This window comes from Phodopus roborovskii, unplaced genomic scaffold, assembly GCF_943737965.1.
Source record: "Phodopus roborovskii unplaced genomic scaffold, PHOROB, whole genome shotgun sequence".
In the NCBI taxonomy this organism is placed as follows: Eukaryota; Metazoa; Chordata; class Mammalia; order Rodentia; family Cricetidae; genus Phodopus; species Phodopus roborovskii.
Window position 1 is genome coordinate 1,516,947 of NW_026125675.1, and position 71,544 is coordinate 1,588,490.

Below are 71,544 nucleotides of genomic sequence, written 5' to 3' on the forward strand. Positions count from 1 at the left end.
TGGAACCATTCGGACTAGGTGGAGCAGCATGCACCTGCTCCAGGGTGCTGAGGGATGTGACCCAGCCAATGACGTGGACGTGCTGTTGTGTAAGTCCCAGCTGGGAGCTGCCCTAACAGGGCCTGGAAGACACTGGATTTCACTCTCCAGCACACGGGCGGTCCTGCGCTCGCCTCCCTCTCAGCCCCCGTGGCCCGGACACACCTTCCCAGACTGCACCCCCTCCCCCCCCCCCCCCGGCCTTGCCCAATTCGGTGGGTAGCTAACGCAGGCTCCGGAAGTCCCCTCATGGACTTCCGAGGCTGCACATACCTCGTTGCTCAGCTGGGGGAGGACGCCTCACCGCATCCTCACCGGCACCGCAAACCCCTCTCAGCCTCGAGCGCAGTCACCAGTCACGGCTGCTGAGACCCCACTTCCGGAAGTAGTCCACTTTGCGCATGTGTGACCCTGGCCACGCCCCCTCCTTGCTGAGGCACTGGCGCAAGCGTGCTTTGGACAGGGGGGGTTGCGCATGCGCATCCGGGCAGCCACTGTACTAAGGCTGGCGAGGGCCTGAGCCCCCATACCCCTCTCTCAAACAGGCCCACCCGTGCACATGGGGCCGGGAGGACGTCTGAAGCACCCGAAGACCACGGAAGGGGCCCTGTGGGGGGTCCCTAGTCTTTCCCAAGTCCACATGCTGCGCGGGCCAGCCGCGGTCCCCGAGTCCCTCTCGAGGCCTTTGTGGGCTTTGCTCCTGGGCCACTCGGTGTGCAACTTAGGAGCCAGCCATCACCTCCATCACCTCGGGGAATATCCTGGGTCCTAATACCTGGTCACTCTCCCACAGGGACAGGGACAGGGACAGGGACAGGGACAGGCCTCAGCACCGCAGCCCCAAAGCCTGCTGCCCCCTCCAGGGGGTCCCATTAGTTGGTCCTCCTTCCGGGAAATAGGAGGGGCCGCGGAGAAGCGGGGGCGCACGCGAGCCCCTGTGCGGTCCCTTTCCTTGCCTAAGCCCAGCCGCGATGATCACGCACGCCCGGAGGGAAAGTTGCACTTCAAAGCCTGGGAGGACCTGAAACACCCACTCTCCTGTTTTACTTGGTCCTAGTGTGCACGTGTGGGCCCGGATAAACGTCTCCTGTGCCCAAAGACTTCAGAGAGCGCCACGGGGCAGGTGCCTAGTCCTGCGGCGAGCACACTTGCCGTGCTGTCCTGCCCACTCTTCTCCGTCCCTGCTTCCTATGCAAGCTTTCCCACGCGGCCCTTCCTGGCCTCCCCCACTCCACTGTGGAACTCGGGCTGCGGACGGAAGGACGGACGGACAGAAGGATGGACGGAAGGCAGGACGGAGGGACCGAGGGACAGATGGGAGGATGGACAGACAGACTGAGGGAGGGACGGACGGAAGGAGGGAGGGACAGATGTGAGGATGGACACACAGACTGAGGGAGGGACGGACAGAAGGAGGGAGGGAGGGATGGAGGGACGGAGGGACAGATGGGTGGATGGACAGAGGGACTGAGGGAGGGACAGACAGAGGGACAGATGGGAGGATGGACAGACAGACTGAGGGAGGGACGGACGGAAGGAGGAAGGGACAGATGGGAGGATGGACAGAGGGACTGAGGGAGGGAGGGACGGACGGACGGAGGGACAGACGACTTCACCTCAGGTATTATCCTGGGTCCTAATACCTAGGCACTCACCTACAGGGACACAGCTCACCACAATCCCGAGACCCCTCTTGGTCCCCCCGGAGGGGCGTGGCAGGGATGCCTCACTTCCACAAAGTGTTGCATACCTCTGTGGAAAACCACATCTGCCTTTGTGAGCCTGGCGGCCTTGAGGCCCACCCCGTAAGTAATCACGCATACTTGGCTTGGAGCTTTCGGCTGTGCATGCACAAGCTCCCAACTCACCTAGGAGGAGCTCAAAGTGCCCGGAACATCTGTGCTCCCCGTTGGAAATGCTCCAACTTGTAGAAGTATAGATCTGTGCAGAATCGGGGGGAGTACCCGAAGGGGACTGAAAGGGCCATGTGGAAGGTCCCTAGTCTCTGCAGGAGCACGCGCGCTGTCCTGCCCAATCCTTGGGGTCCCTGGCACCTTCACAAAGCTTGCCCAGGCAGCCCTTCCGGGACTTGACCACTCCAGGGTGAAAGCGAGGCCCATGACATCACCTCATGGGCCCTAACACCTAGTCACTCACTCACCTATAGACAGGCTTCGTGAGAGTCACCAGAGACCCTCCTTTGCCAGGGTTACTCCTCACTTCTGGAAACTAAGGGCAATGGCCTCTCTACAAAAGCAGGCAAGCATGCATGAGACTAGCTATAGGTAGGTGCTCCTAAAAGGACACCCACCCAGCAACCATACGGGTGTAACTTGGGGCTTGACTCGGGCCTGTGTCTGCGCATGTGCATCGGGCCCCAGTAAGCCCCTCCTGTCAAATATCACTCATGGCTGCTTCTCTGGAGGGCCCAGGTGTCCAGTGACGACGACCTCAAAAGTACACAAGAGGCAGGAACAGGAGGTCTCTAGTCCCCTGCCCGGGGTACAGTCCCGTGCCTCGCATTTGCAGCCTTCCGGCATGTTTCTGATGGCCTTCAGGAGCTTTGATCTGAAGAGTGACTGAGACTCCTGGCTGTCACTGTATTGTTCAGCTTGGGCTCTGACACTCCATGGTCCCACTGTCCTCCCCCATGGACTCTGGATCTCTGATGACCATGCTTTGACACCATATCATCTGGGCATGCGTGATGCATGGGGACTCAGAACACAAGTCCCATGATATCTGAGTTTAGGGAAGGCAAGGGACATACAATGACAGCAGTTGAGTCTACTCACACACACATACACACCACACACACACACACACACACACACACACACACACACACCATACACACACACACACACACACACACACCATACACACACACATCATACACTCACATACAACACTCACCACTCACACACACACACACCATACACACACACACAACACACACACACCACACACACACACACCACTCACCACTCACACACACACACACACACACACACCCCACATACAGTTACTTGACTATTTAGGATGGAAGTTACGAAGGACTCTTAAGCATAGGCAGACTCCCAAAAAGCCTTGCTGCTGTGGGGTTCTGGATGCTATGTCTACTGTGGGCAGCACCTTTGTGTTCATCAAAATGGGTAATGCCATATCAGCCCATTACACATACACTCCACCCCTAGGTATGGCCCAATCCCCTGAATAGAAGCATTTGAGCAAATGTAGGCACACAAAAGCTCATGGCAGCCCTAGTCACAGTGGGGAAGTCTCAAATTAGCCCCTCATGATAAAGAGATACACTGAGCATGGCAAATCAGAACAACACAATACTACCCGGCCCCGAGAAGGAATGCACTGTGCCCCCCACACACACACCCCTCCGTGAATGCTGGGAGTATTGTAAGTGAAAATGGTCAGGCAAAAGGCATATTCTGTAATGATCCATGTATGTGCTGTGAGCAAAGTAGAAAAACCCTGAAGAGGTGAACTTTCCAAAATGGAGTCATCCAATGCGATGAGAAAGCATCCTACTAGATGCAGGGATGAGTGCATGGAGTAGTAGGCATGCCTTGAGGCAGCTTAAAGGAACATGACCTCCTCTCCTCTCTCTGTTCTCCCCTCTTGTCTCCCTCTTCCCTCCCTCTCTTCCCCCCCCTCTCTCTCTCGTGTGTGTGTGTGTGTGTGTGTGTGTGTGTGTGTGTGTGTGTGTGTGTACTTGTTTCCTAATAGATGGCAGTGTTTCGGTTTGTTGAGAGGTGTTGCACTGAGGGAGGAAATATGCCTTTGTGGGCTGGTTTTGTGGTTACCAAAGCCTCCAGCCATTTGAAGTTTGCTCTCTTTCCTTCCTGCTTGAGATTCGACCTTTCTTTTTCTTTCTCTTTCTTTTTTTCTTTCTCTCTCTTTCTTCCTTCCTTTCTTCCTCTTTCTGGATGTTGTTGCCACCTGAATTCCTGCAGGTCCACGGCCCTCCCTGTTGTCTGCCAAGTGACCTAAAACACTTACTTACATCTGGAGAAACAACCTGCCTGCCTTCGGAATTCTGAAAAGGTGTCCTTCTCACCTCTGACCCCTGCCTTATCTCATTCTATTGATTAGAAGGGAGACAAAAGCCTGTCATCTCTTGCCTTGCCTTGCCTTGACCCAGACCCTCTGTGGTCAAAGCCCCTGCGCCAAGGTCCCCTGGGCCCTGGCATGGCAGCATCGACTTCTGTACCCTGTTTGTGCATGCTCATTTTCTTTCATGCACGCAGCTGCAGGGAATTGGAGGGGGGGGGGATCTAGGTGCCTGAGATGTAAGTGAACAGTAGGCCTCCTGGGTGGATTAGTACTTCCCCGATTTCCGCAGAGAACTGGCTACTAGGAGAGAACGTTTTTTCTGATGACACAGTGGTTGCCATGACAACGGGGACAAGCCATTCTTTCCTGGTTACAGATACATTTGCGAAGGATACTCAGGCTGGAGAGGTGGAACCACTCGACAGACACACAAAGTGCGTAGGTAGGTGCCTGCAGACAGCCTGAGTGAGTGTGAGCTGAGCCTGTGAGTGTGCCTCGGGAGCGGGCTTGCTCTTTCATGGGACAGGAGAGGTGCTCACTACTACTGTTTGAAGCGAAGCCCCAAGGACTGGCTGCTCAGCCAGCCCTGTCTCTTTGTCCTCAGGTGACACCTCTTTGGTGACAGCTCTGTCGTTTCAGGCCCTGAAAGCGTAGATCACCTACCCACATAAATGGATGCCCCGTCTCTGTTTGCCCATGATTTTCACGCGAGCTCCTGACAGAAAAGACCGTGTTCGTGTGACAGCACCTTACCCAAGATAGCCGTGGCTCGTGTTGTGTGAAAGAGAGGAGCCGGAAGGCATCTAAGGAGGAGGTAAATGGGGGGGGGGGGCGACGACTGCCAGGTTCCTCGGAGGGATGAAGCCCAGGACTCCAGTCTCTTGGCCTGGAGACCTGACATGACATGCCTCCAAAAAGACCGCTGCCTCTAAACTGGTCACCAATCGCAGCTGGGAAGGCTGAGGTCAAACCAGTGTGGGATGAACGTCTGAGGAAGGGGCAGAGCTTGTTCCCTTGACAGACAGCTATTAGTTTGTGTCGGGGTCTGAGTCTTTACTCCATTCACTGATGGGTTAAGCATCAGCTAGCTGGCCGGGCATTACGGGATGGGGCATTACGGGATGAGCGGCTGGGGTTTCTCTCTGACCCACCAGCAAGCACATCATCTGGATCTCTGCATATCTCTGCCCCTGTGTGTGAGCAATAGACTTTGTGCCCTTCTTGTACCCCTCCCATCAGCCTGCCCCCCCCCGCCCCGCCTCTGTCTGATTCACCACATGGAGGGGAGCCATGTGGTAGTTCCCAACCTGCAGAAAACATGAATGAATAGACCTCGAACACGGGGATTGTCAAGCACGCAAGCCCTTGACAGAAGGCCTTCCGCACACGGGGCCAAAGCATGTGCTGAGACAGAGCTTTCAGGGTTCCATCTTGCACACTTCTCCATGCGCCTCTGGGGAGCATAGTGCTGTTTTCACTGGAAAGGTAAATGGTTGAAGCTCCTGCACCGGAGGTGATGCCTGCAATGATAGAGGCAGGTGGCATTACTGACAAAATCTGAGCAGGCTGTAGACAATGTAATGACTTTTCTACACCCTGGAGCATTAGGGCATGCACAGATGGAACACACACACTGGGGAAGAACGTGGCCTGGGAATAAGCACTCTGGGCAGGCTGTGGCCTGATATGATAAGCGCAGACACCTTTCTTCATGGCTGAGTGACAGGTGCTGCGTGGATGCCCTCGGCTTGTGGGCTTGAACACATACTTGGTATTCCCAGGCATGTATTCTAACTCAGGAAGCGTGTGAGGCTGAGAACATCACGCTCGAGGCAATCAGAAGCTCGTGAAGGCTTGCCTGGGGTGGAAAGCTTGCACTCTGTACGTGTAACTCGGGCATCTGCGGTTTCTCGGGACCGGGTGAGGGGTGGGTTCTCTCGTGCCCGAGGCGTGGAGCCTGGGTGTGGGGGCATAGTTGGGCTTGAAGGTGCTCGTTCAGCCTTGCTGGAGGGCATGTGCTAAGAGGGTCCAGCAGAAGGCTGCCTGAAGCGCCCGAGGCGCCAGTGTTTCCCTCCGTGTCCTCAGGAGACAGCTGTGGCCCAGGACCCCAAGGGGGCTGGATCAGAGGAGGCCAACCCTGTAAGATCACACAGATTCCTCAGAGGAGGGGTTTCTGCGGGTGATCCCTAAATGGGGCCCCAGACTTCCGCAGAACACATTTGCTATTGCATCACCGAGCAGGTGTGGCCCGGAGCAGACCTAGAGTCCTTTATGTAGATAGCCACTTTATGCACTGTGGAATCAGATTTGAAGTCAGCAAGAGCTGACTGGGAATTCGGCAGAAGGGACGGTGAGCATTTGCACAGTGAATCGGGAGCTAGAACGTACCACCGGGTGTTTATAGATACAGAAGGTGGGAAGGGGATGTGGCTATCACTTGCCGCCCGTATTTCTGTACAGTTGGGAATTCCTTTGGATAAGGCCTGGAGTCCCTGAGGGAGAGCTCGGTGTGCCCACACTCAAAGAAGGGATGTGGGGTAACTTCTTGGGAGTCCCCAAGGAGAGCAGTGTCCTCAGGAAGCTGCTCCAGGAGCCCAGAGTCCGCAGTGTCCGGCCTCCCTGGGCCTGGTGGTGGCCCCCCGTGGTGACAGGAACCACCTGCATCCCGGCCTGAACGGTGAACATCTGTGGCACACGAGCCCTGCCTGCATGGTTCTTCTGTGCTGTGGTCCTTCAAAGTGTGTGGTCCTTCTCGGCACTCAAGCACAGTGGGCCTCTTTTGAGGGTCAGACAGGTGTGGGCTTCGCTTCCGCATGCATGCATGGCATGCACACTGCGGACAGGAAGCCATGGGCCCAAGGCGAGCGAGAGCAGCCAGGAAAGGAGCAGACCCCGATGCACGCCCAGTCACAGTGAGGATCAGAAAGGGATGAGATTCCAGTGAGGAGCACAATGGGGAAGGAACTATGTGGAGAGGCAGAGCATGGAGGAGGAACATGAACAGGAGAGCTGTGCTACAGATGAGTTCGGATACCACTTCCGATTCCAAGCATGGCTTCTGGGCTTGGCGATGGGCAAGTGAGCATCCGGGTCATCGAGTAGCCGCTTTGACTTCCTGTCTGTCTGAGACTTTGTGGGTTAACATTAGGGACACCGGGGTTGTGGGCAGGGGAGTCCCGTGGCCTGGGATCTGTTGGTAGAACTGTGACCATCACGCACAGATATGGGTGTGTAGGGTCTGCGGACTTGAGGTTGCAGCAGGAGGATGGGCAGTTCCAACGGAGACACTTCTCCTGTCCCTCTCTGTCCGACACTCCTGAGTCTGCCAGTTAGGAAGCATTTCTCCACAATGAGGTGCTTTCCTTTGTGCCACGGAGACTCCCGATCCCACGGCGAGGGCCAGGATGGAGTTTGGAACAAGAGACCTGAACCCAAATACGAGGGTCTGTGGTCGGCGTCGGGGGTGGGGGGTGGGGGGTGGGGGGTGGGGGTGTGAGGCCAGAAGCTAGGACAGTGGCAGTCGCCATCCTTACTAGCCATGCTGTGTGTATCTCCATGAAGATTTCCCCACACACTTGCTCCTCAGCCTGGCATCTGTCTCCCTGGTGTGGAAGGCACAGGCGCACTAGGTGTCCACAGGCTTCCTGGGGTGGGGCAAGGTGGGATTAGCTCCCTAGGAAAGAGAACAATGAGGCTCCCCCACTCCCCGAGATAATCCCAGGGAGCCCAGGGGTACAGGATGGGCAAGAAAGCACACGGGCCTTGTAAAGCCACTCGCCTCTCCAGGAGCAAGTGAGTTCACCACCCCAGCCTCCTGGTGGTGAACCGTCTATTGCACACGTGCTCTGTCTGGATCCTTCCATGTCTTCTCCCACATGCATCCTCACCTCTGTAGAACAGACTTGGTTACTCCCTTGCTTTCTCTCTCCTCACCTCATTGAGCTATTGCTTCTGTGTCCACTGGAGGCTACTTCCCTCCTGGTGCAGCTCTGCTTCCCTCTCCCACGCTACAGGATACGCCCACGTCCACGTCGCCCTGAGCCCTGAGCGAGGACGTCAGTCCAAGCTTGTCTACCAGATTCCGGAGGGAGGGTAGCACTGCCGGCAGGGTAACCAGACCACAGAAGACCAGCAGTCACAGTGTGCCCCACCACAACCAAGGGAGCCACCCTGTCCTGATCAGCGCAGCTCCAGAGACCCGTTCACCATGGACTCTGCAGAGTATGTGCTCTGTGGCTGGAAGGGCCAGCTGTGGCCTGCAAGGGTGTTATCCAGACCCAGGACCACAGCCCACAGTAGGAGGAGAGGGGCGTCTTTCCTGGAGGTCCAGATTCTGCCTGTGGGTGAGAAGACAAGAGTGAGGAGCACAGAGGTGAAGCCCCTAAGCCAGTCTGAAGTCGTTACCATCGCCTCCTTGGCCGGGAAGGAGTCACAGGGCAGTGGCTCGCCAGGGCAGACCAGGGCATACAGAAGAGCCCTCAAGGCGGCTCTGGATGTTCTGGGCGAGGGAACCGGCTTGCATCAAGGAAGAAGGGCAGGTGGCCGAAGAACCAGCACAGCGACTCTGAAGGTTCCAAAAGAGCAGGCCAGCTCCAGCTCAGGCCAGCGCCTGCACCTCCAAGACCACAACCAGAAAGGCCAGGGGCTCTCCCTCAGGAGTCCCAGGAAGCGGGGCCGGGGCCGGGGCCGGGGCCGGGGCCGCCTGGGGCCTGTGTTGAAGGGCTCACAGAATGAGCTTGCAGTGCAAGGGGGCAGAGCCCAGGTGCACACTGCTGTTGGGCCTCCTCACTTTGAAATGCGAGGGAACTTGTTAAGAGGCACTAGAGTGTGGCCAAGTTCCTGCAAGCCACCAGCAGGAAATGCTGGCGATAATCAGGGCAAGAGAAAGCTGAGCCCATCCAAGCTCAGGTCTCTGAGGGCCCCAGCCTCTCGGAGGGGGGGCCGGGCTAAAAAACAGCAGCAGGCTGCCTCTGGGCCGCTGCTGCCACCACCACCACCACCACCACCACCACCACCACCACCACCACCACCACCACCACCACCACCACCACCACCACCACCACCACCACCGAGGCAGGCCTCTACCTCGCCCAGAGCTCTCCAGCAACAAGTACGGTGTGGCGGCCTGGAGATCGGGGCTATTGGAGCCCAGAGGAAGACCTCCCTCCCAGAGAACAAGCAGGACCCCGGCTCCGAGACCCCAAAGCCAGACTCAAAGGGGGCATCGGCAGCCTGCACGCCTCCCATCCCGAGGCTGCGAAGATCGCTCCGCATTGCTAGCAGGAAAAGGAAGTTCCATGTGCTGTGCGCACATTGCATGCTCCCACAACAGGAGAATAGAGTGCGCTCAAAGGCGACTAGCACCAGGGTCAAGAGGAGGGTGGCCGGAGTGCAGAAAGTCTGCCAAGGCACCAACGTGGCTTCTGCCCTGGGGCCAAATACCATCGAACGTGGGATGCTGGTCTGGTTCAAATTCCAGGACCTTCCTTTCTGGCCGGCGGTGGTCAAGAGCGTCAGCAAAAACGACAAGATGGCGAGGGTGCTGTTGATCGAGGGCAACATGCAGTTGGAGCACAGGGGTGTCCCAGTCCCTCTACGCAAGCTGAAGCACCTGGACTGTGGGGAGAAATCAGCGCTCCTGAGGAGAGCCAGCAGAGTGTACGGCCAGGGCATCGACTGGTGCCTCTCAGTGATCGACCACTACAGAGAGGGCCTCGCCTGTGGCTCCTTCCTGGGCTCCTTTATGGACTACTACACCGCCCGAGCAAGTTACCCGCTAAGGAGAGCCATCCAAGAGGGCGACCTGCACATTGACTTCCCCAAGGTGAGCTATGCCGACTTGGAAGATTGGGAGGAGGAGACCGCCCTGGGTGGGAAGGGGCCCCGCAAGAAACTCTTGCCAGACCGCATGAGGGCCGCTTGGGACAGAGCCAACCAGAAGCTCGTAGACTTCATCGTGAAGAGAAAGGGGGCAGACCAGCACCTGCTGGACATCGTAAAGGGCAGGAAACCGTCCAGGTGGCTGGACAACCTTTGGCGATTCAAGAGGGAAGTCTACTGCATTGAGACCTACCTGGAGGATGAGGACCAGCTGCATCTCGTAGCCAGACACTTGCAAGAAATATCCAAGGAAGCAGACGAGGCCCTGCTCGCGTTGGCAAGAGGAGACAAAGTCCGATTCACCATGGAGGTCCTTCTTCCAGAAGCAATCATCTGCTCCATCGCTGCCCTGGAGGAGCTCAGCTACAAGGAGGCGGAGGAGAAGTACCTGCGTGGCCCACCCGTGCACCATCGTGAGAAAGAGCTCTTTGATAAGACCATCCTAAAGGCGGCCCGGAAGAGGTCAGCAGCCAGGATAGGTGCTGCCAGGGACCCCTCTTCAACCATTCCTTAGAAGGGAGCTTCGTCCTTCCAGCCATCACCCCTGCAGCTCCACCTCCAAAAGAGGACCACCTGGGAGACTGTGGGGCTTGAAAGATCCTCACGGCAGGCATACTGCGTTGCTTCCCCCTCCCCGCCCCCAAATAAATGTTCACGTCAGTGCTTGGCTGACGGTGCAGATGTCTCCACCGGTTTGACGCTTCCTGCTAGTTTCGGGCCAGGCCTAGCCTTCTTTGGCCTGTGCCCAAGTCCAGAGACGCCCCGTGGTGTGGCGGTGCCTCTCTGGATCGTCACCAGCCAGGGCTGGAGCATTAGCTAGCTATGCACACACAGCCTTGCACTCGAAGCATGGACCCCACGCACCCAGACAGCACGCCAGGTCCCTGATGACACTGTGTCTCCGCCTGCACCCATACTCCCTGTCCTCTCTAGGGTGCTATGGGTGGGGTCCAGCTACACTGCTTTCTCCACTACCTCGTGTTTTGCCCACTCACAATGCTGAAGGAGAGGAACAGATAGATGTGTGCTTCGCAGCCAAAGAAAGGGTTGGAAACGTTCTAACCCTCTCTCACTTTCTCTCTCTCTCTCTCTCTCTCTCTCTCTCTCTCTCTCTCTCTCACACACACACACACACACACACACACACCCCACAGATAGTGTGAGAGATAATGTGTGTGTGTGTACTCTCATGCACAAGTGTGTGGATGTCATAAGTCAGAAAATGGTATCTTCTTCAGTTATCCTGTCTCTATTTTTTTTTGAGACAGCACCTCTGTACCTGTTGCTCACTGATTGTGCTAGAATGACTAGCCAGGCAGTGTGTTTTATCCTTCTGTGCCTCTCTCTGGGATGCTGAGATTGAACATAAACCTATCTGTCTATATACATTTTTTTTTAAGTGAGTACTGGGTCATGAACTCAGGTTTTTACTAGGTGCAGATAGCACTTCACATTCCGAGCATTCTCCACTCCCCAGAGACTTCATACTCTTAATGGGAAAGACTTGACTACTTCGTGGGCTGACTCTCCATAGCAGACATCAGTATCCCAGTGTTCCTGGAATTTCAGAGATCAGAGACTTGTGATGCCTCCAGGAAAGGGAGGGGACCCATCATTACTTGGAATCATTGACCCTTGGGGTGTCCTGATGAGAGGCAGCCCTGCCATACGTCCGTCCCAGAAGCTCCTGTTTTCCCTGTCTTGAATCACCGTTCATGACATATTTTGGTGACAGGGCACTCACTTGGTGCCTCAGCAGACTCTGAAGTCCAACCTTGTGTGTGCCTGAGTGCACTCTCCCGTTGTTCTTGACTGAATGCCTATGAAATGTGCATGTGTCCTCTAGCCTGTGTTCTGGATTCACAATACCCCCTCCCTTCTTGTTTCATGAGAGAATGCTGAGCATTAGTCCTTGATGCTAATTACTGCCTTTCCTTCCTGCACACAGTGGGCTCTTATCCATGGGGGAAAAACACGCATGTGCACACGCTTGTATTCACAGTGGGACTGCAGAGATAGGAACACCGGGGCTTGCTGACCAGCCAGTATAGCTGCATTTGCAAGCACTGAGTTTTGTTAAGGGATCGTGTCCAAAGAAACAACAACAAACAAAAACAAAAAAACTAATGTGGATAAGCCAATTATTTCTTCTTATATTGCAAGTGGTGCTCACTTTGAGCACCATCCATGGAAGAAGAGAACACATGACTGTCCTCGCAATAATCTTCTCACCTTCCTGCTGTCTCTTGTCCCTTATTTCTTCTACAACTACTTCTGCGAAAGTTTCTTGGAACTCTGAAGTCCTCATGATGCCCCATCCAATGAATGACCTGATTCTCCATGCTTTTTTTTTTTTTTTCTCCACTCTTAAATTTTTTTCCAGATTTGCAACCTGGGGGAGTCCAGTCTTCATTCTGTGTTAACAGTTCCCTCTGCTGCTGGGAGATGCAAAGAAATAGCATTCATATCGGTTCTGGCACCCGCCTTCTGCCAGTGTGATCTCATCTAAATTAAATAAGTGTTTAGTAACACTGTCCCCCTATAAGGTCACACCCTGAGGTAATGAGAGCCACAGACTTTAGCTTATCGGTGTGGATTTGTGGGATCTTGAATCCACAGAACCTCGGAATCTAGGACCATGGAGTCTCCATCAGATGACAGGTGCAGAAGCCTGTGCATTTGGGTAAGACCTTTGTCTTGCAAGGTGTTGCCTAGCTCATGAATGTTGGATGACTTCTGAAGTATCACCCAATTCTACAAGCCAAAAGGCAAGCTAAGCACTCCAGGCTGTACAATCAGGTTGTCATGTTCATTTGTGCTGCTGTAACAAAATACCTAAGGCTGATTATAAATGTACCTCTCACATTTTCACCTACTATCTTAGTCACATTTTCACTTCCTATTACCAACAACTGATGCTAAGGATCTTGCTCTCCAACCACCCCTTCTCTTATTTCTATACACATTTGATCTTCCAATAATTTCTTGGTCTCACCAAATCTAACACCAGTCCCTTGTTCTATGTCCTGGGAACACTATGATCACTCCTTACATCATGTGTGGCCAGATTGCAACAAAACTATATGATTAGTTCTCCTTTAGATATATTACTACCCATGTCAATTCACTCACTCCTCAGTAGTAGCCATCAGGTCTTACTGCCTTCTTCTGGTCCATTTACCCTTTTATGGTCTCCTCTCTGCAAATTTTCCACACTCTTTCCTTATCATCTCGGCTGATAATTCTAACGTATGCTACTATCATCCACCTCCAAAAAGAAGGAGTCTCTTTTGACTCACATTTCCCACTTAACACTCACTGTGTTTCCCTTGAATACAAAGGTTTCTTGACAGGTATTTTTGAACCCATCATATTAAAATTTCCATATGGCCCTTCCCCTAATCATCAATGACCCTTATGTCATTAAATTCAATATTATTCCACAGGCCTCAAACCTCAAAGTCCTCAGCTAATAGTCATTGCAACCAATCATTCTTGCTTTTACCTGCATTCAGTAAAAATCCCTCCTCTCAATTTTCTGTCTACTTAAACTGCCCTTTTTCATGCTTCTAACCTTTGAACCTGAACTAATCTGTCTTCTGTTCCCAGCTACATTCAGACCCAGTGGTGCAGAACCTGGAGCCTAAACATTTCCTGCAAACTTCATGAGGATGCAAAATCTTGACTTATTGAAAAACAATCTCTGGGGGGTAGAGCCCAGCAGTCTAAATTTTCACAGTCTGCCCAGCAATCTAAATTTTCACAATCCCTTTTGTCTTTCATATGGAGTCTCAAGTTTGAGAACTGCTGTGCTAGACCATCTCAGTCAATCTCTTGGCTTTAGATACAATCATTTGGAATTGCACTTGATTGCCAACAACAGCAGATGAGAATAAAGCTTCTTTATCTACTGCACATAAAGATCCCCCAACTCTTCTATGTCTAATCATAACATTCAATTCTATTATTTCCAGGGCATTTAATACCATTGAGGTTGGAGTTGTTATAAGTATTCTTGTTGATTTCTGGTCCATTCTGCATCAGAGCAGAGACATTTACACTTTCATCTCCTTGCTGGAGACGTAGAAGAAACATAGTAGATTAGTGCTGTCTGGTGGAATGTCTGAGTTAGTTGTGTGCACAATATTTACATCTTCATTGTCTTTTTAAAGTTCAAACTCTATCTTGGCCAAGGATATATGAAGTATTGGAGAGGGCTGTGTCTTCCCTATGGCAATTTCAGCTGTTTTAGCATTCATCTCATTCACAGTCGCTCTACATGCCAGGCACATTCCTGCACCAATCATCAAATGGTTTTAACTTATGTCATACATGATGTTGCTACCCTGCCTCCCTTCACCCAGTTCTTACTGTTTCTCTAAATGATGCCCTTGGTAGGCCCCACTTACCAGGAAATATATGGAAGCATGTACAATTTTCAGGTGAGTTTAACCAGGTTCAAGGAAATCTTCACACTACATCTAAACATCAAGGAAGTTGTTCCACATCTGGTACAAAAGAGACCAGCCTTCACATCTTGACAGCACTCAGCCAGTAAGTTATTCTTGGGGAGAAGTAGAATCACAATAACTTCAAGTTGTGACATCTGAGACCCTTGCTCAGTGGCGCTGCTAGAGCCATGTGATTCTTATTCTTTATAAATGCCAACAGCTATGCTACAAGTTGGAAGGACTATATTCTATTGTAGATGCATCCAAGTAGCTACTTTGATCTGCTGTTTGCCTATTTGTATCTCCACTTCTTTGTCTATGAATCGGGTAGTACTGGTTATAAATTTCATATATTTGGAATAAAGTCAAAGGATCAACGTAAGTTAAACAAGATACTGTATGTAAATAATCCACAGGAGCACAGAATTAACAACCCTGTAGCCTGCAAAGGATAAAGGAAATAAATGAATGGCTCCCAGCTACAGTGTCTTTCTCCAGAGGCTTCCCACTGGGCAGAGGGCAGAAGTGTAATACAAAGAGGAGAAAATGGAATGTACTAGAACTTGGAAACCCCATTAAGGCTTGTATATTTAAAAACAGAACCTGAGCCTCCTTGGGAAATTAAATTCAGTTTAGTGTGGATTAGAGAGGTTGGTGGCCTGCAAACTGGAGGTAGGGCAGCCTGTTATCCTTCACTTAACCACAGACAAGAATGGTACTCTGACATGATAATGCAAATGATACAGAAGATAAGCTATGGAGTACAGCAGTCAAGTGGTAGGATGAAAACTAAGCCTACTACACTGAGAATCATGGCCTGACTTGAAAGGGGAAGATATGATGGGAGATGTCATTCTATAAATATGTTTCTTGTATTGGTTAATGAATAAAGCCCTGTTGGCCAATAGGAAAGCAAGATAGGCGGACTAGGAGAGGAGGATTTGGGGAGAGGTAGGAGGAGATTCAACATGTAGGGACCTGAGAGAGCAGAACTCCGGGCCCTCTCTTTGGTAAGATAAGACCACATGGAAACACTTAGATTGATAGAAATGGGTTAATATTTAAAACAGAGCTAGTTAATAAGAAACACTAGTAACTGGCCAACAGCTGTATATCTAAAACAGCGTCTCTGTGTGTTATTTGGGGCTGATGCAGCTCTGGGGCCAGGCTGTCAGGAAAACCTAGTCATCCTTTTACAGGGATGACTAGGGGCAGCACAACTGAAGCAAATTTGAAAGCCTAAAGAATCAGTTAAACACCATGAATCTGTTGTCTGATGAAATTAGATTAGAAAGTCTGATTTCTATGTGCTAATCTTCAGTGGCAAGCCTGGGAACAGGTAAGGGGAAGAACCCAGGAATCATGAGGAGTAGAAGATGGCCCTGGAGACATCAGAGCCTCAGACACAGAGAAGCAGCAGCATCTCACATTCCAAATAACTTTGGGGCTTGTCAACACCCAGCAGGTGGAGCTGGGAACAACTTAGCTCGATGGGTTCTCACATTTTTCTTTCAGAAGGGATGAGGAATATTTCACTGAAGAAAAATACAAACAATAGGATAAAGATACAAAGAGAAGAGAATAGTGCCAGAGAAATAAGAACATCCCCACAAAATAGAAGAGATAATCACTTGGGGAACACAAAGCAAGTTATCAGTATGGCAGAGGTCTCAGTCAACAGAAGAGGGCGCTCCACATATGTGAACAGAGACAATCAGCCTGTGTTGTTCTGCTCTTCCCGAAGAGCAGGAAAACAATTTCATTTCATATGAAAATGAACTAACAGAAGATGATCAAAGGCAAATCTCATGCAAAGTACTAAAACATAAAAGGAATAAGAGCAAAATAACACCCTCCTAAACTACTCATTTTCAACTTTAGTCTTTAAGAGAATAACCCAAGTTTTGTGTGGTTATCAAACACATAATCTCAAATACTCTGAAGTCTCAGTCAAGAAAATCACACAATTTTGGCTGGTGGAAGAGATCATCAAGGGCTTCAAGCAGAAGGAATTCTTTATGATGGCTCTGAAGTTCCTTTGGGCTTTGGATAAGCACCTGAAGCAACACTACATTGACCTGAAAGACTGTCCTTTCTTTCTGGGACATGAACTTGGGTCTGTAGTGGCCATGGGTGGGGCTCAATGTGGTAAAGACAGGCTGAGTGATTCTGAGAGAGACCAATCCAGCTGATGGTTTAAGCCTGAAGAACTAATTGACTACAAGCCTTGTGACCATGACAGGAACTATAAGTAGAGCTGGATAAACAAGGTCCTTTCCTTCATTACTGATGTATCCCTGGACAGAGCTCTTCACTCCACTGGCCAGATGGAACATCTTTTCTAAAAACATGTTTACCATTAAAGCCTTTGGAAATATTTTTTTAAAAAATCACCTCTGAAACATTAATCATCTTAGGAAGTAAAGGGAGTGTTTATAGTAGCTATACACTAATATATTAGTTACTTTGTGTTGAACCAAAGGGAAAAAGAAACACCATGAAAACAGACCCTAAGGAAGGAATTGTGATTAGTGGGCTGCAAAAAGGTGGAGGAAGAAAACATATATAGAACAGGGAATGGTAGGAACAAAGGGAGACAGTTTGGCTGAAATCAGACAGAAAAGGAAAAAGATATAAAATTAAATGATACATGTCACATTTAGCTTTCAAGAGACTGAGCTACTAAGATCCTAACCTGGATAGTCTGTGTTCTTTGGGAGAAGAAGAAGGAAAGGAAAGAGTAGACACAGAGATGGGGCAGAGAGAATAACAATTCTTAAAGAAAGTACAAGCAAAATTTTCTAGGGAAATCACATGGATGGTAAGAAAGAGCTAAAGGCTTTGGGTTCAATTATCAATACCAAGGAAGGACAATCAAAGACATGAAGAAACAACACAAATCAGAATTATAAAATCACAGAAATGGATTAAGTAATTTAGGAAATATAGGTGAAATTTAAGAGTATTTTAATTTCAAAAGGAAAGACTAAATTTAAAAGACCCATAACTCACTAAACTCAATATGTATGCCTCAATATATAATGCCTCAAAAGAAACAGAATTTGGAGACAGCTCAGTGGTTAAGAGCACGTGTTACTCTTGCAGAGGACCCTGGTTTAATTCGCAGCACCCACATGGCAGCTCTCAAGCATCTGCATATTTACTTCTGAGTGATTCAACATCCTTTTCTGACCTCCATAGGCACCAGGAATGCATACAGGAAAAGACTTATACACATTTTTTAAGAAAATTAAACAGATGAAGAAACCAAGTACATATTTAAAACAAAATTCCAAAGAAAGGAAGTAGACTTCAGAGAAATGGCAAAAAGAGATGCGCACATAATACACATCGTCAAAGTTTTAAAACTAAAGTAAATATAAATGACGAACATGAAAATGTTTGATTCAGTGAAATTTCCTGTGGGGTGCAAAATTACAAACACAAAGATAACACGATGTACCTCAGAGAACTAGCAAAACAAATCTGTGTTGTAGTGAAGTTATTGAACTTCAAAGAAAATCAAGTCTAGCTACATAGTCAAAAGGGTTAAGTGTATAATGGGAAAAAATTAAATTATCTTTAAATTGTCAAAAGCAACATTCGCAGACAGAGCACAATCTAATGAAAAGGGGAGGGGATAATTATAGCAAAGAATTTAAATTCTAGGCAAGCTCACCTTCAAAGTGTGAATTCAGCAAAGCCTCATGAACATACAACAACTTACAGAATGGTGTTGTCATGACACTTTTCTTAGGAATCTGTACAAGAATAAGCTTCAACTGAACAGACCAACTGGAAGGAGATTGGGAAAGTGACTGCTTCCTTGAATCAAGGAGTTCCAGACTAACAATAAAGTTTCCAGTATGTACCTCAGAGTAGCTCTCTATAGCATATCCTAGAATGCATGAAGACCAAGGAATGGCCAGGTGTGCAAACACTATTCCCACCATCCTTTCATTGCTGTAGTGAAAGACTACCTTTGTTATTATTTATTACTGTTATAAGGCATATTCTAATTCTCCCATGTATGTTAAGTATATAAACATATATAAACTTATTCTGTAGTCCTAAATGTGAATTGGAATCATCTCTGTAGGCCATGAGATATTCACAGTGTTCGTGTTATTCCTAGAACTGAACATTACAGAATTCTAAAAGAAATGATGAACATAGCAGCAGGGAGAGCCTGGAACACCCATATTGTTCTAGAAATTATATTCCCCACTTAAAAATTTTTTGAAAGAAAGACTAGTAAGAGTTTCCTAGGGAAAATGGTCTGATCTGGAGGGGAAAAATACAGAATAAGAAAGTAGAAACAAATAAAAAAAAAAAAAAACAGCAGCAGATAACCATAGAACATCTTGTCATCCCCCAAGCCAAAAATAAAAACAAACAAACAAATAAAAACAGCTCTCAAATGGCAAGGTTCTTTTCTTTTTTTCTTAGATTTATCTATTTTATCTATATGAGTGTTTTACCTGCATGAATGTAAATGCATCACAAAATCTAATCTCCTACAATGACCCACAAGAGTAAAAACAGTCTTAACTGTTAAACTCTCTCTCTAGATCCCAACAATAGCTAGGTTCTTGCTCAGAAGTGTTGGGAAATAACATGAAGGCATTTTCTCATATATGTTCCATCTCAGCTAAATAAGACTTACAGAGTTGGAGAGATGGCTGAGAGGCTAAGAGCACTAACTGCTCTTCTAGAGGTCCTGAGTTCAAATCCCAGCAACCATATGGTGGCTCACAACCATCTATAACAAGATCTGGTGCCATCTTCTGTCCTGCAAGCATACATGGAGATAGAATGTTGTATACATAATAAATAAATAGATAAATCTTAAAAAATAAAATAATTGCAATGCCATTAATTAAATATAGTAGTAAAGTTCCCAATGTATTGGGAGTTATGGGAAGCTTGAGGAATTTTGAGAGAGCTTCATATGTTGTGCTAAGACTACTTTATAATCATTAGAGTGACTGGATGGACAGGGGGTTGAGAAAGCCAGGGAGGCAGACCAGAGCTATGACAGGATCCAGACCTTAGTTTCAATTTACTGGAGGTGGCTTGAGATGAGCAAACAGTTCTTGGGTAGAACCAAAACTCAGGGGCAACCAATCAACAGACACCATCCTTAAGCTTCTGCTGACTCAGCAGATGAACACAGTCAACTGATAATTACCCTGCTGCTGCAAAGTCACTAAACACTAGATCTCCCACCAATTAGCCCCCACCAATCATCCTCCAGAGTAATCTTTCCTCCACCAATCAGCCCCACATTAATCCCTCCTCCCTGGAATTCCCCTAACACCACTTAAAAGGAGATTTTTTTACCTTTTCTGGGGGGTCACTATTTGCCACCCCAAGCTGAATAAATAAGTCACTCTTGTTTTTAACATATATAACTGTTGGACTTTTCTTGGGGGCTGCTCTTAGACCCTAACAGCTGTGTGGTAACAAGGTCATTGGAGGAAGGGAAGGCAGGGGACCAATGTGCATATGGTGAAATTAAGACCGAAAATGGGAGTGTCATAGAAAGAAGCAGAGGGAACTAGAACGACAATCAGTGAGAAATGACCTTGAGTAACCCAGGCTTTATCCCAGGACAGTAGCAATCTCAGGGGATAGATGATGTTATGTAAAATGTTCCAAAACTGGTCTTTGTGTTTTGCTTTCCAAGAAGAATGGAGAATGAGCTAGGTGAAAAAGTAACAGTTGTTTATACCTGCAAAGCAACAGAAATCTTGAAACTATATTGCTAAGATTAAGGAAGCATTCCTTCATCATCACCCTTCCATCTACTATGGCAGCTTCATAACTGATGATATCAGTCTGACTCACTCAGCAGTCCTTGTTTTCACTGAGCAGATCAGGAGGGTGAACACTTTTTTAGTGTCTCCATCAGGATTCATTCCTGCCCAGCCAAAGGTTTGTTCCCCTGTCAACCGGGAAATTACAAAGATACTCAAGACTGGAGAAATGGGAACAGAAGATAGATAGTGTGAGTGGGAGATATGAAGAAAGAATATGCCCCAAGGCATGAGTGCAGCCTGGCTTAAATGAGTTCTGGGCTCACAAAGCTACAGTCAGGGTGTTGCTGATCTGAAGGCTTTGCAGGGAATGTGCTTCCAGATTCAGTCAGTGTCTGAGTACTCAGTTCCTCCAGATTATAGGACTGCAGTACCCACTTCATTGCAAACTGTGGGCCTCAGTCAGCAATTGTGAGCTGAGTCCTCTCCCACTATGATGTCCTCTTTTTTTCCCTCACTTACTTCCTGGCAGGCAATCCAAGACCATCACCATAGTTTAAGGACAGATGGTAACCTCCATTATATCACCAAATCCCCTTTGCCACACAGTTTCACAGGCATGGCTGTAACATCAGGCCATACAGTGTCTCTGGGAAGTCTGTGTCTGGAAACTATATATTCCATCCAACAAAAGGTTATTCTCAGCTCTATCCCTAGCTGCTCTAAGTTAATGATTGCAGTGGTTCCCTTAGCAACAGCTGGAGCTGACAACCTCTTTTGTGGTGCAGACCGCTGTAGTGTACTTTCTCTTGAATATCAGCATATTTAAAGAAGCCCCCCACCACCTGCTGTGCAACACCCCCAGTCTTGCTTGCCTGTGTACCTTTGCAGCCCTGGTGTCTCACTGACATGTTCTCTCTTTACGCCACAGGCCTCACTGGTGCCATTTTGGTTTCCTCTACTGCTCCATACTTTAAGGCTGACTGAATCTCTGCTTTTACCAACCTCAAAACAGTCTTCTCAATAACTCTTTTGAGTCCTCTGAACTGAGTTTTGTGCCATTAATGTTGCTCTCCGTCTGGTCCAGTGCTCATCCCCACTTATGTTGTTTAATTTTTTGTCAACTTCAAATAAACTAGAGTCATCTGGGAAGAAGGAGCCTCAATTTTAAAATGACATCATTAAAATGGTCTGCAGGCAAGTCTGTGGGGAAATTTTATTAATCAGTGGTTGATGTGGGAGAGCCTTGCCCACTGTGAGAGGTGCCTTACTGAGCAGGTGGTCCTGGATTGTATTTAAAAACCAATTTGAGTGAGTCGTAAAGAGTAAGCCAATAAGCAGCACTCCTCCATGGCTTCTGCTTAGTTCCTGCCTCCAAATTCTTCCATTTAGTTTCTGCCTTTGTGAGACCCTCAGAATAAGGAGTCTCCCAGTTTCGGTCGTTATCCCCAAGAACTCAATGTCCAGTCCAGTTGCTGCAACACGCAAGAGGCTTTAATGAACAGGAAACATTTGCACAAATAGGCTCCTCCAGCATGCAGGCTAGAGAGAAGCCCCATCCCCCGGGCACAGATATTTTTAAAGGCAAAACCCACAAGCTTAGGGAGGGGGTGGGATCCTCTGTCCATTGAGTACATAACCCTTTGAGGCCTATGGTCTCCCTATGAGGGTCAACAGACCTTAGGGCCTCAGGGTGTGCTAATTAATCTTGTCTGGGCAAACCAGAGGTGCAGTTATCTCTTTGTTTCTTAAGGACCCTATTCACCACCTGCTGACTCACAAGAAAGGAGGGGCAGTGTGAATTCTTGGTATCTTGTTACCTCAGAGCCTTGTGAAGGGAAGTTAGCAAATTCCAAGGAACAGATATTGGTCTGGGTTAGCTTTCCAGGTTAGTCTGTCCTTCATTTCAAGTGGGGGGTTTCTTTAACTTTACTTTTTTGTCTTTCACCCTGACTTGCCTTCATGATGAACTATAATCTATAAGCCAAATAAATCTTTTCCCTCCCAACTGTGCTTTATCATGCTACATAAAGCAAACTAATACACTGCCCTAGGCTGAGTCCATGTACTCTAAAGGACCTAATGCCTGCCCTACTAAAGGAAAAGACAGCAGGGAAGACTCAGCAGGTAATGAAAGCTATGCAAGGGCATTGGACATCTATTCAAATCCTAAACCCTTCAAAAGACAGAACCTAGGCAGCAGAGCCTCAGTGGGAGCTATAAAGCTAGAGTGGCAGGAAAGAGAGGAGCCATAGGGGGAGCATAGGCATATGCTGGGGACTACCACCCAACAAAGGTAAGGGCCTTCAATAGCAGGTGAAGGTTAGCTTTGGGCCCAGGAAACATCCTAGGAAGACCAAGTGAAGCTGAAGTTAGGGCTTCTGTGTCTTCTTAGGATTTCCCATGACAGCGACCCCTACCAGCAAGAAGCAGCTGGGAAAGAACAATGCCCAAATTCGCAAATATTGTTTATAAATATTTGTTTTCATTTAAATGGGGTTGGTTATAAATGGTTAACGACCACAACCAATCTCTTTTTAAAGGTAAAAAGGGGATTATGGTCTAGATATAAATACTTTGTTTTGGAATGGATTTTCAGTTATTGATACAAATATAAGGTCAATTTTGTGATGTGTATATTTCTCCTCTTGTTTAGGTATTGTGTTTATATAGGTCATTTAAAAATGTATAATTTAGTACAGATTTTAGTTACCTATAAGAGTCAAAACTTTAGTTAGGATTTACCTATAATCGTCAAAACTTAAAGTTAAGCTAGTTAGAATTTCTAGATATTCAGAGATGTATTTGAGATGGATAAGCATTCTTTAAACCTTTCAAAGACCTACAGAATATGGCATTTAAAATGGTTTAGGGTTTTTCTTGACAATGAGACATAATTGTTCCTGGCAACACCACCTGCTTCAGAAAGGAAGATGAAGATGGACATTGAAGAAACGTGGTATGGAGTTCTGTGGTTGTTAAGAATTGAACTCAGGACCTCTGGAAGAGCAGGCAGTGCTCTTAACCTCTGAGCCATCTCTCCAGCCCATTGGGGAAAGTGGGGGAAGGGGCGGCTTCTGCCGCCTGGGTGAAACCCAGGTAAATCCGCTTCTGGCACCAGATATCGCGGTTAAATAAGGATCTGGATAAACAAATAGGCCGAATAGATGTTTATTCAGGGAGAAATAACTTACAACCTAGACAGATGAACACCAGGAATTCAACCTGATCCTCTCCTGTCTGAGTCACGCCAGAAAGAGAGCCTTTCCTCGCTTCCCTCCGACCTCCTTCCACAGGTCACTCCGCCCATGGCTCCACCCCCAATGGGCGTGGTCAGTGCCACAGAGGGACCATCTCACTACAGAGTTCGCTTTTAATATGGCAAGACTAGCCATTTGGACAATATACTGCTCTTGTTTGGACTGTTTGACGTTATGCTGTATAAACTGGACATGCAGGACCCACAGGAAAGTGACTGCTGATTCAAGATGGGCATTGCTACAGAGTTCCTGCTTCATGGAAGAGTCTGCCAGACAGTCTGCAGGACAGATAAAAGTGACTGACAAACTGCCAATACAGGCGGACAGTTTAAAGTTTCCTGCTTTGCTGAAGAGTCTGCCAGACACACTATGGCCTATAGGCTGAAGATGGTACATTACAGAAGAACTTCAGGTGCCTGACCAGGTAGCAAAATGTCTCTGTCATTTCTAGAGTTTATATGTTATCCTTCTGTGGTCTTTGAAGGAGTTGAAGACAGATAGTTGAAGAGCTAGCCAATAAGAAACAGTAGTAACAGATCAACATCTTTATATCTAATACAGAATCTCTGTGTGTTATTTGGGGCTGGCACGACTGTGCGACCAGGCTGGTGGGAAACTACTCGTAACATACAAGTCAAAATGCAATCCAACATATTAAAAAATGAAGAAAGAAAAACTGGATAATTAACTCAGTGGATGCACTATAAGCATTTGAGAAACTCCAACATCCACTACAGATTTTTTTTTATAAAGAATTATTTTATACTCCCAGAAAACAAGATGGCAATTTTCTTAGCCTGACAATGGATATCTGTGACATGACTACTCTCACACCTTTGTTCAACTTTTTATTGGAGATGATAAGAATAAAAATTTGCAAGAAGCAAACATCTTTGACCCATATAGCAACTCTTGAGGGTCTCATTTATTTTCATTTTTATATAGATTGATGGATAGATAGATTGATTTTTAGAGACAGGGTTTCTCTGTGCAGCCTGGCTGTCCTGGAACTTTTTCTATAGACCAGGATGGCCTGTAACTCACATAAATCCACCAGCCTCTGCCTCCCAAGTGCTGGGATTAAAGGCGTGCACCGCCACCTGGCTAGAAGGCTTCATTTCTTAATATGATCAGATTGACAATTCCTGAAAATTCCTGAAGGTACACATTTAAACCATAACACCCAGCCTCAATTATTTTATTGTAGAAGTACAACACACTAAGACACTAAGAATATCATTAAATTGCTGAGCAAAAACCACCAAACTGGAAGCAATATACAGTTCTAGAAAATACAAATAACTTTGGGAATAATAAGCAAATCATTGCTACCTGACCATAGAGGAGGAAGAAATTAGATTACCAGGGGTCTGGTGAAGACTTCAAGGTAATAGATATGCTTTTGCCTTCATTTTGGTGAAGACTTCATAGTTGCATATGTATTTATGAAACCTTATCTAAGTACGGTGTTTAATTAAAAGTTTAATTATCACAGTTTAAACATGCAACATATTGCATGTCAGATTCAAGCACATGGTTTTAGTTTTAAAAACACATAAGAAAAACTGTGTAGGCAAATGATTTGATCAGACACATTAGAAACGAAGTTATACAAATGAGCACTTCAAACATAAAACATATTTAATCTAATTATTCATCAAGGAATGGATACTGAAAATCACTTCACACCAATTTGAATGGATAAAAATAAAGGTTGACAACCCAAATGTTGATGAGTATAAGAAAGAAAATGCACTCTCAATTGAAAAACATTCTGGCAGTGGCTAATAACTAAACCATGACATGGCAAATTCCCCTCCAAGATTTTTACTCAAGGAAATTGAAAGCATATGTTCACACAAAATATACACAATTATTCATATAGTGAATAACAACCCAAATTGGAAATAGCCCATAAAATAGGGATGAATACAACAACTATACAATGAACTGTGACTCGGCAATGAAAGGAAAGGGAACATATTTCAACAAGATTTTTGAGAAGAATCTCAAAAATATCATAGTAAAGGAAAGAATTCAGACACAAAATAGTGTATATTATCTGAGTTCATTATCGTGCAACTGTAATTACTCAAATAGTCTGTCTATCATGAAAAAACAGTGGCTTCCCTTAGGGAATCATGCTGGAAATGGGCTAGAACAGGATGCATGGGAAATTTCCAAACTCCTCATAATGATTTATATCTAGCTAGGGGAAAGATATTTATCAAAACTTACCATCTAGATTTATACATTTCACTAAATGTAAACTTTGCCTCCAAAAGAAAAAGGGACAGCAAGTAAATGTTGACCTCTAGTTGTTGCTAAACTTGCTGAGGTACTTAGTGCTGAAATGCACTGATTGCTCCTTATTTGAAATATGTCAGGAAAATAAAGACAGGCATAGAATCCAGCAAATACAACATAATGCTATTGGAGAGGATTAAGGATTGGTGCATAGGCACAAACTTTCTGCTGTTCTGCATGCTGCAAATTTTCATAAAAAATGTAAAGATGAAATTAGAAAAAATTTATCTGACAAAATTGTTACAAGAATAGAAAGTATGGGGGCTTGAGAGATGGCTCAGTGGTTAAGAGCACTGGCTGCTCTTTATGGAGGATGCTGGTTCAATTCTGGCTTCATGGGCACCAAGGATGGAGCAATTCAGTCACACACAAAATAAAAATAAATATTAAAAAAAGAATAGAAAAAAGTATATAAAGTAAGTTGTGTTCTTTTTTGCTAAAATGAATTAAATGCTTATGAATAAAAAACCCACTTAGTGTCATACTTCTATAGTCTTATTTCCTCTCTGCACCCCAGAACTCCGTGTGTGTGTGTGTGTGTGTGTGTGTGTGTGTGTGTGTGTGTATTTCAGTTTATGAACGTGAATGTGCACATATGTGTGCTTGTGGAGATCAGAAGAGAACAGTAGGTGTCATTTCCTGCTTTTTGAGCATGATCTCTCAGGGGCCTCAAGCTCATCCAACTCCAGCCATCCATTTATTTCCACTTCCCCAGTACTGGGATTATACACATAAGCTGCCCCACCCATTTTTAACATGGGTACTAGGGAGTGAATGTGGGTCCTCATGTTTGCAAGACAAGTACACTACAGGCTAAACTAATTCTCTAGCACTTAATCTTCCTTTCTTATGCTGCATATGCCAAGATTATCTGGGTGACAAGATATTTAGCTTTGATGTTGCTCTTGTCAGCAAATGCTGCAGTTTCACAGAGGCATGCACATACTTCCCTCCTGATCACCCCAAACATCACCTGGATGGGTGTTGGATAAAGTTCTCATCATTCTTCTGAGGGGTTTTGTATTAATCTTTGTTTGTTAGTGGCTTACTCGGGAAACTACTTTAAGAAGGCAGTTACTTGTGTCGCCAAGGATGCACAAAGCAGAGCAATGAAATTGACCAAAAATGTACCTTCAACTGGCAACTGCTTGAAGCACCTCTAAACCAAGACACTTGTTTTGGGATTCATGGTATAACCTGCTATTCTTTAATTCCAGTTGCTATTTATTTATTGGTCTGTGCCTCCTAATACACATACATAGTCTCAAAAGAGCTCTGATGTGTGGCTCTTAGAATAGGTGTAAGGGTCTAGTTTTGTTTGTGATTATATTACCGGTGTCTGGCACAATGAAGGCTCATGCATGACTTTATGAAGGATCCTGACCCTTGCAGTCTTTTCTTGAGTGCCTTCCCCAAACCCTACTGTCATTCTGAAGGTTCTAGCCTTGTCAGTCTCTTTATTGTCTCCAGCATTAATCAATTTATTTTGCTCATTTATTCTTTTAGCATTCGTCTTTACATTCTTTCCATGCTTATTCTCTCATCATCCAGGATCCATGCATTTTGTTTTCCCAGTCTCACGTACCCCACCTCCTCTCCTCACCCCTCCCCAGAAACGCCCCCATCCGTCCCACCCCCTTTTCAGGCCAATCGCAGCCTAGAGGCCGAACGGGACACAGGCCGGGGCGGGGTTCACTCTCAATACCCCAGGCGGCGCCCCTGGCTCCGGAAACCCTCCGCCTGGCTGTAGGGCTCCGCCAGGCTCTGGCGGCTCCGTGGCGCTTCCTGCCACGCCGGGCCTGCTTGCACCACGCCAGCTCTGCTTCTGCGAGGGCCCAGAGTCAGGCACTGCGGGCCGGGTGAGCGTGCGGACTGCGGAAAGGACGTGCAGCTTGAGTGATCGTGAGAGATGTGTAAAGTCAAGGATGTGCGGCCCAAGAGAACATGCGGGGAGGCGGGAGGATGTGCTTAGGGGCCTGAGTGAGTGCTTGGACTGCAGGAAAATATGCGGGGAGGGGGCGCCTCACAAAGTGGGGAACTGCTCAGCCTTGGGACAAGCCAAGGACCGAAAAGGGACAGGTCTGTGGTGGTCGGTGGGCTGGAGAGGCCCTGAGGCCTTCTCGTGTAGGGTTAGGGGCAGCAGCCAAAGGCGGGAATTGCTGGTGTATTCAGGCCTGTGCTGCTCTTTGGAGGATACTAAGGTTGGTCAGGAGCTGAGACTGGACTCCCGCCACACACACACACACACACACACACACACACACACACACACACACACACACACACACACAGAGCACCCAGCCACAAGGAGACTGCAGGGATGGGGTGGGGGGATTGGCGTAGTGGATGGGGGAGGGGTTGTACCTCTGGGGCCCTGAAGAAGGTCTGGGCTTGGGAGACATACCTTTCCCTTTGAATGGGGGTTGCCTAAGGATAATGGCAAAGAGCTGGGAGTATAGATGGGAGTCTTGCTGGAAGAAGAGACCTACTGTGGACCTTCTGAGAGCCACATTTTCTGGCACCACTCCCTTGTCCACTTCTCCTAAAGTCCTTTGCTGGTTCCTCCGGTCTATATTTGGGTAATTAATTACATGTCTTTTTACACACGTGCATACTCCCTCTTACCTTTTCAGCCCACTTCCCACGGGGCTCATCTGTACCTGCTGACTGACACCCTCTAGTCAGGCTTGGATTCGGTGGTGGGCAGCCCCTTCCAGTCTCCTTGGCCACTGGAACATTTATTCTTAAACCTCAGCCCCTCCATTTTCCTTTTAGTAGAAATTTTGGGTGAGACCAGTTGAATAGCACCTCTCCTAGGTAGGATCACTTACCTTCTCCTATTGAGCCTTGATATAGAAACAACATTCATTCACAGTGTCTGACACAGTCTGGTCTATTTCCCCAAAGTGGACCTGGATCTGTATTCAGAATGTCTTGGGACAGTGATTTCAAGCCTTTTGTTAATGATAGCCTCCTTAGAAAATCTGCTAAAAAATGTTAGTTCTCTTGCCCAAAGTGTGACCACCAGCACTCAGAAGGAAGCCCCTGGATGGGAAAGCTGTCCAAATTCTAAACAGGCAGCTGTTTCACCATATCCCCAGGTTCGAATCTTTTCTATCAGGACAGTGTAACTTCAGTGATTCTATACTTACAATTTATTTTGATTTGTAGAAATGGGAACATAAACCTTTCCTCAATTAAACACTACAAAATCCCCTTCTGGTCTACCTTCTGGCTTTTTATAGAATGGAATAAAGAGGGAAACCTAAACAGAGAGACAGGTACCCACGCAAAATGACAGATTAAAAAAACAGATGCCTTCCCACCAACACATAAAGAAAAAGGTAACATGGGCACAAATATACCAAGAGAAACAGATTTTCCTGGTAAGACAGTCATTGCTTTTGACCTTTCAGGATTCTGTACTTTTGAGTAGCAGCCAGATTTCACGGTACAAGATGCGTATATGAGCCTCTTGCCTATCTCCTGGCCTACCGGGTTTGTTTGGAAACATAAATGTCAGGAGCACCTGTAGCCCCAGGGCTCTTTCAGTAGTAATTGCATCATGGACTCACTGAGGCACATCCAGACCTTGGCAGTACCAGTTCAGTTACACAGCTTGTCCCACCTTTGAGCACTCACTACTCAAAGAACAGGTTCCTGGAAGATATCCATATGAGCCTGCATCTGTTCACCTGAGTTATTTCAATCCAACAGGTGACACCTTCCATACTGGACTAATCACTCTTGGAACTGTTTTAGAACAAGATGAGTCATCCCTGTGTATCCCTTTTGGGTAAGTCTAGGTGTTTGCAGAATGTGCTGTGCTGTTAGAAGGCCCATTGGTAGGGGTACAAGATAGTGAAGAAGCGTTTTGAGTTCTGGAAGCTCATATATGCTAGTGTCGCCTAACTACTTGCCCAGAAACGATTCTGGCAATCTTAGACAAACAGTGCCAGGGAGACAAGGTGCCTGGCAAGGAAAATGGGGAGACCAGGAGATCACCAGGGAGAGGGAGCAACCATTGGGACCAGATGTCTTTTGAGTGTTCACAACTTTGCAACACATTTGCCTTGGCCCTAAAGAAAATTGAAGTTTTGTGGTCTCTTCTAGTTGGATTTTCTGGTGGTGTGATTAAACACCCTGACCAAAAGCATCTAAGACAGGACATTTTGATTGAGGCAGTTCTTCCATTAAGGGTCCCTCTTCTTAGGTAACTCTAGGTATGTATCAACTTGATAACACCTAAATCAGCATGTCCTGAAGATATTCCTACTACAATTCTCGTTTCCGTATTTGAGGCACTTTAGGCGTTTGGGGCACCCATGGAAGTTTTTGGAAACTTCCACATGGGTCTTTTGATTGGCATTGCTACCTATTCCTGCCCTGCTGCCACAGAAAGATAATACTTATCCAGGGAAGTATAAAAGACATCAAATTATTCACTACTTTTTATAATTTGTTTTATGTCTCTGTTGAATTCAACTCTCAATTTCTGTTCTTTCAGGTAAAAACAAAATGATGATTTTTGGTCCCTTAGTGTTTGTAATTCCGTGCAGTCAATTCAAATAAGTAGCTTAGGTAAAACTTACATTGTGGCTGAATCAAACTTCCTTGTGTCTATATACCGTATTTTATTTATTTATCTGTTGCTGAATACTCAGGCTGATTCTATGAATAATACTGCAAAACAAAACCACATATGTAGAAGTATCAATGACTATACATTAATAAATATAATTGTTGCTGTAAAGAAAGATTTGCTCACCATATGAGCTCTAGTGTTCTAGCATTCGCACTTGTCCAGCCCTGCAATTGACACTGACACTGTTGTACATGATTGTTCACAGCAGTTGTCTATTAAACAGCTGCAGCATACATGGACTTGGCTAGGCCAAATATGAAATTTGCAGTTAATCCTGACAAAGCTTTAGTGCTCTGGGCAGGGATAGCCCTTGCCTTTGTGTCTCATGTAAAGAAAGACAGTGTTGTTTGCCTTCAAAGTTGGTTTGTTTTCCTCTCAGCTTTCTTTCCCAGTTATAGGAAGCCCATGGAAAGTTCTGTAGAATTCAGGGTATGTTTTTCTATCCTGAATACAAGTGACTTTTACGTTCTATATGGAATTGCTTTGACCTTGATCTCTAAAAATCTATTTCAGAGGGCAATGGACACCTGTGATTGTCACTGCTGCCACAGCATTCAGATTCTTTTCTAGATTCTATTCCATCATTTTAAAGTAGAATAGATGTGCAACACGGAGACTAAGTGATCCAGTTGTTTTATTTTTAACCACAGTAGGGATTCATGTGTATTATCATTTTAAATAATCTTCCTATACTTGGGATAAGCTCTTTTACCTGCTAATTGAGAGAGTTTAGCTTCTTTTTGTGAAATCGGGGCCCACCTCCTGTTTTCACGAGTACCTTTTAAATTACCTCAAGTGCTCTGTTACCATGGGTAGCCATCACATAGCCACCAGGAGCTAAAGTGCTCTCAGACCAAATCCCTGGGGTGAACTAGTCCAGGAAGGACTGCTCCTATTGCAATATAGGAAGGATAATTAACAGTTCTTTTACAGTTGTAGCTCCAGGACTTTAACAGTTAATTGTGGCAATTAAGAAAAAAAAAAACACTTCAGTGGGATTTGCTTCATTGAAGGTGGGTGGTTTGGGAGACCTCTGTGTACATGTGTGGTGTCTGTGTATCTGTGTGTTTCTGTGTGTCTGTATGTCTGTGTGTGTGTGTGTGTGTGTGTAACAGGAAAAGAATGATGTATGTATTTATGCAGTTAGGCTCTGTTATGTCATGTAGATAGTATGATTTAAAGGCAGCTACAAAACATATATCTATACCATGAAGCCTACACAGTGCTTAATATCAGCTGATCTAATGGTTCTAGCCTGGGTACATAAAGTTGTACATTCTTTATTTTCTGTAAAATGGTGGTGATAACAACCAGTCCTAAGTTGTGATAGTAAAGTTATGTGACAGGAGACACACAGCTCCAAATATTCATCCTATTTGCTTTAAAAAAGGGAGCTTGGTCCATTTAACACAACACTCTGGCTCACATTGATTCTATTGTTCCACAATACATCATGTCATGCCCTACATGATGCTAGGAGCTGCTACAGGCACTGGGAATTTAGGGGTAATCAATGGAGTGAAGGCCCTGTCCTGTTGGATCAGATTTTTTTTTCTAAGAAAAACAAGCAACTTCAAAAGAGAATTTTTCATTAGTGAAAATGTTTGGAGGAAACATCAGGACTAAAGAATAAAGAGGTTTAATGAAGTGACATTTGAGTTAAGGCCCGAGTTATTAGAAGGAGCCTCATGTGATAAGAGATGTTATTCTTGGCAAATCCACAGGCTTTGAGGGCCACAGCCTTGGTATTTCTATCTGCATGAAGGTCAGTGTCTCTGGTTAGGGTGATTTTGAAGGAGTGGGCAGGATATACAATTGTGTACTAGACCAAAGCTTGCTACAGGCTTGAAGACAAGAAAAGGTTTATAATAGGCCATCTTTGTCCAGAACTGCATATATGATATGATGTCCCTCTCTCCTTTTCATTTGGTAACACCAATGTCAGTTGGAAGCAAAATGTTTTTTTTAAAAAAGTCATGTAATAAATTTATGACCTGTTCATTTTGTTTGTATAAGAAGCCAAAATCAAAGAAGACATTGAATGCATACCAAGAATAATCCATTAAGCCAAAGGAACCCTGCTTTGATGACAGTAGGACAAAGAAAGAGTTTGTCCACTGAATATCTCCGGATGAACTCACATTCGGAGAAATACTTTTGCTAGGCAGTCAGCTAAAAATGGGTAGGAGGGCTTGCAAAGACTTTGGGGTCACATTAAACCTTCTGGCCATACCTTTCCATAAAGCTGATAGTTTCAGGAGAGAATTCCAAGAAGTCTGTGCCTAGACTTTCTGATAACTTCTTCACAAACTGCTTACAGATTTCCACTAGTCCTTCTCTTTGACATACAGGTATCCTAAAATATATTGGTCTTTTTATTTGACCTAAAGGGCTATTCCTGTGCTGTCTCCTTGGTCTCAGCCCTGTTCTCTGGCATGCTGAGCATCTGTCCTACCCCAGATTAACCCACCAAAGGCTATTTAAAATTGGTCTTTCCTATTACCAGTGAAATTCAGCTTAATGTGTAAAAAGCCACACATTAAACACATTAAAGAAACTGAAAACTTACCTTCCCTAGCCTTGTCTCTCTTCCTTTGTAGCTACATAAACATTGAATCAGTATGCTTATTCTAGCTACAAGTCAGCCTCAGTGTTTTCCTTCTTTGTAGGAAAATGTGTTTTTGTTTTCTCCCCTTTCTCCTCTTTCTCCTTTTTCTCCTCTTTCTCCTCTTTCGTGTTTCAGCCACATGTTAATACCTACCTGTATCTTCTGTGAAGAGTTTGCATTTTTTTTTAATCTGCTGCATGTTATCCTAGTCTGGCCACCTACTGATTTTTATACTGAAACCGTTCAAGTTTTCTTCTTGCTGTAAGTTCTAGGACTTTTTAGTAGAATCTTCAGAACTGTGAGTCACCTTGAGCATTCACCTTCTTCCCATACACTTTTTTTTTTTATATTGAGATTTAGACTCTGTACTATTTTCTGTGCTTTTAGTTTATCATGTCTGTGTCCTTAACAGTTTCTTAGACTGTATGCACTCTTTTTAAAGCAATCTAACAACCTGTACCTACTAACTGAAGTGTTTAATCCATTTGTATTTAACTTAATTATCTCTGTGATACAGTTTCAGTTTGCCATCCTGCTATTTATTTTCATTTCTTCCATCTCTTCTTTCCCCCTTACTTTTCTTCTTTTGGGGTACTAACATTCAGCAGTCTTGGAGAGCTTGATAAAAACACATGCTTATGTTTAGCTAATGCTTTTTCTTGAAATAGACAATGAAATTTTAAAGCTTTTCCAATGCAGAAGATGAACGTCTTAAGTTTCCTTGATGCCTTTGTGTACTTCTAAGTCTGATTCCACTTGAATGTTTTCCCTTATGGTACAGAGTTGCTAATTGCACATGTTCTAAATGCTGGCTTTTGTTTAAAATATTTATCCTTCATCTCTCACAGACATTTTTCTAGGTGGATATATTTTGATGGATATATTTCATGTATAATTCTTGGATGACAGTCTTTTATTATAATACTTAATTATTTTCTTTTGCATCATTTCTTTCCTCCAGCTACTTTTAAGATTTTCCTCTTAACATTTTCAGAAATTTAATGGATGGTAGTTCTTTCTCTGGCTTCATTTAGATTGTTATGTCTTCATGTTTTCCACTGTTACTTGTAGTATCTAACCTACTACTCATACCCAGTGAAAGTTTTATATGTATTCATCTACCAGAAATCTCATTTGGTTCTTTTTATATCCCTGTTTTTCTTTTTTTCACTGCTGAGGTATAAATTATTGTTTTTCCTTATCTGTTAGTTCAATTCACTTCCGGGTGCCTCTACTGGATATTTATTCTGTTTGCTCTTGGTCACATTTTGGTGTTTCTTGGCAGTTCAATTTTTATTGGAATTTGCACATTGTAATGATGATTTCGTTGAGTGTTTGGACTTTGAGGGTTATGAGTAGTTATTTATAAGTCAATTTGATGTCCTATATTTAAGTTTTTATAGGGCAAATCTCTTGTATTTTGGGCTTTAAGAATAGACAAGACTTACCATTGAAGCATGGCTTCTGAACATTCCTGGGGATCATAAAGACTTCTATGTGAGTTGATCAGACCTTGAACATGTCCCTACCTTTGTGTGTCTTGGGAATTGTTCAGCTTATAGTCCTTGGGAGTTTCATTCAATATTTGTATTCAGAAAAGATTCAAGGGTACATACCTTTTCACTTCTTTTCCATACATACATAGCACAATGCTTTCTGAGCTCTGCTCTGCAACCTGCATTTTCCCCTACCACCATAAATGGTAGCCTTTGAAGCTTCTGATGAGGTTGCTAAGCTTCTCCTATACTGTCAATCTGGACATTGCCTCCAGGCAGAGCACTGAACTGATGACACTTATTTTTCTAGGAATCTTAACTCTATGCTTCCTACTATCCTAGTATTAAAAAAAAAAAGGTTGTAAGGTGGTTGAACACAGGTTTGCAACTTGTTTGTGAATGTTAAATCTGCTCCTTGTTAATCCATCATGGCCATGACTATGTGTGGAAATTTCTATTCACCTCTTCTAATATGTCATATGTAAGTCTTTCTGGAGTACCTGGATTTTTGTTATCCTTCACTTGATGCTAAAATGCTTCCTTTCTACTTAATTATGAGTTGAATTGAGTTGACATCAGAACATGAACTAGTTGGCTGTTTCTTTGAATTCACTGAAATAAGAGGCCTGTAATGCACAGGCCTCTATCATAAATCTTACCATAGCTCACTTACTTTGCAACGTAGAGGTAAGGCCACACACACATACACACTTCAGATCTTTTCTTTATCGATGTAATGTTTGAAGATCTTTTCTTAGAAGTATTTTTCTCCAGCTTCCCATTTTGTTGAATAACATGAGTAGGTTCTTCATGTTTTTTTTTTTCTCAATGACTAGGATGTACTTATAAAGGCCATACTGTTAGTGAAGAAGTTCAGGTTCTTGCTCTTTGTCACCTCTCTTCCTTTCACTGGTCCCACCAGTTTCAGGTGTCCCTATTCTGAGTTGTTTCTTTTTAGTGTGCTTCCTCCGTGTATGAGTACTGACCTCATCCAGGCTTACTTTAAAGAAACCCTGTCGTCAGCCAGTCTCTGGCAGCTAATCTTCCTGTCAGCAGTTCTCTGTAGCTGTCTCCAACTCCGCCTAAGATAGCATTTGTTTGTCTTATCATGCTTCCCTCTGGCCTACCTATATTAACTCGTTGCCAGCTTACTTTCTTCCTGTTTCATAAATGTTTTCTCAGGCAAACTTATGCTCTGCCTTGTCACTCAACCCACATGGAAAAAAAAAAGACTGTAAGATTTAAAACTAGGGAATAGGAAATCACGAATGCCATCCCAGGGGAACAAGAAGAAACAGGGCTGTTGTCACTCACAGCTTTTTTCACTTTCCTTAGCTCCACCTGCTCCCCAAGGTATTGCCCTTCCCCAAGATGGAGCTCCAGGAAAGCAGGTCCTGGCAGTCCCTCTAGAGATGCAGGAGGCCAAGGTGAGCTGTTCTTCCCTCTTGCCTTGCTTGAGATTTTGTCAGTGCTCCCTGATTTTGGCCTCAGCCTTTGCCTCTTGCCCAGCATGACATGCAGCAGAGTATGACCCCTGGCTACTACTGCCTTCCTTCCTGTCCTCGGCTTCTCTCCCACAGGCTGCCAAGGAATGAATGTCCAGTGTGCTTATGATACCCACTGTATATGTGACACAACTAAGTCTGTGTCTTCTGTCCTTTTAGGAAGACAGTGAGAGTCCCAGGACCAGACAGCACAGCTCTCCTTGTGTTTGATCTTGTTTTCTTTCTAGGACTCCACATTAGCATCATACACAGATGTGAATACTTCAGGTCCTACCCTCTTGCCCCTGGCATCACTGGTGCCACCCTGCTTCATTACAGATTAGCTTAAAAATGACTGACTATCAATGTTATTTATTGCAGGATTCAGTATCATTTGATATTGTACCGTGGCACCTCACAGAACAGGAGTGGCTGGGTCTGAGTCTGAGCCCAGAGCAGCAGGCACTGGCATATTCCAGGGCTGTAACCTCTATTGGTAAGAATGCCTCCAGAACTTCTCACACTCACCATCTACTAAAAGTGGAGTTGGGGATACATGGCCACCCACATAAAACTTCACTTCGTTCTTCCTTATTGAGACCACTCAATAGCAACTCCCCCAACTCCTTATGGCATGTAAAGATCTCTCTCTTCCCATCTTTCACTTGAAAAACATTAGATCAGTAGTCAGTGAAATGGCTGAGCCTGCTGACCTATGTTCAATCCCCAGAATCCATAACGTAGGAGGAGACAATTTGTGCAAGTTGTCTTCTGACATGCACTAGTGTACCTTGGTATGAACATGCCCACATAGTTACAGACACAGTAAAGAAATAAATGTAAAAGTGGAAATGAGAACAGACCTGTCATAATTATAGTGCTTTTAAAATTCAATATATTGTCTTCAGGTAAAGACTCTATCAGACATTAAATTAATCAGAACAGATACTGTACTTGATCTTAAGTCATAAGACTGGAAAGACACATTATACCAATATATACAAATAAATAGTATGTTTTAACTATACTATATATACATACATAAATTATACTAATCATATGGCCAGTTGATTCGAGCTCATTGTTGAGAGCTCTTGTTTATCCATCAGGTATTTGCATGGGGTGGAGGAGTTTTAGAAGGAACTGTTGAGAGTAAGTCATAGACAGCCCAGGAGATTTGAAAAAGATCTTAGACAGCTGCCTTCTTCCATTACCAGGAGTTCCTGTTGTGAGTCCTGCTTTGGTATCTCACCCTTCACAAGGACAAGTTCTGTTGGTATCAGATCCATCCCTTAGCACAGATCACACTAAGGACCCTGGTGAGCATAAAGGAAATTTGGGAAAGGGGTTGACTTTTGGGTTGGAGGAGGCTGAGCTCTTAGGGTTGAAGTTAGACTTGGGAAGACCTGCTAAGCTTGTGGAAGTTCTAGGATTATGGTTGAGAGCCCAGCTGAAGCTCTGATAATGAGGTGTGACTATCCCTTTGCTAAAAGCAGTGTCCACAATTGGGACTCTCCCATCTTTCCCTCTGATGTGTTCATTTAATGGCTTCTAGGCCCTTTCCTGGTACTTAGCAGTTTCGGGAGAGGGATTATGGACAAAGGAAAGTAACCTTTTTCCCAGGCTTTCTGTAAACTGTTGTGTGTTTTATTTATCTTTTATCACTTACCGTTGTAGAAAATACCTCTGTGACCCACCACCAGAAGATGAGTGAAGAAGCCCAGCAGCAAGAGATGGCGTCCACGAGCTCCCCGAGGGCCAATGACCCCAGCGCTGAGGTCAAACAGAATGGGGACTCTGGGGGAAGGGGAGGGAGCCCACAAAATCAGCCCATAGAACACCATTTTGCATGTAAAGAGTGTGGGGACACCTTCCGCCTTAAAGTGCTCCTTGTTCAGCATCAGAGGGTTCACAGTGAGGAGAAGGGCTGGGAATGTGGCGATTGTGGGAAGGTCTTCAGGGGGGTGTCAGAATTTAATGAGCACAGGAAGAGCCACGCAGCTGTGGCTACTCAGCCCTGGCGTGGCCCCAGTTGGGCTCTGGAAGATGCTTTGGAAAAGAGGGAGCAAATGGAGAGGGAGGCGAAGCCCTTTGAGTGTGAGGAGTGCGGGAAAAGGTTTAAGAAGAACTCAGGCCTTAGTCAGCACCTAAGGGTGCACAGCAAAGAGAAGCCCTTTGCTTGTGAGGAGTGTGGGCAGTCCTTCAAAGCCAACACCCACCTCTTTCGACATCAGAAGCTTCACACTTCGGAAAAGCCCTTTGCGTGCAAGGCGTGCAGCCGGGATTTCCTGGACCGCCAGGAACTTCTCAAGCACCAGAGGATGCACACAGGCCACCTGCCCTTCGACTGCGACGACTGCGGCAAGTCCTTCCGTGGTGTCAACGGCTTGGCAGAGCACCAGCGCATCCACAGCGGCGCTAAACCCTACGCCTGTCCTCACTGCGGCAAGCTGTTCCGGAGGAGCTCAGAGCTCACCAAGCACCGGAGGATCCACACTGGTGAGAAGCCCTATGAGTGCAGCCAGTGTGGCAAGGCCTTCAGCCAGAGCTCCAGCCTGCTGGAGCATGCACGAATCCACAGTGGTGAGAGGCCTTACGCATGTGGTGAGTGCAGCAAGGCATTCCGGGGGCCTTCTGACCTCATCAAGCACCGGCGCATCCACAGTGGACTGAAGCCCTATGAGTGCGACAAGTGTGGCAAGGCCTTCCGGAGGAGCTCAGGCCTGAGTCGCCATAGGCGGATCCACAGTGGGGCCAGGCGCTGTGAGTGCAGTGAGTGTGGTCGTGTGTTCAAGAGGCGTTCAGCACTGCAGAAGCACCAGCCCTCCCACGTAGAGTAGACACTGCCCTGGGACCTATAGCAGAGGTCCACAGAGGCATTGGCCCCGTCAAAGGAGATGAACAATTTTGTAGCAATTATCTATTTTATTGTGTGAGAGGTTGAAATGATTTGTACTGCCACCAGCAATTTATAAATGTTCATGTTTCCCACTACACCTACTGAGGGTAACTGTTATCATTTTAACATAGCTTGGCTACCTTCCCCAGCAGAAAGTACTGTCAAGGTATTTTAATCTTCACATCTAGAATGAGAAGAAAAATCTGCATGCAAGGGTCTAGTAGGGAGCTGGGAGGTCCTTTTGAAGTTCTGCCCCTGAGGGAAATACAGTCCTGTTCAATGGCATCAGTATGATGATGTACCTTTCTTGAAAGGAAAATTGCCCCAAGGTTTTGGCTTTTTCAATTTATAAAATTTTAGGGATGTAAATAGATCAAATGCCATATATTTAATTTATTAATTTTGTTATAGATACATATTGTAAACCACATTATATGGAATAATATATTAATTTAGAGAATACTCGTTTCACCATACTCCATTTGTGCATTTTTGACCTCACCATCATGAAAACTTGTTTGAGTCATCATCACTCACCTCTGTTTGATCTATAGTAGCGCTGTGACAATCTATTCATGAGGCTGTCACCAACAGTTTTCTCCCGAGCCATAAGAACATATTCATATAATATTAGAAGCATTACTTTGTGGTTTTAAATTAGTACTGTACGTACAACATGACCACTTCAAGTGGTGCTTTTCCAAATGGCCTTTTAAAAGGCTTTTTTTTCCATTTCAGGCATTACTCCTAGTAAAACTTACTGAACTGGAGATAAACCTTTTTTGTCTCTCATTTTGTTTAATTCGGTGACCCCTATGAACACCAAAATCAAACTTGTCAGTTGGAGTTTGTCCTCACATGGTATCATCTTGTTCAAAATAAAGTGAGAGTATACTCCCCAAATGAGAGGGACATCTTCAGGACTTTAAGGTAAAATGACATTTCTTTCTTGAAACATCTTCACCTGATATCAGACATCATAAATGGCACTTCTCCAACCCTCCATTTGCAGGTTTGAAGAGGGAGTAGTCAGTCCTTACCTCTTAAAATTCTCAAGGAGTGTGCCTTGACTACAAGAACTCAGTAAAGGTCATTTGCTGCCATCATACAGCTCATTAGTATCAGAAACAAGGATGGACCCCTCAGGCCTCCTGACTACTGGTCTCATCTTTCATACAATGACTTCAGTACTATTTCTCTTTTCTTGCATGAAAATTACCCGTTCATCTCCTTTGACTAGTTATCAAGTTACCTTTAGATATGTTGACTTTATATAGTAGTTCTTTCTGTATCCATTGCCATGTTATTTTCCAATTGTTATTGCTTTGGTTTTTTTTTTATTAGTACTTTTAAATTTTTGTTGTGCAGACTTTGTATTTTTTATGTATCCTTGAATTCTAATTCTTTTTTTGCCTGTTAACTTGTGACATTTATGGCTTCATGACTTAGATATGATGACATTTTCTTCAAAAGTTTACTTACAAAAGAAACATTAAATTGCCTGCCCACCAAGAAAGTGCAGATACAATGTGAGCAGACTGTGTATATGTCTGTGGGCAGCACTTGACTATACAACTTGGCCACTGAGGCACACAAGAGATGTGTCTATCACACATTTCTCAGAGCACTCTGTAACTGTTCGTCAGTATAGCCCCAGCCATCATCAGCAGGGCTCAGCTTCACCTAGACCAACAGAATGGTCCAGACATGGTCTGGCAGCAGCCATCCATCCTTCAAGCTGTTAGGAGCCTTGACTATTTTGGGTTCAGTAACTGAGAAGCAGTTCCACATATTAGACACAGAAGAAGCACCTGACTGGTGATGATATATCACCTCAATCCTCCTTCCAGCAAGTGACTCTGGAATGAGAGATCAGTTTTGTGGCTTCTGCTTTGGGCAACCAGAATGAGAAATTTGCCCGTGTCTTCTGGCATTGCTTTCTGCCGACACATCTAAGAGGTATGCCAGCATAGGCCTGAAGAGATGGAGCTGTGTTCCTCCAATAGGCTGCATGCCATGCCACAGAAGCTAGTTGCACCACATCTGGTCCAGGACTTGGACTAAACATTCCCAAGAAGGTCAATAAAACAAGATTAGAGGGCAAGAAGCTATTCTGACAGTCCATGTAGCACAGAAATCAAAACTGATCACCCTGCAGTTTGTCCGTTGCTTTAGGCAGACCCCTTTAAGCGAAACAGCAGGTGAGGCTTGAGTTTCCAGTTGTGCTCTGAGGGATGTTGGGAGACCAGAAAATGTGCCCTTATGGCAGCCTCTTGAGGGAGGTTGGCCTCTCCATTGGGCATAGCCTGGAAGGGCTCCCAGCCCCAACCTGGGCTGCTAGGTCTGATTGACATGACCTCCATGATCTTAGCCAGAAGGGCCTCTAATGCCCCGAGGTCACTACAGTGGCCCTGTGGGGCTTCTCCGGGTTGGAGAGAAGCCAACAGAAGTTGCTACACAGTAACTCCTATTGTTCTGTGGGCTCAATTCTAGTGGTTTCTTGTGAATTGGTCTGAAACCACTTCTTTCTGTGATTACTTTTCTCATTGTGAGTTGTTTGGACAAGTTGTGTGCAGCTGTCATTGGGTAAGGAATATTGACATTTACAAGGGGAAAAATTTGGCAACTTAGCCTTGAAGGAAGACCATTTCTTGCTCATTTGTCAAGGTTGAGTAAAGATATTAAAGTCTAGAGTAGCACTAACTTAGAAGGTAGTAAAGTGGTCACTACCCATCTGGAGTATGGCATCTCTTCACATCCTTCCTGCTCTCTTTTACTATTTTCTAGTTTATGCTCTCTAATTTTTTTCTGAAACAAATCCTTTTCTTTATTTCTTTCTTTTGTGTGTGTGTGTTAACATTAAAAACCAGTGTCTTTTCCGTGACTATTTTCAGATCTTGTGAATGGAATTTGAGGTGAAATCCCCACTCTCTCCAAAAGCAATCAGTGTGTGACTTTAACATGTAGCCCATAGTTGCATCCTTTGCCTTGGATAATATGGGTGTGAATTTCCTTGGCTCTAGGTGTGCTGCTATATTCCATACAAACATGAGCAAGCTTCTTGCAAAGTGTGCATATCTATGCATCCATGTATCTACCTCATTACACTTTTCTTTCTAACCACATGTATTCTTGAAAGGGAATGGAGAGCAGCTAGATTATATAGAACTCTGCCTCTCTATAGAGATTCATCCCTTCACCATATTAAGAAAGAAACCCTCTGTGGCTTTTATTAGAGTTTTTAATACTTGCTGAATTTTTTAAAGCAAATGTTTATCATTTTGATGCTTATTATGATTAACTATTTTAATTACTTGTATCATAGCCACTCTTGAATTTACAGAATAATCCCCATCACATCACAGCGTGGGCATCTTTCTCCCATGATGTTACATTCTGTGTGTTTGATTTTTGTGCTCAAAGTGGCATGACATGGCATCTTACTTGTCTTCAGTCCTGGGCTGTGGCCCTGCTGTGTGCCACATGACTTGCCACCCCATTTGTGGGCCACATGAATTAAACCAACCCCAGACACCTGACCCAAAGGCAGCAACCAACAGTCAGACCTGATTTGAGAAGGTGGACTTGGCCTTTTAGAACTGTGAAATGCAAAAGAGGAAAATGAATCTGGTTGGTATTGGATCATGGAGGGAGGCACAAGGTATTTCAAGGAGTTGCCCCTGTGAGTAGAACCATAATGGAGATCTACATGTTCCCGTTGTTCTGCCCACAGCTACTTGGGTCCTACCCTAAGGGAGGCCTGGCTGTATGTACTTAGATTACTGGCAGCCGCCTGCATCAGTGTATGTGTGTCCCCAGTATAGACTTACCCCTCCCCCCTGCATTCAGCCAGCTTGAATGGGTCTGTGCTTTTTGAAATTTGCCAAGAACCAGTTGTATTTGACTATTGGGCTGCTTCCTAAGAATACTTGCATTGCTGTCTTTCCTTACATTCTGTCCACCCAGCATTCCTGGCCTAAATCCCAGTTGGTTGACATGAACACCTGTTTAAATGTACTGTACTCTGATCACTAAGATGGGTGGAACTCTATGCCTTTTAGCCTCTGGGTTTAACCCATGATCTTCTGTACGAGTGTAGTTCCTTTTCTGAACAGCATTTGGCTCATAGGATGAGCTCATTGTAGCCTGTTCCACTCTATTTTGGAAGTGTTTTTCTATTTCCAGCAAACCGGCTAGATTAGGGGATTGATGACACCTCCATTCCTAGTGTACTTACATTCTGTAGTTTGCATTACATTGGTTTGGGCACTTACTTTCAAAAATAGAAATGGTATCTTTGAACTTGATCCTCAGTGCTACTTTCATTATCTCTGAGAGTAGTAGTTGTGTCCTGCCCAGGTTGGATTCAGCTGTTGGCATTCTTGTTCTTCCCCAGTCTGATTATCTTGTCTGATTGTAGCCTTGTATTAGAGCTGTTTGTGGACTTGGTTTCTCATCCCCTTTTCTCGGCCTTCTCCAAACTATTAGATTGTGAGCTCTTAGAAGACAGAGGTGGCCCTTCATGTCTAATCCCCTACCAAATCTAGCGCAGTGCCTTGCATCTAGAAGATTTCAATAAATATATGTTAAAAGGCATAGACCTTACTTGACTCATTTTGTCCAGGCTTCATTTATCAGCTCTTTCCATTGTCTTAACCATGAAGTAGTCCACATAGAGAATCACCATTCTAGCATCCAGCTCAGCTGGATAAGTCCAGACTGTGACTTGCTCAATTTGAGACTGGAAATGAGGAGGCAAATGGGTTCTGGTAATTGAGAGTATACCCACCTCTCAAGGCTGAGAAAGGGCAGTAGTGAAAGGTCAATTCTTTTGGTAGTCAATGGCTTGTAAATGGAATTCTTAATAGGTCTAAATTATAAAAATCCAGAGTCAGATATAAAGGGAAATGCTAAGAAATCAGAGAGAAGGAGCAAACCACAGCCACACCTTACCTCATTGGCTTCCCAGCGGAAAAGAGCGGAAGTTCCTGTTTCTTCCCGCTTACATTCTCTCTCTCTGCCCAGTCATCTCACTTCCTCTCTCTGCCCAGTCATCCTGTCCAGTCTGCCTGTACAGACCTTCTGGCCTCTATGTTTAGCCAGTGGCAAGCTTTATCCTCTGATCTTCAGACAAGCTTTATTTGTACAAGCAAGATATCACCACAGTGGCTGGTCCTCTGTCTGGCCTCTGCCTCAAAAAAGAGAGCAGGACCCTAAACTTCCTGACTCATACAAAGGCTCAGATGGGAAGAGAGACCCAGTGGAAAGCAACATTGTGTGTGGGTGGGGTGGGGTGGGTGGGTGTGTGTGTGAACTATGACTTCCTAACAAGTTGTTTTTCCTGGATTTTGGCAAGGACACAGGCATGCCTAACCATCTTTCCTCTAGTATCCCATCAGCACAGCTATTGATTCTTACAGATTTGGGCAGGAATGGCATAACTACCTGACAAGCAGCTGTTTCCCAGTGCACCTACTTAGCTATCTCTGCTGGCAAACCAATTGTGAGGAATGAACCTGTTATTTTCTGTCCTGGTTTTATATGTTACTAATAATGCCATCTATTTTTTGTATACGCTTTTCGTAAGTGTATACAAGCATGGTTCTAGCAAGCTTGAGTTTGCATGAGACAAAGGCAAAGACCATCTGGATAAGGTGAGCCTTTCCTCGAAGCTGGGTAGATGGAGGGACGGTACAGCCTAGAATTCCTCTCTCTCCTAGTCCTCCTGCCTTGCGGAGCCTTGTAGCTTCTTCATCACCAGCTTCTGGATAACAAAAGAAAGAGAATCCAAGGAAACAAGGATGTGCTTTTTTGGTTCTCTCTTTAGTGGAACATTCAAATATCCAAATCTCTAAAGATATCATGTGAAGCCTCCTAAGCAGTTACCACTTGGCATTTCATGGGCTGCTACAATGCACTGACCTCTTCCTTCTATCCCAAGTTCCCATCACACCATCTGCCTTGGCCTCCTTGGAGATGGAGGCCTGCCAAGCAGTGACATAGAATGGCTTATGCTTTGATTCTTACTACATTCTAGCTTCTTTCCCCACAATGTCTCTTGAACACTGAACCTGTGTCTCTGTCTGCCCCACCCCCATGGTCTTCCAATAATTAAGCATACACTGGAAATGCATTTCCATAAAGGGTAATACTACATAGAGCCAGTAGTGGTACACATCTGTAATTACAGTACTCAAGAGGTGGACGCAGAAGGATGGCCAGCCTGAGTTCCAGAACAAGACCCTGTCTTAAAAGTGTTAACTACACAATAATATGATAATAGACTTTTCAGGCAATGTGTACCCGAAATATTCTCTACTTCCTCACTTCTCATCTTTTTACTGACCTGCATTCAATATGTATTTATTGAACATATTGAACACTTGCTGTGCGTTTGACCCCAGAAATGCAAAAGCACATGACAAGGTCATGCAAGAGAGATGAGGGATGGGGGAGGTGTTTGTAGACAAAATATCCTAAGATGAGTGTTCACTTAAGTTTTGGAGATTTATATATTTTAGCGGCACTTCACCTAAAATACCTTCAGACCCACCCTATACCCTGCCCCTACCTCAGTGAGCTGCCTCTGCCTGTCCTGGGCAGGACCACTCTTACTGAAGCAAGGTGAAATCAGTTGTCAGATGTGGAAATCCTATCAGGCTGACAGAGGTAGGTCACAGTTACTTGCTGACCAGCAGGCCATCTTGTGCTCCAAGGAGCTGGTGCTAAAAGGTCATCACTCCAGCACTAGGCTCAGCTACATTATGTATGGAAGGGAGCTCTGCTCCTACTACTCTTTCCATCCCTGTGATCTGTCCTGTGTTTTACCCAGGAATCTAAATTCTTCCTGTGATACTGTCAATTCTGCAGAATCATGAACTCCTGCATCTGGGTTCACAATCTAGAGGCAGTGCCTCCTTCTACTGTACTATATTGTCATCCTGATTATGGGATATCCCTCACCAAGAAGTCTTTTTCACCTCAGCCCTACCTCCCATACCACCAACACTGTCCTGTACCCAACTTGGAGAGGTACCCCTCCTTCCAGGTCGCTCTGTGCTACCAAATCATGACCAGACTGTTTGTGAGTGGCCTGCACCCAAGAGCCACTCCCAGGCAGGGTGAGGTGGATCTGCCTGACCACTAGGTTGGCTGTAAGTCTGTGCTTATTTAGAAGCAGAGAAAGTGGGGTCCTTGGAGAGCACAAAGGGATACAACCCTCCCTTCTCCACTGAAGGGTTAAGTCCTAGGTCCTTCCTGGGGAAGACAGATGGGACAAAGCATGCAGCCTCTGCCTGGTGTCCCCCCAGAATGAAGCTGTGGAGATGATGGACCAGATCATTCATTGGGTGCGGGAGGACCCAGCTGGTCTAGGCCGGCCTCAGCTCTCGGGGACCCTGGCCACAGAGCCCATGGCAGTGCCCATGATGCTGCTCAGCCTCGTGGAGCAGCTTGGGGAGGAAGATGAGGAGCTGTCTAGCAAGTACACAGAGCTAGGGGAGTGGTGTGCCCACAGGATTCTGCAGCACGTCCAGGTAGGTCCAGAGAAAGGGACAGGCTGGAACCTATTCTCCCACTCAGCAAGGGCCCCTCTACCTGAAATATGTTCTTCCTTCGGCTCTCATGACAGGTGGGTCTACGGAAGCATGTTTCTTTGAGGTGAAGCCCAGAAAGGTGGAGTCCAAGTGTTTTTGTTACTTGTCTCATTGCTATAATAAAATATTCCAATAGAATGAATTTAAGAGAGAAAGGGTTTATTTTTGTCTCAGGGTTCAGGGGAACAATCCAACATGGCAGAGACAGTACAGAGATAGTAATAAGAGGTACCTGGTCACAATGTATCCACCATTGGGAAACTGAGTAGTAAATACTGGTACTCAGCTTACTTTTTTTTAATGCAGTCTTGCATCCCAGTCTATGGAATGGTGCAAGCCATAGTTAGGGTGGATTTTTCCACCTCAATTAACCCAATCTAGAAACTCCCTTACAAACATGCCCAAGGACTAACCTAAAATAGATAATCCCTTATAGGTATGCCCAGAGGCTTGTCTCCTAGGCAATTCTATATCCTGTCAAGTTGACAATATTAATGATTACAGCAAGTATGTCAGGGGTAGACCTGGGTAAAGCTGAGTAGGATCAAGGGATGGAGTGAGGGGCTATAGGCCTGGATAAGTTCTGAAACTAGGAATCCAAGCCCTGATCCTTGTCTCTTCCTAGCTGACTGCTAAGGTAGAAGGCTGTCAACCTGTTTGGAATTGGTGTCAGGTTCTTGAAGGAAGGGGTCCAATGAGCCCTCCATTGACCCAGAAGATTCCTGATATGCTTTGAAAAGACCTTTTTAAATTTGTTTACTTTTTTAGTGTATGTTCACAATGGTATGGAAGTGCATATGAAAAGTGCCACACACATTGGAGGTCAGAGGTGATTCTGTCATTCCACCATGTGGATCCAGAAACAGAACTTAATCAGTATCTTGGCAGCAAACACCTTTATCCACTGAGCCATCTCACTAGCCCCTTCCATGTTTTCAGTGTTTACTGTAGAAGTGTTAGGAGGTAAAGCTGGTGTGAAATGTTTGGGCTATAGTGTTATAGTGCCCTCATGAATGAATTAATGTCTTGCACTCGTGTTTGAGTTCTTATTTTATTGAGAATGCTTCAGTTCCCAAAGGAGCCAGTAGTTTTAAAGCAAGGTTTCACTTTATCTCTTCATGTTCTCTTTTCTCTCCCTGACCATTGACTTTCCAGTTCCTGCTACAGGTTGAAGCAAGAGCAGAAATTGGCTGCTCTGTCTTGGACTTCTCAGCCTCTAGACCCATGAACCAAAGTAAACTTCTTTTCTTTGTAAACTTCAGGGACTAGTCCCAATAATTCTGTAATAGCAATAGAAAACTTAGACTCCTGGACTTAGTACTCAAAGACCAGGGTGGTATACATGTTTGGTGCATGAGTAGAAGGGGCTCAATGATAGGAGTTAGGATCTATTAACTTGAATCTCAAGAAGCTTCATGGCACCAAGCCCACTGTGGAAGGGCTTGAAGATAACAATTTGTACAAAGTCAAATGGCCATCACAAAAGTTCAGATTTCACAACCAGGGAACAAATACCTAAAACTTAATAATTTGTTTTAATTCTAGTATTCATTTTTATAACCTGAGTTTCAGAATTGCCTCATCAATGTCAACTATGGTTGTTATGATTCATAACAGTAGAAAAAGTACAGTTATGATTTAAAAAGATAAATTTATGCTTGGGGTTTAGCACATGAGGAACTATATTAAGGGTTGCAGCATCAGAAAGGTTGAAAACCACTGACTTAAACCTTTCCACTCCCAATATTTACCCTCCCTTCTAATTCATCATCACATGTGTTCCCTACCTTCTCATCTTATACTTTCTTCATATCAGAATTGTAATGTAGTTAATGATTTATTTTTTTATGCCTATGAGTGTTTGCTTGAATGTATGTAAGTGCAGTGTCTGGTGTCTATAGAGTCCAGAAGAGGGTTCAGAATCCCCTGCAACAGTTTTAAGCCTCCATGTGGGTTGGAGGAATTAAACCTGAGTCCTCTGGAAGAGCAGCCATGTTGGAGCTATCGCTCCAACATCAGTATTTTAATGTATTTAATATATCACAGTGCATTATGGTTTGAATCTTAAATGTAGATGTATGGAACATTTTTCTTTTGAATTCATTACATTGTGAGACTGGATCTTTAGAGGTGGGGACTAACTGCGGAAAGTTAGTCACTAGAAATGGGCCTTTAAAAAAAATGTGGCCTTACCCTTGTCACAGTCTCCCTGCCTCTTGGTCCATGGCAACGTGAACAGCATGCACCTACCATGAACGAAGACACTCTGCCAAGTTATCCATGACCTAATAAACTGAAACCCCTGACACTATGAGCCAAAACAAATCTTTCCTGCCTTAAGTTATTTGTTTCAGTTAAGTAATACATAAATCAAAGCTTTTTATAGTTTGTGTTTCTCTTAAGAGCAGAACATCTTTTTTAAAATATAAAATTTGTTACTTCACTGTTGTTTGAAAGATAAGGCTGTAAATAAATACCTCTTGGTAATTTTAAAGATGTTTCCTTTAGATTTTTTATAAGCTAGTATGTCCAAGTAATTAAAGTTCTTATGTCCCAGTATTTCTTCTCTGCTATTCTTTCTTATTTCACGTTGATTTAAATACTCTGAAGGACTTCAATCAAGGATGGGTAATGCCAAGTGAATAGATGTTGAACTATATCAGATGCTTTTCATATATCAGTTGAGGTAGGTATGTATGTTCCTCACCAATAATGAAGTGACTTGCATTACCAACTGCAAATACTGATCTATCACTGTGTTCTATGAGAAGACTATATTTTGATATGGTACAGGGTTCTTGCAATGCTCCCATGGATAGGATTTAGTATCTTTGTACTGTTATTTATAGGTAAGATTTGTCTACACTGTGCTTTTAATATGCTTGCTCATTCTAATCTGGGCACTAGAATTATAGTGGCCTAGTGAAATGCAGGGGGTATATGGTTAGTCTTTTAATGTTTCATGTATGCCTTCAGAGACTGCATTGTGCAGTTCAATGTGATTTCCATATATGTCCATTGGTACAGAATACTAGTTGTGATTCAGATCATATACTTTTTTATTGATTTATTTTTTACATTTCAATCCCAGTTTCCACTCTCTCTTCTCTTCCCACTCCCCCCTCCTCCCATCTGTTCCATGGAGAGGGTAAGACTTCTACTAGAATGTCCCCCAAATCTGCCTTATTGACAATCTGTTTGGTAATTGTGCCAAGGTGTTCTTAAAATATTTGATTAATATGAATGAAATAGTTTACTAAAAAATGTTGACTCCATGCCTGGAAAACTCTTTTAGATCCAACAAACAATTTATGGGAAATAGAGAGTTCAGAGAAAATTGTTGAATTATCAAATTGGTCCGGTACCATCAGCTTTCCCAACTTTCACATTGTAAGTCACATTTTTCAACAAATAAATTGCAAGGGAGGAAAATAGATGTAGAGGGGAAGCCCATAAATAAGATACTTGCAAACATTATTGCTTCTGATCCTAACAAACTATAAAGAAAAAATTTAAACAACAAATAATTTAATACTGACTGGTGATTTGTCAATATTAAATAATTATTGTTAAGCCAGCAAAATAACTCAGCAAATGAAAACATTTGCTACCAAACCTGACTACCTGAGATCAATCCCCAGAATGTGAAGAATGAAAGAAAACTGACTATTGCAAATGATGTTCTGTGCACAAACATATGCGTGCATGTGAGCACGTGGACGTGAGTGCACGCTCACATGCGCATGCGCACACATACCCGCGCACACTCACACACACAAGAGAGAGTAATAGATGAATAGAAAGACATTTATGTTCTTTAGTTCAGTGTTTTGATGGAATCCCTGAGTGTGGGAATGAGTAGGTTTGTGTTTCTTGTACCTACGCTTTGGCTCTTTTTCTTCTGTTTGTTTCGTCCCATTCGCAATGTGTTAGCTTTTGTTTTATCTTATATTATATTTAAGTACTATCCCTAAGAAGCCTAATTGTTTTCTAATGAGAGACAGAAGAATCTGGATGGGAGCTAAGATGAGGAAGAACTGGGAGGAGTGGAGGGAGGGGATATATTATATGAGATAAAAATCAGCACAGTTTCAGGGGATCCAATGCCCTCTTTCAGCCTTCACACAGCCACACAAACACAGGGAAATAAAGAGATAAATAGATAATTGCTTATGGACATGGAGTTTATCACAGCAATAGAAAACAAACTAGAACAAAACATTCCATCAAACACAAAAGAATATACCTTCCTCTCAGCTCCACATGAAACCTTCTCTAAAATCAAGCACATGCTAGACAACACAACAAACCTAAGTAGATACAAAAATAATTGGAATAGGCCCCTTATGGTGGGTGATGAAAAAAGAGAGGGTGGAGCTGAGTTGAGGTAAGGCAGTAGAACTGAATGAGAGGGCTGTAGTGGGCTGGGATGGTGCGGGAGGGTCAGACCGAGGGGGTGACGGTGGGGGAGCTATGTCCTCTATTATATCAAAGTCAAAAGCCAAGAGTTCTGGGTCCTAGTCAGCTTTGTGAGGAAGTTTGGCCTCTGCCAAGAGAATCTGATGACTATGACAAGAGAAACCGAGGGGGGTGAGAGCAGAGAGAAAAGGCTTGGACATAAGGAATTCCAAACCACTGGCCTTTGTGATGGCAGAATTTGGAATAAGAATGTGCCACGTTTTACCATTGAGACTTGTATTGAGACAAAGCTATATTGCAGCTAAAAATAACACAGTGAGGCATCCCTGAGTCTGACGAGGGTAATTTGAGAAAGCAAACAAGGGAAGTTGAAGAGTCTAATTTTGAGTGGAAAGAGCTCATGGTTAGTTATCCAGAGGAGATGTATAGAAGATAAGAGGACAGTAAAGAACTCCCAGGAGCAGAGCAAAGAGGAAGTAAGAGAAGCTTAGGAAAAATACTTTCCTTCCAAGTCCAGGTATTAGTGGCCTGATTAAGTGATCTTAACTACTGAGCCATCCCTCCAGTCCCATGAAAATCTTAAGTGTCCCCCATGATGGTGTGTGTGTGTGTACGCATGTGCGTGTGTGTATGTCTGTCTGTCTGTCTGTGTGTGCGTGTGTATGTGCGCACGTGCATGTGTGTGTGCGTGTGTGTGTGTGTGTGTGTGTGTGTGTGTGTGTGTGTTTTAGGAAGTGTAACCTCTTAGAGGATGTTTTGTCATTACCCTGGCTCCTTGCTTTTTGTTTCTTTGCTTCTTAGTTCCTACAAGGTGAGGAGCATTGTTGCTCCATGCACTGCTTGTCAGTTCAGGCCTAGGCAACAGGGCCAAATGATCAAGGACTGAAACTTCTAAAAATGTAAGCAAAGGTGCATGTTTTTAAAATTTAAATCATTGTGTATGTGCACATATAATGGTCAGAAGACAACTTGTATGATCTGACTTTCTTCCACTATTTAGGTTCCTGGGAATGAACTTAGGTCAGGTTGGTAGCAGGTGCCTCGCTAAGTCTGAAACATATTGACTATCTCAGGTATTTGACATTGGGACAGAAATTCATGTTCCTGTCTCAAAGTTCAATTGCTAAGACTACTCCCCTTAGGAATCTCTATATGATTTGTTCGTCATTCTGTGTGTGTGTGTGTGTGTGTGTGTGTAAGAAGCAGTTGGAAGTCAGAAAACAGACTCATGAACTACCTACCTTATTAAAAAAAATGAGACATGTACTCGCTCATATATGGATTTTAGACCTAGAGTAAAGGATCACCAGCCTATAATTCACACCGCCAGAGGAACTAGGATACAAGGAGGACCCTAAGAGATTCATATAAAGTCCCTTACAGAAGGGGAAAGGAACAAGATCTCCTGAGCATATGGGGAGCAGGGGGGCAGTGAGGGGAGAGGGAGCTAGGAGAAAGAGAAGGAGAGGAGAGGAAAGCAAGTGGGACTAGGAAGATTGAGTCAGAGGAGGAATAAAGGAGAGCAAAGAGAGAGAGAGAGAGAGAGAGAGAGAGAGAGAGAGAGAGAGAGAGAGAGATTGTAATAGAGGGAGCCATTACAGGTTTGAAGAGAAAACTGACTCTAAAGAAATGTCCAGAGACCTACAAGACTGACCCCAACTAACAATCTCAGCAATAGTGGAGAGACAATCTTAAATGCCCTTCCCTGATAGTGAGATTGATGACTACCTTATATGCCATCATGGAGCCTTCATCCAGTAGCTGATGGAAGCAGAAGCAGACAGCCACAGCTAAACACTGAGCTGAACTCCTGGAATCCAGTTGCAGAGAGGGAGGGGTGATAAGAAAATGGGAACAAGACCAGGCTACAGAAACCCAGAGACAGCTGACCTGAACAAGGAGGAGCTAACGGGCACCCAGACTGATACCTGGGAATCCGGCATAGGCCTGACTCAGACCCCCTGAGCATGGGTCTCAGCCAGAAGGACTGAGCAGTCTAAGGGACCTCAGACAGTGGAGCCAGGATGTATCCCTGGTGCACAAAAGGACTTTGGGAGCACATTCCCCATGGGGGATACTCCCTTAACCTAGAGACAGGAGAGAAGGCCTAGTCCCTACCCCAAATGACTTGCTCAGAGCAACTATTTCAAAAGAAAACATTTAATTGGGGATGGCTTATAGTTTCAGAGGTTTAGTGTGTTGTCAGCATGATGGCATGCAGGCACACATGGTGCTGGAGAAGGAGCTGAGAATTCTAGATCTGCATCATAGGCAGCAGGAAGAGATAGTGAGCCACTGGGCCTGGCTTGAGCTCCTGAAATCTCAAAGCCCCTCAACATAGTGACACGCTTCCTCCAACAAGGCCATACGTCCTAATAGTGACTTTCCCTAGTGACCAGTGCTCAAATATGTAAGCCTATGGGTGTCATTTTTATTCAAACAACAACACTGGCATTTTACTCGCTGGGCTGCTGAAATGCACAGATAGGTGACCCTGCACCAAGTCACATACATGTTTTTCCTCAGGTGAGCTACAATGGAAGACAACTCTCCTCCTCACCACTGGCCACACTCGAACTCTCAGTGTTTCAGCTCAGCTAGAGATGAGAGCTAGTTCTCAACCTTGAGGCCTTGGGGATTGAGTAAAATCCTGGAAATGGTTCCCTCTGGTAGAAAAGAGTTGGCTTGGCTCTCAGAACACACACACACACACACACACACACACACACACACACACTTCACACACACACACAAAGGTTCTTTATCCACAAGATAAGACCAAGATGGTCACCAAATCACCAAGTTCACCAGAAGTCACTAAGTTAAGGCAGGAGAGCCTTTGGAGAGACTTACAGAAGGGGAAGTTCTGTGGCAGGAAGGACGCTGTGATTGGGTCTCAACTTACACTGTGGCCAGTGGGAAACTTGTTAGGCTATTTGTCTCTTTTGATAAACTATGTTGGCCAGCTTCATGGGCCTCAAAGCAGAGTGAGGAAGCAGTAAATGATCTCTTCTGCCTTCGTGACTATAACTTAGTGACAAACATAATGGAGCCATTCTTTTTAAGATTATTCTTCTCAGCCAGGTGGTGGTGGTGGTGCACATGCCTTTAATCCCAGCTCTCAGGAGACAGAGGCAGGCAGATCTCTGTGAGTTTGAGGCCAGCCTGGTCTACAAAGTTATACAATGAAACTCTGTCTCCAAAGATAAAAATGATAATTTTTAAAAAGATTATTCTTCTGGTAATACCCTCCCAGGGCCCTATCACCTACTGTTACCTGAAAGGTAAATGTGAAACTGACCCTCTCATTCTGACGGGGGCACTGAATAAACACAGAAGAAGTAGTACAAGGTGATGTTCGCCTTAATAAAACCTTTACCCCAAAGGCTTCTCCTTATCTCCCTCCTCCTAAGCATCCTGCCCTTTGTTGGTGAATGTTGTTTGGAGAGCTCTTGCCCATCATAAAATTTGAGACCCAACCATTTCAGTATAGAAGAGGTACTGCTGTACCTTATATCAGGGAACAAAAGAGGCATGAGGAAAGATAACCCATATTTTGCTGTAGGTCATGAAATTAGGAAGAAGATCACACATTAAACACAAAGTTTTGTTCTAGATTCCCCAATAGTCAGAATTATTGATTTGAGCTCCAGGGGGAAAAAGTGGCTGACTTGGTCACACAGTGAGCATAGCAGTTGAATGAGCACTTAAATTGATTCAGAGTTTGTGCATGACATATTTACACCAAGAATTGCTCTGATATGTATTTATGGAATTAAAATCCTGAATATGGCTCTTTATATGACATGCTTGTTTATCTATGGCACTATCTGCCTGTCTGGCTCTGTCTCGTAAATACCATATATTGAACTACAAGGGACTCTGCCTTTTATAGACACAGATTTCCAATTTTGTATCCAACCTATTTCATGATGCAGATCTCTGGGCAGCTAGCAGTGTGCATGTGGTTTTCATTGCAATTTCATTTCCCATGTCATATGAATAGTCTGCTGTTGCCATGGTGAATTGGTATTATACTGTGATCTTGATTCTGAACAGAAATGTACATTGCCTTGACCATGATTACACAAAATCCGTTGTCTAGGAAACAGCACAGTTCCAGGAACAGGAAGAACCAGATAATTCTCAGCTATAACTGGAAGAGACACAGGGTTACCTCGTACCCAGCAGTGTCTCAGTTTTCCTCAGGAGTGCCTCTGGACTTCAAGTTTGCACATGTGACACAAACTAGAGAAGGAGAGATTGCATAAAGAAACAAATGATGGCAAGAATTGCAGGGAATGCTCAGTACTTCTCTCCATGGTAGAAAATTCTGAGGCAGGACGAGCTCTTTGTGCTGTTGAAAGTGGCCAGGGCTTAGTGCACCCTCCTATTGCTTACTGGAAGCTACTAGGGAAGGAGTGGGCAATATTTCTGCCTGCCTGGATGTTTTCTGTTATCTTGGTTTTACCTATAAGGAAGGTACACGGGTGCATGTATGTGTGTGTACATAATAAACACTGAGACACAAACACACATGTACAAGTATAGCTCACACACACATGCACATCACATGAGTCTATTGCTTTCATTATACACACACCACACAAATTCTCAGACTTCTTCCCAGGTATCTGTACAAGTCACCTGTAGCAAACATAGAAAAAGCTAGAATGGCAGAGAGTCCTAGTCCATCCCAAGAGACATAAGGTAGATCCAAAGGGGCCCTAGAAAAGGCTGCATACTGAAGAAAAGCCCATTCTTATATGCATTTGGCTTCCAGTCCAACGACTTCCTTTCCTCCCCCAATCCCAAGTCCTTTTCACTCATGGAATTCCAATTGCTCAAGTTAGATACTTTAGCCTCATCCACAATGCCCATCTTTTCCTCAAGCTCAGGTTCCAACCTGGGCCCTGGCAAGTCTGTGAGGAATACCCATTATCTTTACCTCTCAGCAGTTCCTAATCCCCCACCATTCCCCTCCATATCCCTTTGCCCCTTGGCCTAAGCATACCACCCCAAGTGTGTGGCCCTGAACACTACAGCACAGCAAATGTTTCTTGAGTCAATAGCTGAGGTAGAGAAAGAAATCACAGTGAGACAAGTAGCAAGGAGAGGAAAGAGAGCTGGTACCCACTGGAAGGAGTTGTGTATTATAGAAATGTCCAAAGATGGTACTGAATCCACTCCAAAGCCTGGCACCTAGCAGTACCTGCCCTTAACATAAGTCCAAAGCCCAGAGTGTCCAAGGCGGGAGTAGAGAGATACAGGAGTGTGATGGGAGATGTCATTCTGTAAACATGTTTCTCATACTGGTTAATGAATAAAGCACTGTTGGCCAATAGGAAAGCAAGATAGGAGGGACTAGGAGATGAGGAGAGAGGAAGTAGTAGGGAGGAGTCACATGGAGAGACTGGGGAGACCAGACTCTCTGGTAAGATAGACCACGTGGAAATACTTAGATTAACTGAAATGGGTTAATATTTAACCCAGAGCTAGCCGATAAGAAACTAGTAACTGGCCAACAGAATTATATCAAATACAGAGTCTCTGTGTGTAATTTGGGGTAGGCGTGGTGGTGGGACCGGTAGCTGGGAAAAACTACACATAACAGGAGTGGACAGGTGAAAGTACTCCTGATGGAGTTATACAATGCACCAAATGAGTGCCATCAAACACAATAGTACAGGGTTCCATTTCTATCAGAATAGATGAATCCTAAACCCAGAGAGCAGATGGGTGGCTACCTGTGCATAGAAGCTTCTGTCTCACCAGGTCCCACAGCTGTTTAGTCCCAAATAAACACACAGAGGCTTATATTAATTATAAATTGTTCGGCAGATGGCTAAGGCTTCTTATTGGCTAGCTCTGTCTTAATTATTAACCCTTTTCTATTAATCTGTGTGTCTCCACGTAGTCTTGGCTTACGGGTAAAGCCCAGGTCTCTTTCTTCCTTGGCATCTGCATGGCATCTCCCTTGCAACTCACTCTCTGCGTTCCTCTTCCCAGAATTCTCCTAGTCTGGTAGCCCCGCCTATACTTCCTGCCTGGCTCCATCCTGCCTGTCCATTGACCAAAACGGCTTTATTCATTGATCAATAAGAGAAACATATATTCACAGCATATAAAAGGACATCCTCTATCAGCTGCCAGTGGCTGAGGCCAGAAGAATTGGAAAGTGGCTTGCTGACAGAGACACGGGCAAGGACTACTAAAGGAAGAGGATTTCTTATGGGGTGGTAAAAATATGTGTACATTAATTGTGGTAATCTTAGAATTTTGTCAATATACTAATGACCATGAAATGGTACAAATTAAATTTGTGATGCTTAGAGTTCTTTGATTAACAGCCCAATGTGTGTGAGTATATAGAGATGGGGGAGTTTAACTGAAAAATTCATATTCATGTGTAAACAGAAAGAAATGAAATTTTTATTGACCTACAAGAAGTATTAGTTCCTAAAAAGGTAAGGAACTACCATTCTTACATGCATGTTCTAGAACAATATGTTAAAAATGCCTTGAATTACGGATGAAGAAAAAGAATCCTACATACACTTTTTTTCCCATAGTGTCAGTCCTTGACCTCTGATTTTTGTTACATTATATTTCCATGGCATTTAACACTTAAACTCTGCCCTGTAGTACCATTCAGTGTATGGTTACCCTGTTGCTGAATATTAGTTCAGTACATAAACAGATTGTATGTGTGACTCTTCCATTTCTGAGTTCATTACTGATATTTGTTGCACTTGGTTAGAATTAGTTCCTTTGCTGATTTTTATTCTTTTAAAACATGAATGACAAACTAGACAGATGCACAAAGCACCGTGGGATACTGAACTCTTCTTTGTCTGCTTCCCGGATACTGTGAGCAGCTTGCTCCACCACACATTTTTCTTCAGAATGATATACTGCTTCACTTTAGGCCCCAAAGCAACAAGGCCAATCAACCATGACTGAAAAGTCTCCAAAAGAAGATATAAGACTTTCCTCCTTTTAAGTTGATTATATCAGATATTTTGTTATAGAAATAGAAATCTGGCTATCACATCATTAATCTATCCATGGGTATTTAAGTTTATTTTGTACTTTTGCAAATGTGAGTAATGTTGCATTAAACATAAGAGTGCAGGTGCCTCTTTGAAATACTCATTCCTTTTCTTTGGATATAGACTCAGTAGTGGAATGAGTATATCACATGATAGTTCTATTTGTAGATTTTTGAGGCACCTCCCCGCTGTTTTCTCTAATAACTATATAACAGAGTTTGAGAGCTTCGAGTTTCTCTTTCTCCCTATCCTCATTACAATTTTTATTTTTATAATAGCCATTCTAACTATGATCTAATGATATCTTGCAAACTAATGGAACAAAAAAATAACCCCTAAATAAATGCATGTATTTTTAGCTTAGTCATTTTTTTTCAAAAGCAACAAGAACACACTTTGAAGAAAGGAGAGTGTCTAATCAATGATATTGGAAAACTTGGTATCCATGTGCAGAAGAATGAAATTATTTCCCTACCCATCACTCTCTACATTGATTCAAAATAACCCAAAAGCTCACATGTAAAATATAAAAGAAACTCAACACCATAAAACAAGTAGTCCAGTTTAAAAGCTGGCAAATGATCTGAATCACCATCCTCAAAAGAAAACTAGCAACTGGCCAACAAGTTTAAGAAAAAAACCATTGAACATCACTAATCCTCATTATTTTTGCAGTTGTGGTTACTGTTTCATGTATAAATCCTATGCAGTTTTGATTTCCATCAGTGTCTTCAAATCATCTTTTATTTTCATATCATCTACCTTGGGATATTCTGCTACTCCCATGGCCTGTGGCCTTCAATTTCATTAATTAAAGATTTTTTCCCATTTCCTGAGACTTTTGGGACTATGGCTTTTAATTCTGGAGCAATCTGATTTCTGCTCTGGTTCTGAGATGGTATTGTTGGCTCAGCTCACTCCTGCTCTGTCTGTTCTTAGCACAACTTGGCTAGGCCACTGGCTAATTTGTGATTTGAGGTTGTAGCAGTTTCCAATAGTATTCTTTTTTTCCTCTTTGAAGCTGCATTTGAAGCAAGGCCAGCCCATCATTTCTCTGTTTAACTGAAAAGTAAAATAACCCAAGATCTTGAAGGAATTTCCTTTCTAAAGTTGGTATCTTTGGCAGGCAGATACCATTATAGGCCATAAGCATGGAATATTCTGACTCCATCGGTCCCCAAACCAAGTCAGTCATGCAAGAGGAGCTGGTCCTGACAATAGGGTACTTGTGGCCCCCATCTTGAAGACTGCCCTAAATTGGGAAGCCTTACCCCATCTACATTCCCTTAAGTGGGTAACATGAGCTCTGACCTCTTCCAAGACCATATTACTATGAGTGAGGGTCATATCCATGTGTCAGTAAAATGTTACAATATGAATTCAGGGTATGTCTTACATCTGGGCAGTAGTCACCCTGGGGGCCAGTCCTCAGCTGATAGGCTCCCAGATGCCCCACAATGTTGCTGGAGACAGTGCAAACAAGAGGCTGTCTCCATGTTCCTAACTGTGGTTAGTGGGCAGGGCCATCAGACACCTTGCTCAATCCCTTTTTCAGAGAAAGGTAAGGTTTCTTCAGCAACTCTAGATGTTCCTTTAACCATGACATAAACATTAGACTGAGGCCTTTCTCACCTAATTGGGAGGTTAAAGAGAATGTGGCCTGAAATTGTGCTCGCAGCCTTGGCTGCACCGCCGCCACTCTCTAATGCCAGCGCCGCCTCTCGCTAGCCGAGCTCCAGCCGAAGGAGAAGGGGGGTAAGTAAGGAGGTGCTTATACCATGGCTTGTACAAAGCAGACTGCCCGTAAATCCACCGGTGGTAAAGCACCCAGGAAAACAACTGGCTACAAAAGCCACTCGCAAGAGTGCGCCCTCTACTGGAAGGGTGAAGAAACCTTATCGTTATGAGCCTGGTACTGTGGCACTCCATGAAATCAGATGCTATCAGAAATCCACTGAACTTCTGATTCACAAGCTCCCCTTTCAGCGTTTAGTGCTAGAAATTGCTCAGGACTTCAAAACAGATCTGCGCTTCCAGAGTGCAGTTATCGGTGCTTTGCAGGAGGCAAGTGAGGCCTATCTGGTTGGCCTTTTTGAAGATACCAACCTGTGTGCTATCCATGCCAAACGTGTAACAATTATGCCAAAAGATATCCAGCTAGCACGCTGCATACGCGGAGAACGTGCTTAAGAGTCCACTATGAGGGGAAACATTTCATTCTCAAAAATTGTTTTCCTCTTCTTCCTGTTATCCGTAGTTCTGAATGTTAGATATTTTTTCGGGGGGGGGGCGGTCAAAAGGTACCTAAGTATATGATTGCGAGTGGAAAAATAGGGAACAGAAATCAGGTATTGGCAGTTTTTCCATTTTCATTTGTGTGTGAATTTTTAATATAAATGCAAGATGTAAATAAAGCATTAATGCAAGCAAAATGTTTCAGTGAACGCTTTCAACAGTTCAACTTTATAACAATTATAAATAAACCTGTTAAAATTTTCTGGACAATGCCAGCATTTGGATATTTTTAAAATAAGTAAATTTCTTATTGACGGCAACTAAATGGGTGTTTGTAGCATTTTTATTATACAGTAAATTCCATCCATTCACTATACTTTTCTGAGTTGTCCTACATGCAAGTACATGTTTTTAATGTTGTCTGTCTTCTGTGCTGTTCCTATTAAGTTTGCTATTAAAATACATTAAACTATAAAAAATGTGGCCTGTATCATCCCTGAAAGGTTAAGGGGAAGGAGGCAGCTCTCCAGGGCCCCCTAGGGCAGGACAGTGCACAGCAGAGGAACCAGGAGCTCTTTGTCAAGACAGGGACCAGGCAGGAATTGGCAGGAAATTCCTTGGGAGCCAAGTACATCCAATCCTTGTGCTAGGAAGGTCCAGAGGAATGGTATTCCACTTAGAGTTTATTAATCAGAGTTCTGTATCTGGATGACAATTTATTTGTCATGGGATTAGAGCTGCTGGAAGGGACAGAGGTTTATGCTAGGCTTACCACCTTTATGCCTGCAGCTGAAACTGAAGTTAGTTTGACTAGAACCAGGAAGTGGAAGAGGATGAGGATGCAGAAGCTACTTGGCCTCTCGCTATCTCAAACCTCCACCATGGAAGAGCTTTCTCACAGAACTGCACTTGGCCTTCCACAAAGTGTTGTTGATAAGCAGTTCCATGTGGTCTGCAAGGACTTTGGATTACACTGAACCAAGCTGGGCATGAAACAAAAGAACAACTTCTGGTTTATTTCTGCTGTGGTCAACCATAACCTAAAGCCTTAAAGGTAATTAGGAAAATTAGCTCCAGATTAGTGCCATGGGCACAGTATGCTTAATACTTGCTGTCTGTGGTCTGGGAGCATCTCCTTGCTCCCTCTGCCTGCACCGACACTATGTACCTACAAATATTCACCTTGTGCTTCACAGGTGCATTGTCCTCAACTTCCCAAGGTCCCAATAACTTCCCAGTAGGCCATGTAGAACACCCAGTGCCACATGCATGTCACTTTATGGCACAGGATTGGATTACTGCTCCAATTAAAGAGAGTTGGGATTCCTAGGGAGTCACTGAGGGGTAATGCAGTCCCAGGTAGCTGAAGAGCAAGGCCACCACCTCTGCAGCAGATCTGGTACATAGTTCACACTTGGCTTGGTGTGACCTCTTTGTAAAACTGCTATGTCCCAGCCAAAATCAATGTATCTGAAATGTGACAGTGGCATAACTGGCAACAACTTAAACCATGATAATATAACTTGTCTGACCTCAGACAGGGGCCCTGAACTTTCAGAAAGGCTCTGAAGCCTGCAAGATAGATGCTGGTAAGAAGCAGCTGCCAGCCCTCTGTGGGCTACCTACCCTAAAGCCCCAAATCCTCCTTACCCTTTGGCAACCCACTCATGGCCTCTAACCCTGAGTTCAGAAATGCCCCCCCCAGAGTAAATGCTCACACAGTGTCTCTTTAATTGCTCAGGGCCTTTACACAGCCAGTTCTATGGATATAATGCTGAATATAATGTTCACACTGCGTAGTTGGGAGCTACAACGGCTTAAGGAAGGACTCATGGTTGACAGGTACTCTGCTTTAAACCCTGAGCTACATGTAACCCCACAGCCTATGCTAGCCTAGGCATCTGGCACTGTTATTGAACAAGACTGAAGGCCAGAGGCTAGAGGCATTCAGTTTACCACAGGCCTCAGGTCACAATGTGGCTCACAGCTGGCAGAATAGCAAAAGGTTAAAAGCGGCATTATGGTTAGTGTTAACTTAAACTCCACGTGGTGTTGCCCCTAAACTGAGAAAACGAGCATCAACAAAACTCATTTTGTATGTTTTAACAGACAGCCTAGCAGTTAAGAGCACTTGCAAAGGACCACAGTTCAGACCCCAGTACCCACATTGAGCAGCTCACAGCCACTTGCAACTCCAGCTTCAGTGTATCCAATATCTTCTTTTTGCCTCTGAAGGCACCTGCATAAATGGCATAAATAAAAATAAATAGGGCCTTGTATGTACCTGTAGCCTAGGCTGGCCTGAAAGTCCCTGCATGGTTAAGCTACAACTATAAGTCTAACAAGTGCTGGGATTAGTCATGGGCCATCATGTCAGGCTGGCAAAACATTTGGAAAAGTCCAAATTAGACCAGTAAAACTGAAATACAAATCATCTCTGAAATAAAAGCTCTCGTCAATCCCTAACATGCCTATTGAAGTACTTAATGCTTACTATCAGTAACGACATATCCCATGGGTGGCAAGCTGAAATTTGATACTCCTGTAAGCCTATTTCATACCCAACTGCCCAAGAAAATGGTGAGACACAGCTGAAATAGCCAAAACATTTATTAATGAAAAACATTTGATGAAATAATTGAACAAGGTAAAGCACTGGTAAGAAACACATTATAGCCAGCAGAAACTATAGTTCCAAGACTTCACTCCTACTGGGGCTCTGAAAGCACCTTGGGGCCCCTCACCATTTTCTCCCTTTTCAAAAATCCAAGATGTGCATCTTATCAAGACAATGGTTTCTGGCAATACTCATTTACTTTGGAGGATAACCTCAAGAGGTCACACACTGTGGGGTGGCCCTACCCTATTATTGACACAGGCCAGTTATAGGACATCAGAAATCACAAAACAGAATACCCTACCAAGTTAGAGAAAATAAGAGTCATGACTAACAACTTGAATAAAACAAAAACATTGTGTCCAAGCCCCTCCCAGGCCCATGGCTTCTTGCCTATGCAGATCAATCAAGTTACAGTCAAAAGGTAGGCATCAACCAGTATCTTGTCATCTTCTGTTCTTCCTGCTGGTTCCTGTTGCTGGACTTAGGGGTCTCTGGAAAGGACCTGCTCAGGTAAAAATGCACATATCTGGAAAACAATTAGTCAGTGATGGCTGACCTAGGTTCACACTGAGAAAGCAGACAAGTAGTTCACAATATGGGCAGATAAGACTTGACTAGAACAGCAGCTCACTGCAGGCCTCTGTGTGGAAGTGGCTGACTGGGTACTCTGAACTTGCACTTGCCCAGGTTAATGTATCTCATGGCTTTGCACAAAACCAATGGAGTAGAGACTGTGTATGAAGGTGAATGCTCTGGACAGCTGGGTCTCTATGAGGCAGACAGATAAGGGTGAACCATACCCTGTCATAGAAAGCAGTCTGCCGAGAGACTGCAAATGGGAGGAGGTGAGCTGCCTGTGTTGGGAGAACAAAGTAGCTGAAGATATTGGGATGGCCACTTTCCCACATCTTTCAGACTAGACTAGGTGGCTTCTCAGGCCACATTCTTAATTCTGGGGCTTGGACCTCAGCAATGTGTTTCAGGCAAGTCAAGCCAGAACAGTTTTGGACTAGATCTGGAGGTGACATTGTCATGGGAAAGGGCACCTTTCCCCATTCCATTTGGTGGCAAATGTAGTCACCTGGATAACTTGAATGGGAGGTGGTGGTGGTTGCCAGGACCCCTTCCAGATTTGAAGGAGGGAGCTGGGTTAAGACTAAGCAAAACCTTTTCTGGGCCCTGCTGTACCTTTGGGGTTAAAGCACAGGCCTTGGGCTTACATTGCCTGCCTCTAGGATTTAGCTGCCTGAGGTAGGAGGAAGCCCCTGGGTGTTCTGAGCCTATTTGCCAAAGAAGGATTTGGAGTGACTAGCTTCCCATGCCCCATTCTCATCTTCTGACTCTTCCTCTGGGACAGACTGCCCTGCTTCTTGCTCCCCTGCAAGGGCCAAGCTCTCAGGCACATCAGGGCCCTCAGTGGGACTTGCCTGGCCTGAGCCAGCAGGGGGCGACACATTTTCATCTCTCTGGGTGACAGAGATGATTTTGGCCTCAACAGAGTCAGGGCCTTCCTTTGTGGCATCATCACTAAAAGGAAGATCCTCAGCAGCTTGCTCAAGCACAGCACCAACAGCCTGGCCAGCATCTTCACTGGCTGGGAGGACCTCTCTAACATCAGGGGCAGGCTCAACACCCCCAACACCCACAAGGGAAGACTGGGCCACATCCAGCTCTCCACCATGCACTTCCACCCCTTCCCCCACTCGGACCACTGCATTTTCAGCCAGAGCTGCCTCCCATGCTTCAGTCTCCCGGACAAGCCTAAGCAGCCCCAGAAAGCCAGGTGGCCTCCTCTCTAACCGCATCCTCCTCAGGTTGTTCTGCAACATCTGGTTGGGCCGCGCCCTCATCAGCACCTGCCGCGCCCTTGCCTGATCTACCATTGCAGGCTGGATGGCCCCCTTCTCCATGGCCATCTGCAGCAGACCTTCCAGGCGCATCACATAGGCAAAGAGGGTTTCCTGAGGTCGCTGGGAGCAAGTCAGGAACTTCAGCCTCGCAGTCACCACAGTATCCTTGTTGCCAAACACCTGCACCAGTGCAGCCAGGCAGTCCTGTGCAGGGGTGTCTGGGTGCTCTTCTAGAAGCTCACAAAGCATATCCAGGGCAGGGCCCCCCAAGCTCTCCACTAGTCGCCGCCTCCTCTCCCTCTCAGATATGTGGCGCCACAAGTATAGCATGTCATTGGCATGGTCCAGCCAGCTTTCAAAAGACTGACCCCCACAGCCAGGCTCTTCTGTACCAGAGAAGTGTCTCAGTTCCTGGTAGGCCATATTTTCCAGGATGGGCTGCAGGGCTTGGCTCCACTGCTGGGTCCAGGCTCCAGCCCCATGTGCTCCTCCTGCCACGTCAAAGGCCCCTTCTTCACCTAAACCTCCTGCCTCACCTGCGGCTCCTGCCAACCCCACAGCTCCTATAATGCCTGCAACTCCCATGTCACCTGCAGCTCCCTCTTCATCTGACATTCTTGCTTCACCTGCAGCTCCTGCCTCATCCTCACCTACAGCTCCTGCTTCACCCACAGCCCCTCCGTCATCCACAGATCCTTCATCTCCTGCAGACCCCTCATCACTCCCAGACCCTTCATCACCCACAGACTCTTCATCACCTGCAGACCCCTCTTCACCTGCAGACCCATCATCACCTGCTCCTGCCTCTAAAACACCTCCTTCTCCTGCAGCTCCTACCTCACCTGCAGCTCCTGCCCAACCTATAGCTCCTATAACACCTGCAACTCCCATGTCACCTCCAGCCCCTTCCTCATCAGATATTCTTGCAGCCCCTGCCTCAACTACATCATCTTCCTCATCCATAGCCCCCTCATCTGAAAGTCTTGCTTCTTCATCTATTACTCCTGCCTCATAAATAACTCCTTCCTCATCCTCTGACCCTTCCTCATCCGATTCTCTTGCCTCAGCTTCAGCTTCTTCCTCAGCTACTCTTTCTGCCTCACCTGCTCCATCCTCATCCTCTATCTCTTCCTCAAACGACACTCTTGCCTCAGCTGCAGCTCCTTCCTCCTGTAGGAAGGAGACAGGAGCTGGACCTGCTCCTCCTTCCTCACCCACCATTCCGGTTCCTTCCTCGTCTGACACTCTTGCCTCATCCTCAGCTGCTCCTCCTGCTTCACCCTCAGCCCCTGTCTCATTTTTATCTCCTTCCTCAACTGCAGCCCCTGACATACCTGAAACCCCTGCCCCTCCTGAAGGCCCTTCAAAAGCTTGCCCATGGGCCTGTGTAGGGAAATTGAATGTATCTTGTAACTCTATATCAGGCACCCGAGGCAGGAAGATCACAGTCCAGGGCCCCCTCTCATTTGGTATTTCTTGGGGGATCAAACTTTGGTTTAAATTATCAGCAAATTCAACCAAAGCGACCTTTGCCCCTATCTCCTTTCTGAAGACCTTGCCAAGCACTCGGTACCTGCCCAGGGGTCTAAGGGCAGCCTGCACAGCCTCCTGGAACTCTTCTTCCTCACAGTCATCGGGGATGCCCAGGATGAGCAGTGAGCGCTGGGCATTGACACCCATCCACCCGCACCAGTCCTGAAGAATGGCCAGTGCCATAGCGGTGGACTTAGAAGGGAACATGACCAGACAGTGCTGACTGTAGCAGTCTCCTCCTCAGCCTGTGGGTGGAAAAAAAAAAACAGAAAAGCATGTTGCTTTCAGGCAACCACCAGGAGCCACCAAGCTGCCCCACAAAATATGGAGCCATTATTACTACTTGTCCATTTTGCTTGATTTTTAAGAAAATCTTCGACAAATTAAATCTATCTGTAATATACAGGGCTAGTTATATTTCATATTTTATCTGGTGGCAGTTTTATTATGTTGTCTCCCCTAAGAAACTTGCAATTTCTAAGTTTTTAAGTTTTGGTGAAAATCTGCACTTATATTCCATTCTCCTTGTTAATGTCTGCATTACAATATATTCTTTTTCATTCCAGATACTAGTTTTTGTTTCTTTATCTTGATCAGTAGTGCTTACCAGTTTTACAATTTTTTTTTTGTTTTGTTCGTTTTGTTTTTCAAGACAGGGTTTCTCTGTGAACCCTTGGGTATCTTGGAACTCGAGCTATAAACTAGGCTGGCTTCAAACTCGGGAATCCTCCTGCCTCTGCCTCTTGAGTGCTGGCATGAAAGATGTGCACCTCCAAAAAATCAGCTCCAGTTTTACAACTCTTTAAAGGGACACTTGTATTATTTATATACATTGCTGATTTCCTCAACTATGTGTGACAAGTCTTCACTTTACATTTTACAAATTAGATTTACTCCTGGTCCTGGCTCTAGCTTTTTTAAAAGGACTGTTGGGTTACTGTGTAGTGAGATAGTCCTTCTGTGGCACTGACCACGCCCATTGGGGGGTGGAGCCATGGGCGGAAGTGACCTGTGGAAGGAGGTCGGAGGGGGCCAGGAAGGGCGCTCTCTTTCTGGCGTGACTCGGACAGGAGACTCGGACAGGAGAGGATCGGGTTGAATTTCCTGGTGTTCATCTGTCTAGGTTGTAAGTTATTCCTCCCTGAATAAACATCTATTCGGCCTATTTGTTTATCCTGATCCTTATTTACTGCAATATCACTGTCTTAGGCATTTGTTCTTTATTTTTGTTACATTTTTAAAATGTAGCATATTACACACTTGTGTGTAGATGCATGTGTCTCATAAAAGTACCCTGTACAGATCAAGACAAGTGTCAGGAATCAGTGCTAAACTTCCACCTGGTCAGCCTGCGTAATCAAGCTCAGGTTGCTGGGATCCTTTACCTTCTCAGTCTTTTTGTCAGCCCATATTTATTCTTTTCTTTTCTAATAGAAATGTCTAAAACAGATTTCTGCTAGTCCCTTCTTTATTTGCCCTCCTAATTTAGGCAAGTTATAGTTTTTTATTATTGAATTTGAAATCTTTTCTTCTAACTAAATTTATCTTCAACGCACAAAGCAAATCATAATTTTTTGACCCACAGAATTCCAAACATTTACTCATTTCAGATAGAATTACATCGTGGTTTAAAGGGCCTGCATACTCAAGTGCAATCCTTTTAAATGTTTCATATTTTGCCAGAGAATTCCTAGCTTCAAATGATCCCCTTGTCTCAGCCTGTTGCATATCTGTGAATACAACAAGTGCACATTACTGCTTGTTACTTAAAAAGATATGTTTTTTAAATGTAGTGGCTGAATGCATGTGTGTACAATGTAGTACAATCTATAGGACTGCTGGGCCTTCCAATCCCAAGTGCACAGCACCTGTCCCCTGATTTGTCATTTCCTTTCCACCCACCAGTTCAAGTGCAGCAAGTAAAGGTCTCTGATCCTCTATCATATTCATCTCAAGAAGCCACTCAGCCTTTTCTTTTTTTGTGCTCTCCGTCCTGTGGCAGTGACCAGTTCTTCCCATCTGCCCCACACCCCTGCCACTTATTTCTGTCTACGGGTCAAATACAAGGTCGTGGCACATGGCAATAGACAAGAGCACTCAGCCAGCAGCAAGCTTCTATTGGTCAAAGTGCAGAGTGCTCCCAAATGCTTAAATATTGTTGGTCTCCTTAGGCCTTCCTATACTAAAAAGCTGTAGGCTTTAGTTACGTCCGAAGCCAGCAGGTATTCATTTCTTCGTCCCTGCCATAATTGGGGTACCGCTGTTCCCGGACCTTAACACATGCCCCACAACTAAGGGTTGTTCCACCAGGTGGAAGATAGTACGCCATCTCCCCGAAGGCATGCGCACCCCCTGCCAACAGCGCCCCTCTCCGTTTCCTTCCTCCATGCTGAGCATGGCCGTCACGAGCATGGCCGCCACGAGCATGGCCGCCATGTTGTACTCAAAAGGCCGCCCTCGGTGCCTCAGAGGCCCAACCTGTTAGCCGAGCAAGGACGAAACGCGCGTGCGCACACATTCCTTCTCTACGGTGCAGAGTCTGTTCTGTATGGTTCTACCATTTGTTCAGTGGCTCAACCTCCGACCGCTGTACCGCATCCCTCCTTCCACGTGTTTGCTCAGACCGGCGGGTGCCACGGCACACTACACGTCGGCACGTGAACACCCACGCACGCCATTACAAGCCAGGGCCCAGTCCCGTACAGCCCGACCTACCGGGAAGCCTGAGGTGTAGCCTACGGCACGTCACTACCGCCCCGGGGAAACGGTCAGTATCCAACCGGTCCCCTCTGACGTCCTCCTCACAGAACCTGCAGACAACGAGTAAAATCCCCTCAGCCTTCTGTGTCCCCACGCAAGCGACCAGACTAGGCCGAACACAGTAGGCCTCGCTCAGGCGGATCCCACAGGGCCCTCGCCAGGCCCTCGCCAGGCCGTCGCCGGAGCCTACCTGGCACCTCCGGACAACCCGGCCTGCGCCCCAGTGGCCAACCAATGTCCCTACCTGATTGTTCACTTTCCCCGACTCTGCTCCCCTCAGGACTCCCACGCGCGACTGTTCAGAGTCACCTCAGTGAGCGGCCGAACTGATGTGTGAGGCTCTCACTCAGCGGACGAACTCCCAGAACCCCCTATTTCTCCCAGAAGCCTCCTCTACATTTGCGAGAAAATTCTAGAGACCTCTATAGCAAATGATTGGATCAATAGCCCTTGGGGGCGGAGCCAATGTTAACAGGGAACATATCAACCAATGTAAAGGCTCAACATGGGCAGGCTTTAGATGTCTAGAAGTTATAAACACGCTCATTGGTCCTTGTTCTAGTCATTTTGACGGAGGTGTAAAGAAGCTGCTCGACACCAAGGGCGACTACCGGCGTTCTATAATCGATCTTGAAGCTTTCTTATTCAGTTGAAAAGCATAAAATTTAAGGTTTTGCAATACATTTCCCCACATATCATGATGACTTTTAATCTTAGGGACTTTAGTTTGTTCTTTCGTTTATTCGTCTGTTTGTTTTTCGAGACGGAGTTTCTCTCGGCAACACTCCTGGTTGTCCTGGAATTCACTCTGTAGACCAGACTGTCCTCAAACTCAGAGAGATTTGCCTGCCTCTGCCTCCGAGTGCTGGGACTAAAGGTGTGCGTCACCTTAGCTGATAGTTTTTACCCTTTATTTTCTATTATAAACGTCACATTTGGAATTGACTTTCTTAAAGCCTCCCATTTGATCCTCAACTCAGAACAAATGCAGGAATGGTGATGAACACTGGTCATCCCGGCTCTTGGGGAATAGACACAGAAAGAGGAGGAGTTTAGGGTCATCCTCAACTACATAAAGACTTAGAAGCCAGCTTTGGCTATGTGACTCCATCTGAAGAAAAAAAAAAGGGAATAAAAAGCTATTTATTATCAGGCGTGATGATGCAAACCAACAATTTTAGATATTAGGAAAGCGGGGGTAAATTAGTCAAAGCCAGATTGTACAATTTAGAAACACTCTGATGAAATAAAGAGGAAAAAGAAAATAAAAGAAGGTTCACCTCAGGAGCATGGTACTTACCTCCATGCACAAGTCTCGGGTTCAATTCTCATGCTCCCAGGAAATGGGAGGAAAGCTATTTCCTTTTTCTTAGACTTACTCTCTGTGTGTTGTGTTATTGTGCATCTCTTACTACCACCGCATTATAATTTTTTTGACTCTATAGGGACCAAAAGCTCAAAAACCTTTATTGGATTTTTTTTCTACCGATATCAAACTTTGGATACTTCTTCCTCAACCCCAGAGTAGTTACATTTGCAGGCTTGTACCATCAGACCTGACCTAATTTTTTTCAATAATTTTATCCTCCAGTGCATATAGAGAAATTCTTTATACATATTTATTACACTTTATATTTCTCCATAGAGCATCACAGATCGATTATTTTCATTTTTTCTTTTTTTTTCTTTTCTTTTTATTTTGTTTAAATATCTTATCCTCTCAGCTTTCCAGAATGAATAATTTCTCTTCATCTATGTTCAGGAACTTTTTATTCATTTTTTTGTGATCTACAATCTGTTAGAATGATCAAATTAAAAGTACTCTATGTTTTATTTCAATTATGGATTAATAATTTTTTCATCTTTGACTGGGTGGAATGTTTAAGAAACACTCTTAGTATGTAAACCCAAGATGTCCTATAACTCACTAAATAACCCAGCCTGTTCACACAATTTCTGCTATTCTATCTTGCCCTCTGGAGTACGGAGTTTACAGGCATATACCACTATACCTAACTCATAGCTGTTCCTTTTCAATACTTTTTCCATGCTGAATTTTTATATCATTATAAACATGATTTATAAAGTTACCATACAAAGTATTACATATCATTATAGAAATTTTTAATACAATTGTTTTAGTAGATTATTCCTCTAGCCACTAAAGTTCACCCTTGTAACCTCCTCTTAGACTCTTTTCCTCTTTTATGTCCTCTGTCTCATCCTTCTTATCACCTATTTTTACCCTCAACAACTTTCGAGTTGTTATGGTTTTTTTTTTTTTAAGTTTTTAGCTAAAGTTACACTTTACATTTATATGGTGCAAGTATATAGTATAGATTAGGTGCCAAATATGAGAGAAAATACAATTTTTACTTTCTAAGTTTGAGACACATAAGTTATTACATTTTCTAAATCCCACTATATTTCCTGAAATTTTCATTTTTATTTACAGTAGTGTATAATTCCATTGTGTATCCATTCATTTGTTGATGGACATCTAGATTGTTTCTGTTTCCTTGTGATGATAGATAGAACACCAAAAAACATGAATATGGAAGTATCTCTGTCTGATATGGAG

The 71,544-nt window shown here is 44.7% G+C and overlaps 3 protein-coding genes and 2 pseudogenes across 4 annotated transcripts; 3 read left to right on the forward strand and 2 right to left on the reverse strand.

The window, feature by feature from the left end:
- Window positions 1–8,165: 8,165 nt before the first annotated feature.
- Window positions 8,166–10,580, forward strand: LOC127217323 (PWWP domain-containing DNA repair factor 3B-like). Its single transcript, XM_051178273.1, has 2 exons — window positions 8,166–9,084; window positions 9,175–10,580. Exons 1-2 carry the CDS (start codon window positions 8,318–8,320, stop codon window positions 10,502–10,504), a joined length of 2,097 nt encoding a protein of 698 aa, XP_051034230.1. The 5' UTR covers window positions 8,166–8,317; the 3' UTR covers window positions 10,505–10,580.
- A 16,906-nt stretch (window positions 10,581–27,486) lies between these two features.
- On the forward strand, window positions 27,487–39,143 carry Znf275 (zinc finger protein 275). 2 transcript variants are annotated; one of them, XM_051178258.1, is made up of 4 exons: window positions 27,487–27,626; window positions 29,485–29,563; window positions 37,218–37,319; window positions 37,678–39,142. In XM_051178258.1, the coding sequence occupies exons 2-4, from the start codon at window positions 29,536–29,538 to the stop codon at window positions 38,838–38,840; spliced, it is 1,293 nt and encodes a 430-aa protein (XP_051034215.1). In that variant the 5' UTR covers window positions 27,487–27,626; window positions 29,485–29,535; the 3' UTR covers window positions 38,841–39,142. The 2 variants fall into 2 exon arrangements, with proteins under 2 accessions (XP_051034215.1, XP_051034216.1); XM_051178259.1 differs by lacking the exons at window positions 27,487–27,626; window positions 29,485–29,563 and adding exons at window positions 35,747–35,943; window positions 36,382–36,496 and having other exon boundaries at window positions 37,678–39,143.
- Window positions 36,873–36,988, reverse strand: LOC127217400 (uncharacterized; annotated as a pseudogene).
- Window positions 39,144–59,657: 20,514 nt separating the features above from the next.
- Window positions 59,658–60,215, forward strand: LOC127217321 (histone H3.3C-like; annotated as a pseudogene).
- Window positions 60,216–64,100: 3,885 nt separating this feature from the next.
- On the reverse strand, window positions 64,101–66,386 carry LOC127217384 (paraneoplastic antigen Ma6F). The gene has a single exon (XM_051178373.1). It carries the CDS (start codon window positions 66,384–66,386, stop codon window positions 64,101–64,103), a length of 2,286 nt encoding a protein of 761 aa, XP_051034330.1.
- Between the last annotated feature and the right edge of the window lie 5,158 nt (window positions 66,387–71,544).

Coding starts and splice junctions, on each gene's coding strand:
- LOC127217323 (XM_051178273.1), top strand. CDS start 8,318: ATGGACTCTGCAGAGTATGTGCTCTGTGGCTGGAAGGGCCAGCTGTGG. Junction 9,085..9,174: donor CAGCAGCAGGCTGCCTCTGG/GCCGCTGCTGCC, acceptor ACCACCACCACC/ACCACCGAGGCAGGCCTCTA.
- LOC127217384 (XM_051178373.1), bottom strand. CDS start 66,386: ATGGCACTGGCCATTCTTCAGGACTGGTGCGGGTGGATGGGTGTCAAT.
- Znf275 (XM_051178259.1), top strand. CDS start 35,785: ATGCCATCCCAGGGGAACAAGAAGAAACAGGGCTGTTGTCACTCACAG. Junction 35,944..36,381: donor TAGAGATGCAGGAGGCCAAG/GTGAGCTGTTCT, acceptor TATTTATTGCAG/GATTCAGTATCATTTGATAT. Junction 37,320..37,677: donor AGATCACACTAAGGACCCTG/GTGAGCATAAAG, acceptor TTACCGTTGTAG/AAAATACCTCTGTGACCCAC.